This window comes from Phoxinus phoxinus, assembly GCF_949152265.1.
Source record: "Phoxinus phoxinus genome assembly, chromosome: 1".
Taxonomy (NCBI): Eukaryota; Metazoa; Chordata; class Actinopteri; order Cypriniformes; family Leuciscidae; genus Phoxinus; species Phoxinus phoxinus.
The window spans coordinates 36,834,731-36,897,455 of NC_136876.1; the positions used below are offsets into that span (position 1 = coordinate 36,834,731).

The following is a 62,725-nucleotide window of genomic DNA, read 5'->3' on the forward strand; positions in this document are numbered from 1 at the left end:
CAGAAATTGTGATGCTTAGCGTTGATTTGGTTTTCTAGTATACCATAGAAATGTGAAAAAAATATCTGCAAATACTAAATCAGCAAACTTTGCTAAATTAAACAAAGTTATATATATATATATGTTTCAATACAATGACAGTATAAAATCTATTTTTATTTATTTATGCTTTATTCATTAAAATATATGGCTGTCTTCATATTTTCATCATTAGCCTATATTTTGCAAGCCTTCTGGGTCAGAAAACACGTTATCTTACATGTTCCAACTCTAAAATACATAAACACCCTCTGCTGTGCCAGTTGTGTCACTACAGTTGTGCATTCCAAGACTCCAGTAAACAGGCTTGATTCATTCAATTCACATAGTCATAGATCATAAATTCATGAATGTAATACTTTACAATATGTCCAGCAATTTAATTCTCTGCTCAAAACTTTGAAGATACACTTTTTTTGTCGTTGTTTTATGCATTTAAGCCTGCGTTAAAAACGCAGAAAGGATGCATATCAATATTTCAACTAGAAGGAAACCATAAGGGGGGAAACAACCACTTCAGAATTCAAAAGTGTTTATTTAGTTTGACCAGGTTCTAGCATTACCATCATATACATTTTTCCCCAGTCGTAACTTGCAATTACATATATAATATACTATGTGAATACACAAATTGTAAGCATAAAAAAAATACAAATACAAAAACATGTTATTGGATAATAAGTATAGGAACAGCAGTGACAAAGTGGAGCAAAAGACATTTCAGTCCGCTTCTGCCCATTTTCAAAATACATTTTGCAGATTGCACGCTTTTAAATGGAGAAAGACAAAAGAAAAAAATCTGAGGCATTACATCAGACACCCATGCCGTCCTCAGGAAAAAACAAAACTGGTGCCCGTCAGAAACGAGTTTACGTAAACGGGCAACTGAAAGATGGGCCGTGGCGGACAAGGTCCGGCAGGCATAATGGAGACGTGTGATTGGTGCATTAGTGTGCACATCCTACTTTCTCCACCGAAATCTGGGAGGCAGGACGGTAAAAAAAAAAAACGAGTTTAAGGGCTGCAGCGCCCTACACAGTGATGATAACCATCACTCTCCAGTGTCTCGGCCTGGACGTCAGCGGTGAGCGATGGGTGGATGCCATGCACTGTGTGGAGCCCCGGAGGCTATAACAGAGGCACATTTCACTACGAGACACTGACTCAGTGAGCAAGCAACAGAACACTCCACTGATAAGGACCCGAACCTCCTCTCTAGCTGCTAAGACACAAGGTTGACAGTAACTAACTAGGTAATTGAGAGGATATGTAAACATACAGGTCTTGAAACCAAACTAAAATGTGGTGTCACATAGTCAAGGTAAGTAAACGTGTAGTATTATTGTTATAAAACACTAGCCATGTAAACTTCGCCTTGATCAGGCAATATTAAGAGATCGGATGAATCTCTGCAAAAAATTATAGCTTGTATTCCACTAGTAAAAGCCCTTTGTGTGTGTGTGTGTGTGTGTGTGTGTGTGTGTGTGTGTATGTGTGTGAGAAAGAGAAAGAATTAGGAAAACTAACATGCGCTGAATATTATGCTCTTTAGTCTATATACACGATGTCAAATAGATATGCTTTTAGCCTAGCAAAAGTGATGTGTTATTTCCCTGACCACAATTCCAAATAAAATTCAGATCTTGTGTAGGTTCATTAAAGGCAACATTGTCAAAAACTTTTTTTTTTTTTAAATAAACTACAGGATTATGTTTATTTGGAATCAAAATTCAACTTGAACGAGTTGAACCAAAGCAAATCAAAAACTGCAGTGTTAAACTATGTGGATAATATTTTTTCACTCTTCTAGAAGTGCCCTTTCTGTCTCCATCACTTGCCAAAGTGTGAACAAGAGAAGCCCTACAACACCACTAATTAACAGTCACTGTCGTGTAAGTAAAGCGTTGTTCGAAGCGGTATTGCCAAAACAAATCAGGCTCAATTCCTTTGTAGCCTTGCCTTAATTCTCCAACTAAACCAAATCTAGCTATAAACATCTCTTTCACAAAGTCAACGCGTTTCATATATGTTAACAGTGTCAGGTTCCAGTTCCAGTTTAACAAAAATCCTCATGGAATGAAAGTGGGGATGGAAGACAAACATTTTTCTGTTCTGTTTTTAACCAACTCAAGGCAGCAACAGTAAAACCTCACACAACGTGAGGAAACTTTGAGGCAAACTGTTACGGATGTTCTTTCACCCTTCTGGTATATAAAAAAAACACTACGCAAGTCAAAAATCAATAAAATCATTATCTCATATGTTCCTACAAACATGCTAAAAACAGAAATCCTTGCTATAAAAATCCACCATTCCTTACCACTCAACATTACACATAAGCCTTCTGAATATTGTAATCTCAATCAAAAATACTTTCCACTCTCTTAATTATAATTTCTAATGATGAGATTTAACTTCCTGGCATAATATACAGTTTTAAATATATATATATATACGTTTTCTTTTTTGACAAAATTGCTCACTGGACCACAAATGACGTGATAAACATATTTTGTGAAAGTCGATTAGAGACCCTGAGTACATATGATTGGACCAGACGTGATTGAGGCCCTTTTTGCTCAGCTTACTAATGACATGCATATTCCTACCTCTCAAACAAAACCATTTGGATAGATCTGCCCATGTCAAGAGCCAACAGTCCGGTATAACTGTGCAGGCACAAACAAGTGTCAATTATTCTAAATCAAAACAGAACATCCACTTTAAATAGGTTGTCAAATTTCTCTCTCGTGTGATATGGTGCATGTTGTTTTGCCCGGCAACTGCTGGACCGGAGGAAATAAAACAGTTGTTTCACATTCGAGAGCCTTGTTCTTGAAGAATCTGTAAGAGAGGAACAACTGTTAATGGATGGAGTGGATGATGAAAGTCAGCATGTCTAGATAAAACAGGGGGAGACTAAATACTCAACAAGAATTAAATACTCAAAATAAGATTTAAAATTCATCACACAAAAAAAAAAGAGAGAATCCGTTAGAGTACATATAATTTATGAAAATATTTTAAATTATGTAAATAAATATGGCTGTAGTGTTGTCACGGTACCAAAATTTCAGTATTCAGTACCGATACCTGTGAAAATCCACAGTTCTCGGTACCAATTTCGGTACCAAAGCTAATTTAGATAAAATTTTGTTAGATAACATTAGATAAAATGACCTAACAATAAACAATAGTTATATACTGAAGCAATTATTCTCCTTGGGGTAATTTAAAAATGTAGCCTACTAATACATTTTTAAAATCAAAAGTTTTATCTGTTCATGAACGATCAGGTGTTTGTATTAAATAACATTCACAAACATACATTAATGTTGTAAAAATATATTGTTCACTCAATGTGTTGATGTTAGATAAGGCATTAAGTAATGTTAATGAATGGTATTGTAGTGTTACCAACTAAACAGGAGATAAAACGTGTATAATTTGACTTGACTGTCCTTTTATTTAATCCAAAACTGCATTCATATTTAAAAGGCCTTTTAAACTAGATACAACCGCACACGATACCCAAAGTAGTCGATTGTCGAGTTCACGCGCATAGGTTTAGTTACCTATGATCACGTGCGTGAACTCGACAATCGACTACTTTGGACTTCGACCGAAAACATTATTATTATTATTTAACTAAAACTATTAAAAACATTTGTTTTAAAATGAAATAAAAAATATATATAAACGTTAGTTGAAAAAATTTAAGTAAATGAAAATTAGAAATGTTGTCTAGGCAATAAACTAAAATAAGTTTAAATTTAAATTAAACTAAATCTGAAAAAAAAAAAACATTTAACCTAAATTAATATGCAAACTAAAACTAACATCTACATAATAAAATGATAATATAACTAAAATAAAATAAAAATATATGTAATGCATGTATGGAATTTGTGTGGAATTTTACTTTTAAGTTCTACTGTATTTTACTACTTTGCTAATGGCAGTTTGGTTGAAATTGAATTGTATACTGAATATACAATTCAGGGGGGGGGGAGTGTTCCATCATTATCTGGGAGAGAAAAGCAGACTAGATGAGCTAAGGATATAATTCTAGGGCTGTCTAATAGGCACGAGTACAGCCAGACAGCATGCGTCAAATTGAGCACTAGTAACAGAGATTCAGAGAGGGAGAGAGAGAGCGAGCGACACTGCTTTCAGCATTCAGCAGAGACCTAATTATCAGCTTAAGTGATATGTAAATGATGCCTCACCAAGAAAAAAGAGAAGAAAAAGTGTGCACAGCATGCAGGGAAACAAAACACTCAGGCATGAACACATTTGATCTGGTTAATGAACTCTTGAGTACTGTTATGCCATGTGACCAATTGAAGAGCAGAGCTGTGGGATATTTTCTTTCGATCTGTGCGCAAGTGACTATTTCCGTCCGTGCACGAGGGAAGAGTGCATGGGAGACTGTAAAAGGGTTCTGTTCTCCTCACCTTGGCCTTTTCACTGGGCTCGCTGTTTGTGCCGTATGACTGATTGTGCAGCTCCTTAGAGACCACGCAGAGGAACTCAGCTTGATCCTCATTTCCATAGTTGTACGAAGAGCCGATACTAACCAACTGCCAGGAGAGAGGAAAGGAAAACACATGACGACAGTATTTCCATAGTGAACTGATTTGACTATGATACAATATATTCAGTAGTTGCTGGTAATGTGTAAAACCGCAACAATCAAAAGAAAATAAAGAAAAGAAATACCATACCAGCCAAACTAATGTACCCATTTTAAAAACAAAGCCTTACAAGGTAACAAAATATAAAATAAAATAGAATTGGACATTTAGGCCAAAGTGGCGAGGACAAAAATCTGTCATTATTTGCTTTGTTATTAAAAAATAAGAACAAATGTACACATACACAACTTAATATTAGGGATGCTCATATTGACCGTTTAACCGTTAACCGAAAGTAAACATTTTGACCAGTTAAACTGTTTAAAAGTAAAAAAAATTGATTTTTTTTTTTGTAGCTTTTTTTGTTTGTTTGCTGCATGGTTAAAAAAATTTGTATACAGCCTATATTTGTTAACTCACACGGGGTGCGTCGGCACACGCAACCACACGCGCCTAAAGACATTTCGCTGTGCAAGCTAAATAAAGCAGTAGTGCAAGTACAATGTAATAGGCTATCACTTGCGAAGCAAACATCCACAAGCAAATAAAAGGCGCTTTCCGAAGTTGGCCACTCTAGCGATACGTTCTCTGTATTCCCGGGACATCTGTGCCACCGGAGACCCAGACTAACCCCACATCATGTAGACATGTTACTTTTTTTTAAATAAGAACTAGACAAGCTGTGGATTGAGGTAGGCCTGCTATTTTTATTTGAAAAATAGCAAGTGCTTGGGAGCACTTCGACTTGGTAGCTTCTCTGCTTGGCCCCTATTGAATGAACTGGGCTAAGCTAAGTGCTATCAGTGTCGCGGCGCGCCAGAGCGATTAAGTGCACGCACTGAGACGAGAGAGGTATGTATCAATTTGTCTTAGTTAAGGGAATAACATAGTTTAATATGAAAAAACGGTGGAGTATCCTTTTAAGGGAAGTATATGTCAAAAAAAAAAAAGTTTGCTATTAGATAAGTTATCATCTCGGATCACTCGCGCTACAACTGTTGAATGCGTTCAACAGCGCTCAAAAAGCTAGAGGGAAATGCTGGGATAGTACATTTTTTTTACATTTCAGTACAGACTTGGTACCGAAGTCTGTACTTTTGACAACTCTAGTTTTAACCCATTTTCATGCTTGTTTTTGCCTTATTTTAAATTATTTTAAAAGGGTCCTATTATGCTTTTTTTACATTTTTAACTTTCTCTCAGTGTTCAGACAGAGGGTGAAAACATATCAGGCAACAAAAGTAAATAAGAAAATGTATTGTTCAAAAAACAAAATTATGTAAACGTATTCTATCAGACCCCAAAAACAAAATGATGAACCTGTAAAGCAGCACAATAGGACCCCTTTAAGCCCCCTGGTTGAGAACCACTGCTTCGGATGCTTCACTCACCACAGGTTGTTAAACCACAGACACTTCCTTACACCTGCTACTGACTAGGGATGAACACACTCGAGCACCGAAGCCCCCATTCGCACCACAAATTACAACTTGTCCCTTAAACAACCCAGGCGTAAAGTCTACACTTTGTTTCTGTGTTACCCTTCCACCACAAGCGCATGCAAAAATAAAGGCAAACAAAGTTTAGCATGCTAGTCAAATAAAAGCAACCTTCCAAAAACATTTTCCACTGCTCCTACTAGATGCACTGATGATATTGATCTCAACTTTAAACATTCATAGCTGCACCCTTTAAAGCAAACATCACATGCATCACAAAAAAAAATAGAGATCAACCGATATTTGCATGTTTATGTGCCCGTCTGCCCGACTTATTGAACTGATATTAATTTATGGTTTTCTGTTTTTGACAATTATAACAACAGCACTGAACAGAACAAACTTTAACACTTTATAAATACTGTAATTTCTGCAATTACACTGCCTCCTTGCATACAAACCAAAACACACTTCTACAGTAATAAATAGAGTCTGCTTGAGTCTGAAAGAGTACACAAACTAAAAATAAATATAGTGCACTGTCACCAACGTGCCTTTTGTAAATCTTTGATCAAGTAAACAAACAGGTAACGAATATGCATGTAAAATTCTAACAAATAAAAACATTCTAAATTAACCTGAATTACTAAAGTGTAGCTTAACAATATCCCAGTTTTATCTTTTTATTTATAACAGCAGCATTAATATTAACAGGAAAAATTTACTTACAAAGTCTAATGCTTTCAAACGGAGAACATAAAATAAAGAACAGTGGAGTCTATCAACTCCCCATGTAAGCATTCGTTTAAACTGTAGTCTTAAAAGATTGTGTGATTATTGAGGAGCATGAACAGTGAAAGTAACAGTAGCTCCTACAAAAGTGTAACAGACATAATTAGGCATGAAAATAACTGAAGGAAATATCTATTTGCTAAGTCAATTCATATTCTTTTGCCCAATATTTTTAAAAGTTAAAGGCACACTATGTAGAAATTGTACCTTAATATAACAGCTTCAAAGTAATTTTGGTGGTAAACAAACTCATAGTAGGGCGAATCATCCTGGTAGTAAAGCTTGGGGGGGGACGCCGCTGGAAAAACCATCAATGCAAGTTTGAGAGGAGCGCCCCCGACAAATCTCGCGAGAATCACGACTTGCTTTACGGCAACGACGTCACACACATTAACAACATATGAAGCACGAAAACACATGCGCGCATTTCAGACGTGATACAGGGATTAAAGCAAAAAAAAAAAAATCTGACTGAATTTTTCCATGGCCAAACCCCGCTCCACAGCCTGTCACACATCCAGTGTGAAGTTTGTTTCTTCTTGTAATTAGGAGTAGGCTATAGTGAGTAGAGGTCGACCGATAGTGGATTTTACCGATAACGATAGCTAGGTTGGGCCATACTTGCCGATAACCGATTAATGAACCGATAGTTTTTAAAATTGATACTGGATAAAAACAAACATAACACTCCAAGTAAAACAGTGCTGAACTTTATTATAAAAATAAAAAAACTGTATTGAACCATGAAAACATGCTAAATGAAATAAATATATAAATGTGAATAAATATTTAAGTCAATAAAAGACATTCATTCGAACTGAAACAAAAAGTAATACTCTAAATAACAAATAAAACCAGTTACATTCAAAATGTAACTATTTAACTGTTCTTTTCAAGCCAACTTAATTAATAAAAAAGTAACAAAATTTGTATTAATCGGTCGACCTCTAATAGTGAGTACATGGCATGCATTACCTTCACAAATTAAATACTGAAAGAACATTTGCATTTAAAGAAAGGCCATTTTGAACTGCGTTGCTATTATTTACACACTTTTATGAAATGTCAATGTTTTAAATTTAATGCTTTTACAAGACTTGACTCTTTGTGATGTAGTCATACGAATAATAAAATAAATTTAACACAAGTTTTTATTTCTCAAATAATAAAAGCCAACAGAGCCTTTGCTGCAAAGTGAGCTAAATATCACAAACTATATTTTATATTTTAACCAAGGCCATTATGAATAAATAATATAATGTTATTTTTTATATAAAAAGTGAACAGCATGAGCAGGGCCGTACACAGGGTTTTATAAATAAAGAGGTCATTGCTAAAGGGATCTTGCTAGGGGGGTTCGGGGGCAAACACAGACAAGCGCAGTGATACAAACAGTGAAGTCTCCCAGTGCTTACTGGTGAAATATAACATATTCAAGGGTCATACAAATATTAATATTTATACAATACTAGTATTATAGAATTATATTTAATAGGTGCTTGTGTTGTTAAATTGAGCTTATATAACATTTATATGTATAGGAATACATTATAATAATGTTAATCTCATGGGCACAGTATGCAACACCTGCTCTTCCTCTCTCATCTCTATTCTCTCTTCTTCTCGCAGTCTCCTAATCTTTACCTGTATATCTTGCCTTCCAAAAGCTGATATTTGATTGATACAGTCATTGTAAACTGTTGTTTGGTTTAGCTACACATCTCACAGGCCAGACTCGTATTTTATGACCGTTACTGAAGCGTGTCGTGAAGCGTCGCGCTGGAATTCGTGACCGGCTCGCAGCTTCTGTGAACATAAACTAAAGCCCTAAAGACTAACTTACTTTGATTTTTTCATTCACCTTGCCTGGGAACACAAGCGAGGCGAGTTGCAACAGCGTCGCTCTCTATTTGAGCGCACTTTTCGCACATGTACATGTTAAAAAAACCCACGTGAGCGCAAACATGTGAACGGCCACTAAACCAGCTCAGATGAGGTCGGTTATCGTGGCGATATGCAATATCATTGCAGCACCAAAGTAGAGTTAACATTAGGCAATCATTTCACAACCTTCATTTTGCACTTATCCTGAGCAGTTTTTCCGTGAGCGGGTATAGAAAACCCGGAGTGGATGAGGAGCGGAGTGATCACAGAATGCTTAGTGCAGATAGGAACGTGCTTTAGCGCCACTCCAGGCTTTGATCACATCCCCATCAGCAGGGTGAATACACCTCGTCCTTCCTTAATTTAAGACCTATTCAAATTAAAATGAAGACCTTTATTACATTACATGAGAAATGTAAGCATATTTACGGCCTTAAAATCATTAAAAGTGAACTTAAGACAATGACAGGGAAGCCCTGATATATTGACGGAAATCCGTCTTAGACTCTCTGCAATTAACGGAAATCCGTCGTAGCGACGGAGAACTTTAATCCCTGCGTGATACTCGACGATGGAAAAAGAAAAGAAAATGCGGTCGGAAGAGACTAGGAAAAGGAAAAGAGAATCTGACCGCGTGAGGGAACCGGAGAAGAGTCCCACTCGGTCAGGCTTTTACTTGTTGGCGCGAGTTAAAAAGCAGCACTGGATGGAACAGCGATGCTGACCTGGCGATCTTGTTGATGGACTAGTAAATAAATCTCTAATTTGTAAACTTGTTTGCGTTCTATGTTGTATGTTGTTGCGCTTGTTTGTAGTGTGTAAATTTTTTACGATGCTGTTCATTCATCCATTATATCAGACGACGCTGTTGACGTTGATTCCTGCGATTATCATGAGAACAGTTGTCAATATCTCATAATTATCAGGACATAAATAAGCCTAGAGGTTGTAAATAGTGTAAACGAGCACAATTTGCAAACTATTATGATAAATTGGTAATAATCATGTCTAATGACATCATAACGGCCAATGTTATGAAATAATGCGACGTACATTTAACTTCATTGATGTCATCTGGCATTTTGTAATATTTACATTACAATAAAAAAACACAAATGAAATTACACAGTAGGCCTAGACTATAGGCTATTTACTTGTGATTTAGCTGCAATCATGTAAAAACGTTATAAGCCAGCAAACGCGGTAGGCTACTTTACGACAGTGCAAGTATTCCACAGCAACTCTAGGGGTCGCTGTTTGATAAAAACAATTTCTACATAGTGTAACTTTAAAAATGCAATGAAAGTACAGGTATCGGTATAGGTATCGGCAAGTACTAAAAATAAAAGTATAGGTATCGGACTCCGACTCGTTCTGGAAGAAGTGGTATCGGGGCACATCAGCTTGTACTTTTAAAAATGCAGTATCATTAATATCACAGAATTTCATTAAAGTCTAATATTAATACAATTATACAAAAATAAGCTAATTTAAAATGTATATAATAATGTATTAGTAAATGTTAAAATTAATATTAACAGAGATTAGTATGCTCTAGAAGAGTAGTTCATTATTAGTACGTTATCTAATGAAACCTTATTGTATTACCAAAATAATAAAAATAAAAAAAGCATTTTAGGTTTTCAGCCAAGCGCATCCAGAATTTTCCGCTTCAGCCCTGAATTTTCATTTTGGTGCATCCCTAATTTTTATTAAATAAACACTTAAAGTACTTAGTAAGCCACAGAATAAAGTGTATGTGTGTTTCTATAAGGCAGAATTTCAACAACATTAATGGCAAAGTATTTTCCAATCTAAATATTTAACACCTGTTATGATGGATGATGACATCTAACGCTGATGGAAACAACAACCCAACATTGTATCTATTGGTGCTTCCATGCACAGCGATTTCCAAAGGTGCATTACAGGGAATGCCTGGCATTCTGTCACCTTACAGCTGCCCATATAAGGTAACACTTCAGGACAAGCCAAAAGCAGGTCAGGAGAGGCCACACACCTCACTCACAGCGCTGGGGAAAACCCTCCTATACCACACGGTTAATTCATTGGCCAACGCCACGTCTACAACACATATACACAGAAAAATATCCCCATTCACTACAGGAGTTTTCAGTGGATGGATGTCAGTTCATACAAACCTGAGCTGAGTTGGTTCATAGGTTTTATGAGAAAGAAAAAGCATTGATTTAACTGGCAGGTAAAATAATCAGATGGATCAGATGAAAAACAATCAGATGGTAACTATATATCCAACAATGCCATGCCCTACAACCGATAAATGGCTGGTGTTAAATTATATACAATTTTGTCCAAACCGTTATAAAAAAAAAAAAATGTAAAAAGGAAATGTTTTTTGTTTTGTTTTGTTTGAACAATTAAACACTATCCTTCGAAAGGGGGTCAGTATGATTTTTTTTTTAATGTCTTTTCAATGGAATCTCTTATCCTCACCAAGGCTGCATTTATTAGATAAATTCAAGTAAACATTACAATTTAAAATAAATGTCCTATTCGAATATATTTATTCTGAAGCCATTCACATGATCCTACAGAAATCATTCTAATCTGCTGATTTGCTGCTCAAGAAAAATGCATTATTACTATCACTGTTGAAAATAGTCGTGCTGCTTGATATTTTTGTGGAAACTGCGATACAATTTTTCTTTTTCCAGAACTCTGAAGAGTGTTCAAAGAACAACATTTATTTGAAATAGAAAACTTTTGTAACTTAAATGCGTTTACTTTTGACCAATTTAATGTGTCCCTTTTCTTAATAAATATGTAGATATCTTATTGACCCGAAACCTTTGAACGGTAAAGTCTCGCCCATGAACCAATATAGTACAGATATTTTGAGCATCTCCAATTAAAACTCCTCAGTATGCTAAAAACAAGAGAGTAATCCCAGTGTTGTGCTTCTGATCACCTGTTCAAACTTCCAGCCATCTGACATGGTGGAGACCATCTGTGTCAGTTCCTCCTCCTGACACTGTAGGACTCTGTAGACGTGCTTCACAGGGAGCTGAGGACAGAAGAAAGACTTTGAGAATACAAAAAAAACCTGCCATATTATGCAGTCAATTTTGTCGGTGCTCTGGTTTAATTGTAAAATGATTCTGTCATTTCCTGCAGACCTACAAATGTCATCAGATTAAGGTCCTGAGAAGGCAGGTTTCAAGTCAAGTCAAGAATATTTGTATAGCGCTTTTCACAATACAGATTGTATCAAAGCAGCTTCTCACAGTATTAAATTAAAATAATAATAAAACGTCCATGTTTGGTAATGCTAATCAATAGTATTATTCATTGATTAATTAAATTGAATATCCCCAACTGAGCAAGCCAAAGGCAACAGTGGCAAGGAAACGAAAAACTCCATCAGGTGACCTAATGGAGAAAAAAAAAACTTGGGAGAACCCAGGCTCAGTCAGGGGCCAGTTCTCCTCTGGCGGTTATGAACTAGAGGCCGGATTTAACTGTAGGATTAAACAAATTTATATGAATGCCTGGCTGAAGAGATGCGTCTTTAGTCTAGTTTTGAACTGGGAGAGTGAATCTGAGCAACGAACAGTATCAGGAAGGCTATTCCAGAGTTTTGGAGCTAAATGTGAGAATGCTCTCCCTCCTTTGGTGGACTTAGATATCCTAGGTATAACCAAAAGCCTCAAATTTAGTGATCTTAAAGAGCGCGATGGATTATAGGGCGATAGAAGATCCGTTAAATAGACTGGAGCTAAGCCGTTTAGGGCTTTATAAGTCAGTAACAATACCTTATAATTAATACGGAACTTTATAGGTAGTGATGATAAGATCGGTGTTATATGATCATATTTTCTTGATCTAGTAAGAACTCTAGCGGCTGCATTTTGGACTAACTGTAGCTTGTTTACAGAGGATGCAGGACAACCAGCTAATAGAGCATTACAGTAATCTAGTCTCGAGGTCATGAATGCATGAACTAACTTTTCTGCATCAGTATCTGATAGCATATTACGTAGCTTAGCAATGTTTCTAAGGTGGAAAAAGGCAGTTTTTGTAACATATGAAATATGATTTTTAAAAGACAGGTTGCAGTCTAGTATGACACCCAGGTCTTTTACTGTAGAGGATAAAGTAGCAGGACATCCTACTATGTTAAAGTTGTATTGTGAGAGGTTTTGTGGGCGGTTTTTTGAACCGATAAGTAGTACCTCTGTCTTGTCTGGATTTAATAGAAGAAAATTACGCGTCATCCAATCTTTTATATCTTTAACACACTCTGTCAATTTTGATAATTTAGCGTTTTCATCCGGCCGTGATGAAATATATAATTGAGTGTCATCAGCATAACAATGGAAACTAATTCCATGTTTCCTTATAATATTTCCAAGTGGCAGCATATAAATTGAGAATAATAGAGGGCCTAACACAGATCCCTGCGGCACTCCATAGTTTACTGAAGTTATGATCGATTTTTCTCCATTTAAATAGACAAAATGGTAGCGGTCAGATAAGTATGATCTGAACCAGCTTAATGCTTGTCCTTGAACGCCAGTATAATTTTGTAGTCGATCTAAGAGTATTGTGTGATCTATAGTATCGAACGCAGCACTAAGATCAAGTAAAACTAGTATTGAGATACAGTCTTGGTCCGAAGCTAAAAGTAAATCATTAGTGTTTTAACGAGCGCAGTTTCAGTGCTATGGTGCGGCCTGAATCCAGACTGAAACTTTTCATAGATGTCATTTTCTTGCAAAAAAGAGCCCAGTTGAGCGGACACTAGTGGTGTCAACAATAATCGATTCGGCGATGCATCGCAATGCGGGATATGCACGATTCAGCATCGATGCGGCAAAGTGCCATAATCGATTATGTCACTGTTTATTTTCTGGCCTTGAGTTGGACAATAAAGTTGTGAAGTTTATTACTTCCGTGGGCATAACAACAACAACAATCAAGACGGAGGCGGAGGGAGATGACCGCGATAGACGGGTAATTAAAAACGCACCCAAAGCTTGGAAAAGCGGACATCTGGGCACATTTCGATTCTACGAAGTTAATGGGAAACTTAACAAGACGAGGCTGAACACAGGAGCGCAGCTTCGCGGCTGAGACACGAATAGACTATTATTAACTAAAGCTTTACTCTTAAACACAAAAGGCACGTCCATTTTAATAAAAAAAAATATATTTATTAAACAAACCAGATCAAGAGCAAAAACGAAATAAAGTGCATAACTGAAAAATAAAGCATAGGCTCAAAACTAATACAAACAGTGGCACTGCGCGAATGCGCGCATTGGGCTCCAATAATATGTTCCCGTCTTCTAAAAAAAAATGCTGCCGATGTCTTTGTTTACATGGTAGAAGAGGACTGACTATGAATTAAACGGTCTCTCAATTAAATATATAAAATTCAGCAAACCTTAGCCTACTTTCTTCAATCTGTCTCTCTTCTCCAGTGGGTTGGGATAATCCAAAAGAAGTGAAAACAAGGGGGGTGTTCTGAAGACAGACTGTTACCTGTGAAACAGGAGTTATCTGAAAACACCCCCATTAGCAATTAGTGCTTTCCACCTGATGAAATGAACGCGCAAAATGAACGAAATGAACGCGGCAAAACTGATGAAATGAACGCGCAAAACGAATTAAATGAACGCGGCAAAACGAATGAAATGAACGCGGCAAAACTGATGAAATGAACGCGCAAAACGAATTAAATGAACGCGGCAAAACGAATGAAATGAACGCGGCAAAACTGATGAAATGAACGCGGCAAAAAATCGACCAATCAGAATTTTGGTCAAGCCAGAACGTATCGACCAACAATCGACTAATCGATTGGGAGATTACAGCCCTAGAAAGCAGTGATTTATGTTTTCTTTTTCAGGTTTGAAAATGCCATATACAATACCCTGTACCATTCAATTTTATTTTGTTTAATGACATTTATGTCAAAGATACAGCAGTGATAATGGTAGTGATAATACACACATAGCAGCCAATAAAATCTGTTGTTCAATATATGACTGCTTGTATTGCCTCATGACTGATGAAAAATTTGCCTTGTTGTGTGCAGTAGAATTTTGATGCATCGCAATGCATCGTAGAATCGAATTGAATCGAATCGTTAGCTGGTGAATCGTAATCGAATCGAATTGTGAGGGCAGTGCCAATGCACACCCCTAGCGGACACAACTTTTTCTAATATTTTAGACATAAATAGAAGATTTGAAATGGGTCTATAATTTGCTAGATTATGTGGGTCTAATTGTGGTTTCTTAATGAGTGGTTTTATAACTGCCAGTTTAAATGTTTTTGGAACATGACCTAAAGATAAAGATGAGTTAATGATATTGAGTAGAGGCTCTTCCACTATAGGTAACACTTCTTTCAGTAGTTTAGTTGGTATAGGATCTAATAAGCATGTTGTTGTTTTAGATGAAGTGATACGTTTATTTAACTCTTTTTGTTCTATAGTTGTAAAGCGCTGTAATTGTTCTTGCGGGGTGATAATTGAGGCTGATTTATAAGGCGCGATTGAAGATTGAACGTTTACAATTGTGGTTCTGATGCTTTCTATTTTCTCAGTGAAGAAGTTCATGAAATCATTACTGCTAAACTGTAACGGGATATTTTGTTCAGGTGATGTCTGTTTATTTGTTAGTCTAGCCACGGTGTTAAATAAAAACCTTGGGTTATTTTGGTTGTTTTCTATTAGTTTGCGGAAATGCTCAGCCCTGGCTGCTTTTAGGGCCTTTTTATAACGTGACATACTGTCTTTTCACGCGATTCTAAAGACCTCTAAATTAGTTTGTTTCCATTTACGCTCTAAGTTACGGGTTTCTCTCTTTAGAACATGCGTAGTATTGTTGTACCATGGTGCTTTACTTTTCTCTCTGACCTTTTTTAATCTAATGGGTGCAACAATATCCAATGTTCTAGAGAGAATGGTGCTCATAGTGCGAGTTACTTCCTTTAATTCATCTGTTTGTTTGGGTTCAGGCCAGTGATGGAGTACTCGAGTCCTGGACATGGACTCGAGTCCAACTCGAGTCCTTATTCTCTGGACTCGAGTCCGACTCGAGACTCCATTCTCTGGAATCGTGACTCGACTTGGACTCGCGGACTGATGACTCGTACTTGGACTCGAGCCGAGGATATATAAAATCGGGCTTGAGCATTCATCAAATGAATGACGTTGTTTCTGAATAAATAGGTTATAAAAATTTGATATAAGATGTTACACTTTTCCTGTTTTGGGCTCCAAGACCGGCCGTGATCTATTTTTTCCCTCACAGACACTGCTACCGCTCGCTCTCCTTGCTTGACAACACTCACTTTACGCTGCATTCTCGTGCATTATTAATTTAACAGTAGATAAGTTCCTCTACATCTTATCAGCAATTTCGATTTTGGCACGCTTTGCAGCAGCTGACCTGACCACTAAGGAGCGAATGTACAGTGACGTGACATAACTGCCAAATTCAAACTGTGCTTTCGTGCTATGGCTGGCGCTGAGAAAGAGCGCCATCTTTTCATGAAAGAGCGCAGCGCTTAAAGGAGAACTCCGGTCAATTTTAACATTGAGCTCATTTTTTTGTAAATTCTCTTTTAATCCCGCTTATCATACCATAACACAATTATGTTTATTTTAGATTTCATATTTAAATACATACAATTTATAGCAAAACAATACATTTATAGTTTGTAAAATACAATGGTGTCTATGGAAGTAGCAATAAACAATCCTTTCAAATATATTTGCCGACATATTTAATTCATATCAGATATACAGTGTAAGTAAGTCAACCATAAAGTTTATTCTTCTCCCAGTTCACCGACCTCTTACTTTCATTTATTTCGGGAGAAACGGATTAATTCAGGAAGAAACCAACCCTAGAAGAAGCTTGTCGTTTTATTGTTAACTGTTAAATTACTTTACATCGTCAATCTTTTTTCTCTTGATTTTTCCTCACAGCCACACATACTCAGTTGGACACCGCAACATTGTTTAATCCCTTTTCAATGAAAATCTCTAAACTTATTTAAATTTTTACAAAAGTAAATACAGGGTATATGCAGGAATCCTGAAGTTAATTTCAATACCTTTTTAAGACTTTTTGAACACCTTCTCAAAATATTTTAAGACCTCATCGCCACTTCAAGTTCTAATCAGCAACAAACCTTTCACTTAATAAACAGTTGTAGTTTGTGCGATGTAGAGGACGACAACACATCACCTTTAAAAAAAGTTTTAGTTTTTTTATTTAACGCACCTAATCGCGCGTTTCGCAAAATACGTGACATCACCTGAATGCGGCGATCTGATCTCACTGACCGACTACGCCGTTGTTTTTTATTAGTAATGGGGAGGAAAATAAATATATTCATGCATACTTTTTGGAGTCAAACTCTTTGGACAAAGCTTGAACAAAATTTAATACCTCATAAAATCGTGATTAAGACTTTTTAATACCTTTTAAGGGCCTTAATTTTCCCAAAATGGATTTATCAACTTTTAATACTTTTTAAGACCCCGCGGACACCCTGAAATACAGTGTACTCGACTCGGACTCGAACACAGGACTCGAGACTCGACTCAGACTCGAACTCAGGTAATGGTGACTCGACTCGGACTCTTCTTTGGTGACTCGGACTTGGACTCGAACACTGGGACTCGAGGCTCGACAGTTGGTGACTCGACTACAACACTGGTTCAGGCAGTAACTGAGACAAATCAGATAAGCAATTTGAGAAATGATCTATGGTGGATGGAAGGATTGTTCTGCCTGGTCGGTAACGCGGCGCAGCATGACATAGTACTGTAGTCCGTAATATACAAGTTACCAGGAAGTGGTCACTGACACCATCACTTTGTGGAATGATATCTATATCGGTTGGATCGGTTCCATATGATATAATTAAATCGAGTGTATGATTAAGACGATGAGTTGGTCCGGTGACGTTTTGTTTGACCCCAAACGAGTTTAATAAATCTGTAAACGCAGCCCCTAACGCATCATTTGAATTATCTACGTGTATGTTAAAATCTCCAATAATTAATGCTTTATCGACGTTGACCAATAGATCTGAGAGAAAATCTGCAAACTCTTTTAGGAAACCAGCGTAAGGCCCTGGCGGTCTATATACGGTAACCAGGGCTAGAGATAGAAGGGATTTTTTTCTTACATCTAAGAGCGTAACATTTAATACAAGTACTTCAAACTAATTAAATTTGTCACCTGTTTTCTGAGTAACATTAAGAATATCTCTGTAGATTGTTGCTGCGGGGCTCATGCTTATTAGGGCTGTCACTTTTTGTTCGAAAATCGATTGCACAATCGATCGGACCAACCAACACAAGTTTCGAAAATGAAAATATATTTTAACGGTTTTCAGGACGCAGAATGCGCGGCGCTGGCTGCTGGGTTCAGCGTTGCGCTTCAGATACAACGCGATTTGCGCGATTGAACTTTTACCGCTGCGTGCGCAACGCTTGGTCGACCCAGCAACAAAACGTCTCGCGCTATCTGTAGCCTATTGAATGGCTCAGCCATTGAACCGCACAGTCCAATGGCATAGATCTGACCAATTGTTGGTGTGTTTTGGAGGTAAAAACAAAAGAGCTGCTTTCACAAAACAGAATGTTTCGTAAGCCATTGAAATGAATGGGTCTCATAGCGCCGCGAATGCTGTGCCCTGTCTGAAAGGCACTCTCTCTCAGAGCGCGTCCAGCTCGTCACGATACGCCCGCAGCGAACGCGCATCACACAGCAACTGCAGGTTCTGATAAACAGACATAACAGCAAATTATAGCCTATTTCTGCATAAGGTGTTGCCAGTATTTAGAAAATTTCAAGCATAGGCTACAGATAGCTTACTGACTCGGGCTACAGGCTACGTAGGTGAAATTTGTTTGACATTTCTAATCGTGAAAACAGCCATGTTAAAGCCTGCAGTCCACTCGGCTTTTCGAGAATGTTACATTCCTGTTTGTAATTGTACACGAAATTTCATGCCAATAAATCATCAGAAATATTGTGCGTCTCAAGCGCCCTCTTTACGTTCATCCTAATGCCTGTTAGTTGTCCGTGGATTGGCCTATATTTGGCGTTGAAAATGGAAAAGTCTTTAGACATGGAAAGTCGATTTTACAATCGCGCTCTAAAGAAGACGTGCTCAGCCGTGACCCACAGGTGTAACGGACCGGTATTGGGTCAATCGGTTTGAGACGCGTCTACTCAACAGTCCGCGTTGTAACTGAGATTTTAAGCAGCAGTGCTTCTCAGTGAGGAAAAGTAGAAAATGTTCGTTGTAAGTGAGTTTAAAGAGAGAAATCACGGATTATGAATCAAATCAATGGAGCTCAAACACAAACAACGCGTTCAGGAAGTGACACCTTCCTGGTTTCAGAGGACACCTTTGTCATGGGATACAGCAGGAGCATTTTGAAAGGACCGTGCAGACTGTTAATATATTTGTTTTGAATCAATGGGCCTAATTCATGAAACAAATGCAAGTGTGGAAATTCTATAATGAAAATGTATTATATTTATATATATTAGGGGTGTGCAAAGCAGCCGCTATTTGTATCTGTATTTGTATTTGTTGAGGGGGGAAAGTATTTGTATTTGAGTAAAATTCAAAATAGGCGTAAAAATCAATTTTTTTTGCGTTACACTTCTAATTTACGTTATAGTGTAAGTATTCTTTAATTATATCCATTATACTAATTATGGATATGCAATATTGGTTGATGTTTTTCCATAAATCTAGCAATGAAACAAGGAACGTAATTTAAAAGAAAATAACATAACAGCCATTACCTTATCCATGGTTAAACCAACAACTAATAAAATACCATTGTGAACATTATGAAGCCTACATCTTACTGTCTGCAAAAGAAAGAGTAACTTAAACGTATCGTGTAACTCCCACACGTGCATACAATTCGACACAACTACACACGCATTTTTAACCTTTTTAACCGAACGTTAACGTTACTCTGTCAACAGTCTAAATTACCGCGCTAAACAGCTGACGTTACGTAAACAGAGCGAACATGAGAGCACCCGACTGCAGACGTCAATAATGCAGCGTAATGGAATAATCTCCCGATCAAACTCTGCTTCCCGAAAGTTATAAACTGCCTCAGTAACCCAGTTAAGGTACAAAAATCTATTCAACAAAAATAGTGATGGAGTAAAGTGTTTTTTCGCTCAGCCGAGCGCTCTCTGTTGCTGTGTGGAGCAGCCTGTGTCCGTCACGCACTCACTCATCCGGGTCTGCACTGCGGTCTCATGAGGAAACGCTTTTTGATATAAAGGTTTTCTTGTTCCCGAATACAAATCATTTTTAAAGTATTTGTTCGAAATAAGTATTTGTAAAAAAAACATGTTATTTGTGCCTTTCCGAATACCGTATTCGGGTTCGGCTCCACCCCTAATATATATATATATAATATATATATATAAAACATTACATTCAATTGGACATTTGACGCAAGATGGGTTTTATGAAAGATTTACACATACATTTGTTCTGCTCATGTTTCATGGAGTGCCGATATGGAAGCTTGTTTTCACCAGGGAATAAACTATTAAAAAAGGCAATTGTGACTTTTCAGAAGTGTTTATTTCCCGCAATTCTGACATTTTTCAGAATGGCGAGTTTATATCCCACAGGTCTGACTACTTTTGTTTTCAGAGCTGCTAGTTTATATCCCACAAATCTGACAATTTTTTTCCAGAACTGCAAGTTTATATACTGGAATTCAAAAAAAAAAAAAATCAGAAATGCCAGTTTATATCCCGCAAATCAGACATCTTTTTTAGAGCTACTAGTTTACAATTTTTCTCAGAATTGTGAGATAAACTAGCAATTGCGAAAAAAAGAAATATAAGTGAAAACACTTAGATTAGTTGTTGAGTTAGGCCTCATCCACACTATTGCGTTTTAGTTTAGAAACAGAGAATTAAAACGAATACGATCTCCGTCCACACCAGCGGTTTAGCTGCGTATTAGAATTGATCTCCGTCCACATTAAAACGACTGAAAACGCGGATCACGTGACCATTCACCAACACTGGGCATGCGCGTGCCGGTGTAAACAGGCGCATGTAGGCAGTTATAGCATTGTAAAATGCAGAATTTACTTGCACAACAGCTGCTAGCAAAGACATCAACATCAGTAACGCTTGTAATTCGTTATCCATGTTGTAGTCACTAACGTTACGTAGTCCAGGCTGTTTTTGTATGTTTTCTTCCCGGGGACGGGTCATGTGATGGGTGTCTGACGAATCAGGGAAGGATACGCCATGACTGATGACACCCAATCATAGAGCCGAGCGTGAGCCTCTGCGTCAGCGTTTGTAAAGTCCTCCGCTTTGACCGTCTTCACTAATACACCCTCCGGAGATTCAAAACGCAAAACGGGGTCGAAGCGTTTTTAAACTTCTCCGTTTAAGGTCTGCGTTTTTGCCGTTGTAGTCTGGACGGGAGGTGCAAACGTAGCAAAAGGTCTCCGTTTCTAAACGAAAACGCAGTAGTGTGGATGAGGCCTTAGATATGAAGCAGCACAATCTTAACATGACTTACCTGAGCCGTCTTACAATCCCGCTCCCTGATTTTGTCTTTGACCAGTTTAATCAATGAAGTGATATTGTAGAATTCAGCCTCTTCCAGCACACCTGAGAAACATTTTACAGATGAAATGTTGAAATAAAAAACATATCACAGCCAAAACAGCTTGATGTCAAAAACATGTAGAACTTAAAAACAAGTTACAACTGAATTTGAAATCTAACAACATGTCCAGACATATCTTAAAGTTCTTATTGACATTCCCATCATACCTTCCTCCGCAAGGCCTCTGTTCAGGACCAGCTTCCCGTGTCTCAGATAGTTGAGCACCGGACCAAAATAAGTGGGATCACGGTCTATCAAATAAGCACCCGTGTCATCCTGGATGAGGAAAGAGCGTTATCAGTACCATGATGCTCGTCTCCAAAGGGATTTCAGCATAATAAACATCATGCAATCATTAAATCTGGCTTTAATGACTCACCACCTTTTCAGATAGTTTGTTCAAATTTTTTTTTAAAATTGTGTTTTATCAGTACTCAAGGGTATCTGACTTTATCTGTACTCAAGGTGGGGCTGACATTTAACATACACGCTGCAGAGCCCATAGGGACGCTGATCCATCTCCAGCACAACATGATTACAACGGATCAATATTGAGGTCAGAAAAGAGAGCTTTACTCCACAACATTTCCCCTTAAAAGAAAGCAACTGGCAAGAGCAACTTCACAGTTAAAATGTCTTATTTTGTAATGAAAAATCTTTATTTATGATAAATATTTTTGACTAAGCAGAGGAACATAAGAAATTATTTGTCTTTTAGAAGCTTTCAACTGTCGTTGCCCTAATAAATGATGCATACTGACCTTTAAAAGTTTAAAAGCATGCAGGGAACCCTATTTCTTCTTGTGTCACATGGAAGAAACTAGAGGATTAATTAAAAAAGACCAGTATATACTTGTATGACATGATAAATATTCATAATAGTGCATTCACTAAGTATTTTAATTGGTTGCTAATACTATTTAGGATCAATTCCTGCAAACTAGTATGCGTTGTGTGTGAGTATTAAAATATTTGAGGTTATTAACTGTTCCTCACAGCTTAAAAAAAAAGGTATAGACATTTAACCACTCAATAGAAAAATAGAATATAATAAATTACTAAATAAAAACCTATTTGATTTCTCTAATATTAAATTCTTATTTACAACGTAAACTGACTAACAGTTGTCATAGTTACTCCAGATAAACACTTATGAAATAGTTTTAAAACAATTATTCTACTAACTAAACCATATAAACAATATTAATATAATTAATATTTTTAGAGTTGAACCAGATAAAGATTTAGTGAAATGGTTTAATTGGATAAACACTAGTTTAACACAATAATTCATATATTTTTAGATAAGCACTAGTCAAATATTTTATAGCATAAGATTGCATACTTAAAGGCGCAGCTTTGTACGATGTGTTGGCGTTATTTCCACTGTAACAAGGAAGCTACGGCCTCCCCCTTTTCAAATAGCCAATAGCGTTTAGTTTACCTCACAAACTGCAAGGCTGCGGTCCAGTCCACTTTTAGACACGCACTTGCGAACTTCCCTAAGCACTTCCCTTCGGGGGAATCCCTGCCGCCATTTTGAAGTGCGTTCCACGTTGTGAAGTGGATGAGGGAAGTTTATATAGGCAGACCCTCGTTCCCTCGGTTTTGACAGAGTCTACTTTATGTACACTTCAGGCAGCTCCATATAGATCTCGTCACCGCAGATCTCGTCTTATCACCACCACCAACAAACAACTCTATGATATATTAATTATCATTTTTTTCATTTAAAACAACCCAAAGACACCTATATACATTTGGATGCTGCATTAAACAAATTATTATAGGGAACATTTTTTTAAATAATAAAACAACTCCATAGCTGATTCCAAGTGATCAAGGGGTTAGGACGTTCCAATTCAGTCCATTGCCGTTTCCGCCAGTAGTGGCACTCGTGCAAAGCAAGCAATGACGTACATCCGAGTGAACAAGACGGAGGGAAGTTAGCGAGTGAAGGGCATGAAAATTTTCGAAGACGTACTTGACAGCACCATGGAAGCGAATCCGAGCACTGAGGATACGTTGGATTCAATAGTAGACGTGTGAATAAATTCTAGCAATTTCATTCTTAACCAACGTACAGTTGGAAAACGGAATAAAACTTGAGCGTTTAAGCAACCAAACTCACATCTCCAACTTCTTGACAGAGGATAAAATAAAAATAGGGTTGCCTGCATGCTTTTAAACATTTAAAGGTCAGTAGTATGCATCAATTCTGATGTGTCAATGGTTGCATTGGCCAGGTGGTATTTATAGCAAAAGGGGCGGAGCTTTAGATTCTAGAGAGCATTTGATTGGACAGAAGATGTGATGAGAAGCTGAAGTCCGCAGTGATGTCATAAAAATCCGAAAGTGAGGGACAGTTTTAAATGCATAGCCTATATCTCCTAAATGCGAATTTTGTAATTGTTTTCAAACACACCAGCTTATTCAAAACCTTATGGCTAACATATTCATCCTAAAATCTTAAACACTAAAAAATGTTATTCAATTGACATTTAACATTAAATATTTTGCATTGGAAATTGATGCATTATATATAATAAATGAACAATGAGCAACATTTCCAGCAATAATCAGCATTTAATAACCATGTTAATAAATATATTAACATTAATTGTTAGTTCATAATACATTAGTGTTAAAATATTAAACTCAATATATTCATAATAATGTTCATATTCATATTAAAATTGCACTATATCTAGACACGAACCTAGATTAATAAATGCTGTAAGAGTATTAATTATTAATTCATGTTAACTAATCATTTTAATTAATGGTAACGTTACATACTTATAATTAGTTACCAAAAATTCAATGGTTTATAGCTAGAAACTTAGTTAATATTTCTAGGTATCCAGTTAAAAAAAAAAGTGAAACTTTTAAATAGGCAAAAGCTTGTCATCTTTGTAATATTTTTATTATTAAAGGTTGAGTGAAAACACTAATGAAAGTTCTGCAATTAGCACTTGACATGTTAGCATGCAAGTTTGTTACTATAAGAACCATAAGCGATGTATTTTTGTATTTTCATATTTAAACGAGCTAATGCTACTCAAAATATACTACAAGCAGCCTCTTTAACCATATCTGACACACTAGAACTAACTTTAATTAGTAAAACAAGCCACATCAAGTGTTACCAGTTAAGCTAAGCTAGTAAGCGGAGCTCCATTGACCGTAACTTTACTAGCTAAGTTAGCCGTCTAGCTAAAATATTAAAATACATCAATATAGCGAAATATTAGACTATAAACCCATTATTTTGCGTCTACCCAGTATAACTGAATTGCCGTAAGTCCAGATACGCGAAGTCGCGGTTGGTGTTCACTGTCATGCTAGTGAAGAGCTCGCGGAATAAATACCTTGTCAGAGTCGAGGTCGGGGTCGGCCTGGCACAGGCGGTACAGGAAAGATTTCGGGTCTCTGCACAGCGTTTGTCTCGTCGTGAGAAAGTAAGTGCCGCCGACGTTCAGACGAACCCATTTGGGCGAGCCGCTTCCAGACGGCTGCAGTCTCTCACTTGGAAAAAGAGCGGGACACCTCCGACCATTCGAGCCACTCGGGTCAGGGCTCTTCTCCGCCATCCCTCCTCTGCGCTCCCGCTGCCTGACTGTCGACTGATGGAACTGAGCTGACTCTGAGAGCAGGAAGTGTGTGTGGGGAGTTTGAGAGCCGCGGTGCCCTGAGCCTCCCTACACAGGCTCCGTCACCACACACACAGAGCTGTCTAGCTAGGCCGCACTTTTGCCACCCAATAAGACTGCACGCGCCTCCTAGGCTAGCTAGGCAGCTCTATACGTTTTGAAAATTTGGAAAAATGATGTCATTGTTGTTTAGGCTTTTAAAAAGCCACATGATTTGTTTGTTTTTTAACAGCCACGTGATTATAGATATACAGTTATGACTGTCAACGTGTGTATTTACAGTATTAAACACAAGTAGCCTACTAAGTGGTTTTACTAAAGTTGTTTAGTCAGACGAACACTTTTGTCAAAGTGTTAATAATGATTTAGAAGACAGGTAAGTATAGAAGCCAATTTCTGTCACATATGGGGAAAAAATGCATGCTTTGGTAAGTAATAATTACAACATAAAGTCTAAATTGTTGTGAGATAAAAGTCCACAAAGTAAGTATCTTTTATCTAATTACCAGATAAAAAACTGACATTATGAATGACTAAATCAATTATGATAAAGTAAAATAAAGAGTCAAAATAATGAGGAAAAAGGTCAGTTATGACTAAACATTGAAATGATAAAATACATTCATAATTATGAGATGAAACTGATGATAAACTATACAGAAAAATTCTTCCACATTATGAAAGTCGTAATCTTTGCCATAATTTACTCATAATTTCATCTTTGTTTTGTAATAATTTAGCTTTTCGCCTCATAATTATAACTTTATTTCAAATGTATGGCATTTAATCTCAGAAACCTTACTTTTTAAGTCATAATTATAATGTACAAAAGCATGCTTTTTTTCTGATGTGATGGAAATGGTCTTCCACAGTGATACAGACAGTCTCTGTATGGTCTATTCAGGAAAAAACACTAGTAAAATAATTAATATTTCCAGAGTTTAGTTTGATAAACACAAGTAAAACAGATAACATTTGAATAGTTTAATCATATACAGGTAAAACAGTTCATATTTGAATGGTTCAGTCAGACACAGACAAATTAATTTCATATTTCAATGGCTTAGTTAAGTAGTGATTCAGTTCATATTTCTATGGTTTAATCAGATTATCATTTATCTGCTTTGTGTTCTCATGTGCAATTAATATAGAAAGAAGATCATTTGAGAGAGCCATGTGAAGACTGATAACAAAAGACAGTACAGTGAATAGCAGGCATTTATCATCACTTGATGGTCCTGCTATTGCTAAGTGAGATGTGTTTCTCATAGCTGATGTTTTTCTGCGTAGGAAATGCCTGTGGGCATTCTCTTGCTGTATATGTTTACCTAAGACCTGGAAAGCTGAACAGCGAGTTCATTCAGTGTGACCTGATTTCAGCGCTGCAAGATGTTGAGAAATGTAAACAGCCAGCATGCATGAGAGACCCAACTGTAAAAGACAGGGAAAGTCTACCGGGAGCTGTTGTCTTAGCACTGCTGTCTTGCACATGCTACCAACAGTCTGTCAGAAACAGAAGCACAAAGATCTTACTCTTCATGTATACTTTTATTATGAGACTTATTTCTCTCCTCGACATCCTCTAGTTTCATTAAAGGTTTATGGAAGCTTGTTTCTGTAATAAAAAAAAATTAAAAAAGAGGTATAATTGTGACTTTTTATTTCACAATTCTGACTTTTTTTCTCAGAATTGCGAGATATAAACTTGCATTTGTGAGTTAAGTCTGAAGTACAATATAAACTCACAATGGAGAGTTATAAAGACAGAATTGCGAGATATAAGCTTGCAATTGCAAGTTAAGTCAGAATTATGAGATATATATTAGTATTTGCAATTTATAAAGTCAGAATTAAGCGATATAAACTCACAACTGAGAGTTATAAAGTCAGAATTAAGCGATATAAACTCACAACTGAGAGTTATAAAGTCAGAATTAAGCGATATAAACTCACAACTGAGAGTTATAAAGTCAGAATTGCGAGATATAAGCTTGAAATTGCAAGTTAAGTCAGAATTACGAGATATATATTAGTATTTGCAATTTATAAAGTCAGAATTAAGCGATATAAACTCACAACTGAGAGTTATAAAGTCAGAATTAAGCGATGTAAACTCACAACTGAGAGTTATAAAGTCAGAATTAAGCGATATAAACTCACAACTGAGAGTTATGAAGTCAGAATTGCGAGATATAAGCTTGAAATTGCAAGTTAAGTCAGAATTACGAGATATATATTAGTATTTGCAATTTATAAAGTCAGAATTAAGCGATATAAACTCACAACTGAGAGTTATAAAGTCAGAATTAAGCGATATAAACTCACAACTGAGAGTTATAAAGTCAGAATTAAGCGATATAAACTCACAACTGAGAGTTATAAAGTCAGAATTGCGAGATATAAGCTTGAAATTGCAAGTTAAGTCAGAATTACGAGATATATATTAGTATTTGCAATTTATAAAGTCAGAATTAAGCGATATAAACTCACAACTGAGAGTTATAAAGTCAGAATTAAGCGATGTAAACTCACAACTGAGAGTTATAAAGTCAGAATTAAGCGATATAAACTCACAACTGAGAGTTATGAAGTCAGAATTGCGAGATATAAGCTTGAAATTGCAAGTTAAGTCAGAATTACGAGATATATATTAGTATTTGCAATTTATAAAGTCAGAATTATGAGATATAAACTCACAATTGAGAGTTCTAGTCAGAATTGCGAGATATAATCAGAATTGCGAATCACAGTTATAAAGTCAGAATTACGGATAGGCTATATAAACTTGCAATCCCGAGTTATAGTCAGTATCGCGATATAAACTCATAATTGCGAGTTATGAAGTCCGAATTACGAGATATAAACTTGCAATCCCGAGTTATAGTCAGTATCGCGATATAAACTCATAATTGTGAGTTATGAAGTCCGAATTACGAGATATAAACTTGCAATCCCGAGTTATAGTCAGTATTGCGATATAAACTCATAATTGTGAGTTATGAAGTCCGAATTACGAGATATAAACTTGCAATCCCGAGTTATAGTCAGTATTGCGATATAAACTCATAATTGTGAGTTATGAAGTCCGAATTACGAGATATAAACTTGCAATTCCGAGTTATAGTCAGTATTGCGATATAAACTCATAATTGCGAGTTATGAAGTCCGAATTATGAGATATAAACTTGCAATCTCGAGTTATAGTCAGTATCGCGATATAAACTCATAATTGTGAGTTATGAAGTCCGAATTACGAGATATAAACTTGCAATCCCGAGTTATAGTCAGTATTGCGATATAAACTCATAATTGCGAGTTATGAAGTCCGAATTACGAGATATAAACTTGCAATCCCGAGTTATAGTCAGTATCGCGATATAAACTCATAATTGTGAGTTATGAAGTCCGAATTACGAGATATAAACTTGCAATCCCGAGTTATAGTCAGTATTGCGATATAAACTCATAATTGTGAGTTATGAAGTCCGAATTACGAGATATAAACTTGCAATTCCGAGTTATAGTCAGTATTGCGATATAAACTCATAATTGCGAGTTATGAAGTCTGAATTACGAGATATAAACTTGCAATCCCGAGTTATAGTCAGTATTGCAATATAAACTCATTGCGAGTTATGAAGTCCGAATTACGAGATATAAACTTGCAATTTTTCTTAGAATTACGAGTATATATATTACAATTTGGACTTTATAACTAACAATTACAAGTTAAGACTATATCTCAATTCGACGAAAAAAAAAGGTCAGAATTGTGAGATATAACTCAAGTTAATATCCCGCAATCAAAAGTCAAAATCTGACTTTATAACTCTCAATTATGAGTTTATATCTTGCAAAAAAAAAGAAAAAATCTGAATTGTGAGATAAAGTTGCAATTACCTTTTTCTTTTTTTTACTCCCTGGTGGAATCAAGCTTCCATAAAGGTACGTAGAAACCAAAGGGCATAAACATTGAATCTGATATAATTTAAGTGACCTGGTTAGGACACATACAAATCTTTCAAATAATTACAGCATTCATTCACATTCAAAGGCAATATTCAATATTTACAACACATGGCCCTTGAATATTAGAATTTAAATAATACAAGGTACTACAGGCTGCGCCACTGCCAGCAAATAATCTTATATAAGAATAAAATTATACAAGGTGCAAATCCAGTAACACGGTGTTACTTTCTGAATAATACATCATCTGTACATCACAGTTATATTCGGTGACAAACCCAGTCGAATTATAAATACACAGTTGAACAATTCCTCAAAAAATGCAAGGAGGAAATGCAACAGAAGAGGAAAAACACACTTCTGTGCTTTAATTCTCACTTGGTTACAGCATTTTCGTTCGCCTGTGCTGGACCAACATCCTTTTCAATGTACAATAAAGCGGTCAATAAAACTGCATCTCAGAACGTGGCCCTTATTTACAGTTGCGATTCTCTTCACAGCTCAATTCCCGTAGGCATTACATCATATCTACATAGCAAGAGGCTGACATGGTACGACACAATGTGACTGTCGACAGCCATCCGCTTTTGCTGCAAAACTGCCGCTCGCTTGCAGTGTATACTGTGTAACATACCTTCTCAAGTACTTGTTTTCAATCTAAACCAATGTTTATAAATAAAATATAATATAAAAAAATATATAAACAGCAGATTTAAGGAACCAAGCGCGAGTTTCACAAGTGAACCCTCAAAATCCATCGCCATTTCATATTAAATATAAACAGCTCAACAGTGATTCTTCTTCGGATGATAATCATTTCATGTACAATGATATACATGTGAACAAGATGACTGAGAATAAATATAAATATATTAACGATTTGTGTATCAATTTAATATGTACTTGACCTGTAGGATCATTTTCAGTGTCCTCTATAGCTATCCTAAAGCGCTCTTATTATTATTTAAAAGGCAACAGATTATGAGTGTTTTTTTTTCTTCCCCCAAGCTTTTGTGGATATTTTCCTATGTATATATATATATATGTACACATAAAGTGTGCAAGTTGTAGATTTGCTGAGTTTTACTGATCTTTGATTTTATGTTACAACTGCTGAACATGACAAAAACACTGCAAGCAAAACGTTGTCTTCAAGAAGAAATATTGATGCACTAGTCCCATAATTGAACAGATCTTCCTGTTTGGTAGTTGAATGGTGGAGGGCTCAGACCTCTCAGACTTGCCTTGACTCCAGTGGTCCTCTGATGCCCAGTCATGCCAGTAGTCTTATGTTAGTGATAAATTGTTCCCCAGACCTCTTGAATCTTCTTACACCATTTGTCTGCGTTTCCACTGGGATCCATTAGATAGTATGTCCTGTTTGGCTGCATATGACGAAAACAACGACAAGATTTAGCAACATTTCGCAAAGTCCCAAGAAGTACCATGATATTACGATGTTTTTTGCACCATGTGTACTATGGCTTATAAATTATATTTAGTAATCATTCAGTATGATGCATTTATCAAAGTACCATGATACTACAACTAAAGCTTCCAGAGAATCACTACCTATTAGGCAAATGCTTATAAAAAAAAACTATAAATAGCTATATAATTAACTATGTATATCTATAATAACTATAATTTGTACCGTGTGGACAAAAAACGTCTTGAAATTCTTGGCCTCGGGGCGCAACTCTGGAGACCATGGAATTTCCCCCTTCAGAACTTTATTCACAGGATCCACGTAATATAGATGTGGTCCTTCAGTCAGTAAAAGCTGACGGCGTCGAGCAAACAGTCCCTGTGAAAATGACAAACAAAGAAAGGGTTAAAAACACTTACCAAAGGAAGCCAAAAGAGGGCACTATTTGTTTTCTCACTCAACACTTAAAAAAAAAATTTGAAAACATGCACCTGTTTCATACCATATTAGATAAGAAACAGGAAGGAAAATGTTACCTTTCTTTTGTCAACTGGTCCCATTTTATATATCAAGTTATTTTCAACAAACTGGTGCCTTTGAGACAGAAAAAAAACACAAATGTTAATGAATAACAAGCTGGCAGTGCTACCCGTGTTGTTGACCGATTGAAAACAGAACTGTAATGATCAAGAGTTCCTTTTACAACATGCAATAACTCAACAGGAAATGCGCGAGATAAAAACTAATCATTATTAGTGCATACACCCACACAATCCCTAACTATGTATAATAACAAAATGAACGTGTGTTTAACTGTGCTGTCATTACAGGATGATCATTTAATATTTAACCAGAATGAAGGTTTATGAGCAGGAAAACTCATTTCTGAATGAAGCTTGTGACATACCAAGGGTTGCCTTTTGTTTGCTTCTGCAGCAGAAGTCGTTTCTCCTCACTGGAGAACAGCAGGTCCAGCTCAAAGGAGTTGCTGTCCAGGTCGTGGATGTACTGCTCAATGTTGCTGCAGGATCTCAGTGGGACGATCTGAGATGAGCTGGATGGAGCCACCTGCAGGCTGCTGAACTGACTGAGGAGATCTTCATACTGTGGGATCCAAAGCAAACAGCAAATCAGTACACAGTGACAAGACCCAGTGAGCCTGCAATTTGTACCATTAACTGACCACACACACTTAAATATTTAACCTGAAGTTGTGGCCGACTTTACTAAAATACTGTGACGTAATTCTGAAGATCACTGAATGTGAAAAAAATAAGAGTGAAGCGTGATTTTAGCGCACTTTCTCGCCATCTCTAGCTTACAGCCGACTGTCGTTTGGAGGGGAGCGTTTTAGGACTGTCTGCCCGATCTGTCAACATCAGAGAAACAACGTCATTCTTAAGGCGAAGCAAACTTTGGGATTTTAACTAAAGATTACGACAAAAATCTTTTTTTCTGTGCACAGATTAATTGTTCACCACAATACTGGTAATGTGCGCAAACAAAGTAATTCAAAACTTTAAAGCAGACTTTGGAATGGTATCCGTAATGTAGGACATTTTATAAGAGGTGAATTCTGATTAAAAACAACCAAACAAAACAAAAGATCCAAACATAAACATTGCAACAATAAAATAAAACGAAAAGTACAAAATAAACACAAAAAAACAAAAGCTCCAAACCAACAACAACACAACAATAAAACAAATGAAAAGCCCAAACAAAAAAACAACAAAACAAAGACCAAAACAAAACAAACACAACAAAACAAAAGCTCCAAACCAACAACACAACAATAAAACAAAACAAAAAGCCAGAAGAAAAAAAACAAAAAGGTTAAAAAAACAACAACAACAATAAATAAATAAAAAAAGTTAAAATAAATAAACGCACAAAAGACAGTAATTATGCACAGTGTCGTGGATAATATGCAAGATAAATCTAACTAACATTGCCATAGTAGTCTTCATCATCTTCAGCCATGGCTGGTAGGTAAGGGGTCAGCTTGGGTGGGGTCTGAACCGGCAAATTCTCCCATGAGATTGTCTCAAAGAACATGTGGCCTTTCAGTGGATTGAACCCACCCATTTCCTCACATCCTAGCCGCTTTCTAGGGTCCAAAGACTGAAAACAGGAGATAAACAATGCATTTTCTTCAGCATAGTCATGCAACTGAAAGTGAAGGTATGTAATGAAAACAAACTATTATTACCAACAGTCGCTGCACCAGATCTTTAGCTTTGGGGAAGAACTTCTCAGGAAATTCATATTCCAGCTTTGTTATCTTTTGGAAAATCAAGTACTCGTTCCTATTAAAAGACAAAAGTAAATGACTAACTCAACCAAATCAATATCAACTGAACGGTTTGCAGTCTCACAACTGAAGAGCTCTTAATAATCAGTTGAGAGACGGAAAGGGTTAATTTACAGTGACATGGTTCAGTGTTTTGTTTTTTTAACGGCTGTCCGAGCCGATTTATTGGTTGTAATGTAACCAAAACTGCGAGCGGGTCATGTGACACAGTGGTTGGGGTTTCCTCAGAAGCCCTCTGTACTGTCTACACAAACAAGTCATAAACACCAAAGCCAACATTTCCTGTTATTTCACACCATGTTTTTAAAAACTGCAATTACAACAGTGATCAACCACCAGCACTTCAGCTGTAGTGCAAAGCACCGTCACCATGTCATTAAAAACGTTTAATTGAACTAAATCTGAATTGATCAGTAACTCACCCAGCTCTAAACGGAGGTAATCCGGCCACCAGCTGATAGATTATGCAACCCAGTGCCCAGAGGTCCGAACTAAAAGAGAAACATCACAGAAAATAAAAAACTAATTTGATGCAATTGACTAGCACCTTAATCTTGTATTATTGCACATGAAATGCCAAAACCTTTTGCAGGCTGATTTTTCCGTCAGCAGCTCCGGAGAAACGTACTGTGCAGTGCCAACGAAAGAATTGGCTCTTGCTGTAAAGACATATCATTCAGGTTCAGATTCAGGTGGGACAAACAGCATCACATACTGTCCCCCTTCAGGGTCCGTAACCCTGCTGACAACTCATATATGCGCGTGAAGAAAAATGATGGACTGTCCCATATTTATGCTACTTGAGTACTGTTGTGAGTGTATCTAATAGATAACAAACACTTCATGCTTGACCTACAAGGGGGTTGAAGGAAGTTAACGACAGTCGTTATGAAAAAAAACAAAACAACCAGAGCAAAGCAATTCAATGAAAAATTCATGAACTATACGTTACTTTGAGAGCTGTCCAAAGACAACTGTTTCGCTGTCCCGAAATCCGTAATATGAATGTGCATGTCTTCGCTCAGTAAGATGTTCTCGGGCTTAAGGTCCCTAAAGAAAAACAAATAAATGCATATTCAAAAAAAAAAATGCATCACGGATGATTTCAATCAAAGTCATATCGTCGGTCGTATTACCTGTGAATAATTCCCAGTGCGTGCATATACTCGAGTGCACAAACTATCTCGGCAGTGTAGAATCTCGTGCAAGTCTCATCAAATGAGCCTATTTTGCGAATGTATCTAAGTAGTTCTCCATTCTTTGCATAACTGAGGGCGAAATCTGACGGATTAGAAGTTAAGAACATTTTAACAGAGTAATAATGAGTTTAACAAACACAGACCAGGAATCAAAGCTTCACGGCTCAACACCCTTCCTCCCGAAAAGGATACAAAGTTTATGTGAGTCTTGAAACGTGAAGTAGAGCTTTACGAAAAAGGGGTGATCTATAATTGACAATATGTCCTTCTCTCTGAACACATAGTGTGCTTTATTCTCCTTCCTGATGTGATTCTTCTCAAGAATCTTCACTGAAAAACAAATTTCAAATGACATCAGTGTGGTTCATTTAATATATTACTACTATAATACATTTATATATTAAATAAATTGCCCATTACTTGCATATTCCTTTCCAGTGGCAAGTTCTTTTGCGAGCACAACCTGCAATTCAAATGTGTTCAGCTATCACAACAAATCAATGGAGCCATCGTAAAACTTTATTATTCAACTATTCAACCACCAAAAACATCGGTCACTATACCGGCTGTTTGGACCTCAAATGTAGTAGTTAAATTGCAAAATCACAAAAAATTGTACCCACCGTCGAGAAGGAACCCTCTCCTAAAATTTTGCCAAAGCTGAAGTCCTCCTTCTTGCGTGATTGTGGAGGCTTGAGGGTCGATGTCTTGGGCTGGGCGCTTGCCTCACCCCCGCGGACCTCCATACTGAGACAGTGAGGAAGGCTGGAGTTGAGCTGAGTCCTTACCATTGATGAAGAAGCACAGGAACGCAACACCACGCTAGGCTGGATGGGAGCAGCATCGTACTGAACGAGCAAAACACACACAGAGAGCAAACATGACACTGACTCAGACATGCGGGTGCATGTGCAATGAGGAACAAAACCACCTTGGAGGCAGTAAACCAGCAGCTGATAAAGTACAGTAGAGCTTCCGCAGAGGGGAGGGCTGTGTTTGTTTTCACCCAGGATTACGAGTACTCAAATTCATTCACTCAGACCTGCCTTTGTTTACGCTGCAGAGAACGCAAAATATTTACCCTGCTGAAGTTGTGAAAACACCGTTTTTGGTTAAGTCTAACCACACTTTTGATGCTAAGTAACCACGTGTATAATAGGCTACCTGAATTAAAAGTTTTAGGTGATTGATCGTTTAAAGGTGCACTCAGTCACTTATTAAAAAGTTAAAGAAAGATATAAAGAGATGAATAGTACTTATCTATAAAAAATATCATGCTCACTCAAATGAGATTAAGACTCCAGTCATATTAGTAGCCTAATTAAAGCAGCTTTACTTTACATGCAGTGGGTCACCTCATGGGGGCCGACATGTTGAGATCACATGACCAGCCGAATACTACTAGTTTTATCCCAGCAACCACCCCTGTCCTGCTATTGGACCCTAACGTTTGTGGTATAAATGAGTCATGACTGACTGTGAATTACGCCTTTTTATGGAACTTTTGCTTTGACATGATGCTACATCCACACCACTAGGAGGCAGTATAAGACCAAGACCACTGCTATATCAGATTCGTACATCTAAGGGTATGTTTACACGACAACGATATGATTAAAACTGAGAAGTTACAGACAACACCATTGTCAAAACAATTCCCATTTACACGGATCCGCGAAAACGACTAAAAGCTATGTATTCTGCTGCCAGGCCGTTAGATGGCGACGATACACTATAGACTGAACACGTAATACACGGTAATACGCATGTGCATGACGTCATCGTCTTCAGATATGTTTTTGTTGTTTACACAGAGACCGTTTTCAAAAACGTGCACTTTGAAACCCGTTTTCAAAAGTTTGCGTTTTCAGGCACCTAAAACGTCGTTGTCGATCTTTGTCAAAAGGCCAAAACGCATAAAACGTTTTACGTTTTTAGTTGAAAACGGTGTCGTGTAAAACAATTTTAAACAGCACCGGAGTTTAACGGATTAACGGAAAAGACATCAATATGGGGGGTTAGTCTATGCATCATTTCTTAATTTGATTTTAAACTTGAGAAAATTAAACAAATGCACAGACAAATCGCTCTCAATAACTATACATATAATATGATAATCTATCTATAATAACATAATAACAATTAATATATAACATACATTTGAATATGAATAACATACATGTGAATTTTCATTGCGTGCCAACTATACACAGTTAAAATTTAGTCGTTTTCTTCTGTGAAAATTAACAATACTGGGGACTAAACTTGCACTTATAGGTTTGACAAATCCAATGCTCTTTCGAATAACAACGTTGCCTAATACAACCCGCTACTGATTAGCAAAATATGGCAAATTGTGGTTCGCACCTGTGAATGATGTAACCTAAACCCAAAAGGGGCACAGGAAAGCAAACTGCACTCATTTAGTTATTTTATAATCTCTTTAAGTAACATCCAAGTATAGGTAAATATATCTTTATTTATTATTTTATAAATGTTATGTTTATATAGCATTTAGATAGACTATTAGTTTGCTTATAATGATGACTTAAGAGTAACCTGAGACACAAGACTAAACCATCCAATTAAGAGCATGTTCAGCAATTAATTTTTTTATGGAATATTGCAGCATTTATCATAAATGATTTATCCGTGCACATCATTATTTTAACTTCATCTAATCTTTAATCAGAATAACTTCCCCTCCCTCTTGCAGCGTAATCTCTTCCCTTCTCTGATTATGTGTTTACCGGGGCGAGGGCGGGGCAACCTGTCACTCACATGAGATCGACCAACAGCAAACCACAACCATCCAATCAATTCCCAATGGACAAAATCAAGTCCCGCCCCAACTTTTTTTCATCATCCAATAAATCTTTTCACTCGTATATGCATCACTATAGGGAAGAAAAGACTATCGTAACTTGTGTTTCATGCCTTTAGAGAAATATATATATACACTGAGGTAGTTTTAGCCTTAAGTCTGCAATAACACCCAAAGCCATGCAAATAAAGCACGATCTGCTTCCCCACAGCAGGTTGATCACTCCTCATTTGTTTACTATGAGAACTGTGGAGAGAGAAAAAAAAACTAATTCTAAAAGGTTCTGTTATTATTGTAAAACCTGGTACTTTCCAGACACCTGCTACATAGGGCACTTCTCCAATAGATCTTTGCCAAACACACAACCACAGAAACTAAATAGGACTGCCCCTGCCCATTCCCCCCCCAACACACACACACACACACAAACACACAAAAAAATGTAAAAAAAAATCTGACATCATGCAGTGCAAAAGTTATTCTAGATCTGTATTATTAGTTATTTTATTTCATTTGTTTTGTACATTTTTTAAATAATAGTATATTGAAAATACAATACAACTTTTGATATACACCTTTGACATTATCAATTCAATTGTATATAAAAAATGCATTATGCAGGAACAAAAAAGTGCATCTTACAAGTTATGACAACACATGTTTGTTTGTTTTACATTGCTTTAACTCCTCAAAAAAAATAAAGCAATCTTCAACCTTTTTTTATAAGTTATACAAGATTCAACTCATTTTTAATCTCGGTTTAATGTAATTTAAGTTGAAATTAATTAAATATCCAAGTTGATTGTACTTTTTTTAACAGGGATGCTTGGTTGATTTTTTTTGTCCACTATCCACTCCAAGTCATGTCTTTTAAAATAATTAAAACTAAACTAATTAAAATATTGGGTTTGTAAATAAATGCACTCATACGTTGTTTATATTTGCCGAATTTAAGATAATGAGGAACATAAGTTCAACTTTTGATTGCTAGTGTATGTTTGTATAAGGATTAGCCATCCTGACCAGTTTATTCAAGCAGACACAGGTAACATCACTTTCTTTATGACACATTAATAATATAAATGGGAGTGGCATAAACACAATGGCTAAAACAACAATGACGATTACGAGTTGCGCAATACGACCTCTGGATCAAAGACATCCCAATTGTGTGACACATTGTAATTTGATAACAACGACCAGTTTTCCTGGAAGTCTTATTTAAAACTAGATTAGGAAGTGAAGTTTTGATAGAGTCACCAAATACAGTAGGCTACACTTACATCTCTGACAGCCAGCGCTGGATGATTTAAAAAGCAAATAGTGGCACTGTACGCATGAGAGGACAGTAGTAAAGGTTGACAGGATGCCAAAGAAAGCGTGAATAACGAGTTGCAAGCGGGGTGATAAAGTGCCATCACAAGAAAAGAGATGAAAGAGAAAGAGATACATGTCTAGAAAAGTGCTTTTTTTAATTTAATTTTTTTTATTATTATTTTGTTTTAATCGTATAGGCCTACTCATATTTAAACAGCGAAAGACAGATGGCCATGTACACAATGTCTACATATTACTGTTCGATTACGTCTCTGTAGATCTGATCTGTGTCGAGGCATACACGCTGCATGTCAGATCAGATCATATCTTTAAATCAGGGGTTTTCAGCCAGGAGATGGCGTGGACTCGGAGAGTGGTAAATAATTTGATTAATAAAAAGATGGACGAACGCGAAATGAGCTTGATGCTAGCTCTGCGATGTGCGAAGTTCGCCAAACATCACCATGATTTTGAGGCGGAGGAGGACGAAAAGTGCGATCATTGCAGCCTGCGCATAATATGCTTGAGTTATTGTGTGCGAGCGAGCATATTGTGTTTAAATATTGGCTTTAACGAGTGGGTCCGAAATTTTAGGATGAGCAAAACATATGTTGTGTCTGTCAACGTTTGTGTTATGTTGGAGTATTGGTTATTCAACAAGAAGTTCAATCTGACACCAGAGCTTGAAACGATAACCTCTTTACTGCTTTATCTCACATAAACTCACATGCGCACACAGAACCTCCCGTAACCATGGGAACCTTGAATACAACATTCCCCAACCCAACCCCCCCCCCCCCCCCCCCTACCCCTCATAAAGAACTACCAAAATTGTGTTTCAACTTGAACTATAGTTGAGGATAGATGGCTAAACACCTATACGTGAAAAGTCTGTGATAAAGTCCTTCAGGTATGCAGGACGAGCCCTTGCTCGAACTGGTCGACTCTCCAATGCCGCCGACTGCGGCACATCCTGGCCACCCTGATAAACGTCGCGCAGTGGCTGAAGAGTTCTCCCTGACAGGGGAACCTTGAAACTCCGGGCCTGGCCTTGGCTGTACTGGCGGAGCCGGAAGAGGCATGCTCTGTGCCGCTCTCCCACTAGGCTCCCTCGCCTGTAGGCACCCAGTTGAGTTAAGAGGGACCCGCACTTTCCGCAGTCTACTAGCATGCCAACGAGAGCCATCGCTCAACAGGAATGTGGCAGACTGTAACTGACGATCCACCTGAAGGGGCTTGGACCAAAACGATGCCATTTTGCTGCTACGGTGGGGCCTGCGGACCCGAACCCAGTCCATCACCGTTATCTTGTTCTCCTTGACCTTGTGCCTCTTGTCGAAACGGTCCTTCATTTGCCTCTGGTTTAAAGTTACCGCTGCTTTGGCTGCTACCCAGGTACCATTCGCTCCTGCTGACAAGTCTCGTGCTCTGAGTCTGTCCAATGGCAATTCCATCTCCCGGCCGAGCATGAGCAAAGCAGGAGAAGCCTGGGTGGTGGTGTGCTGGCTAGCTCTGTAATGCATCAAAGTTAGGTTGAGTGCTGTTTGGAATGTATACCCCTGGACCAGATGTGCACGAATGCCGTTCTTAAGGCTTTGATTGAACCTTTCGACCCCGCCTTTTGCTTGGGGGTGGTAGAGTGCAGCCCGGATATGCTTAATTCCCTTATTGCAAAGGAAAGTGAAGAAGTCTGCAGAGGTGAACTGCGGTCCATTGTCGGTAGTGATGGCACGGGGCATGCCCCAACGAGCAAACAGGCTGTCCAGTGTGATGGTCTGTGATGTGACTGTTCCGACTGGTATTACCTCAGGCCATTTAGAATGGAGGTCGTACACAACCACCAGAAAACGTTGATGATGAGGAACTCTATGGTCATGAATTTCCCCACAAATGTCCAGTTGAAGATGCTCCCATGGGCGAGATGGCCATGGAACAGGTTGAAGAGGGGTTGAAGCTGGTAATCCAGTCTTCCCACTGAGGAGTCAAGGTTCACAGTCCCTGACCAGCCCTTCAATGTCATGGTCAATGCCTGGCCACCAAACCAGGTCCCGGCATCTTTGCTTGAGCTTAACGATGCCCAAGTGGCCCTCATGCGCCATTGATAGGACACGTGCATTTAGGCTTTCCGGCACCACTGTACAGAGGCCCCTGGAGACACAGACATCACCCCAGCAAGATAGTTCATTTCGTATTTTAGCAAAAGGTGTTAACTCCCCAGGCATCCGTGCTGGCCACCCCGAGCGTATATATGTGCGGAGTGTTGTCAGTGTGGAGTCACACCTGGACTCCTTCTGCAGCTCCTCCAGGGAGACAGATGCTTTCAGAGGGGCATGGAGCATCTGGATGAGTTCTGGCTCCATGTCATCACTGCCTGGCGAGACTGTCGGTGTGGGCGCCTCAATGGATCGAGATAGAAGATCAGCGACCACATTGTCCCTCCCTGGTGTGAATTTGAGTTGGTAATCATACTGCCTTAGGCGCTCACCCCATCTGTGCAGACGTAAGGGTTTATGACCGGAGCCGGAGGCTGATAAGAGTGTGGTCAGAGCCTGATGGTCGGTGAGGAGGATGAAACGACGACCATAGAGGAAAAGGTGCCATCTTTCGGTTGCCCAGATACACGCAAGGGCCTCACGTTCGCCGACAGAGTAGCGCTGTTCCGTGGGGGTCAGAGCTCTGGAGGCGAACGCTACTGGTCTTTCCACTCCATCCTGCTCCTGAGACAGCACCGCTCCCAGGGCCTGAGTGGATGAATTGCAGGTGACAATAGTCTGACTGTCAGGGTCGAAGTGGGCCAGGACAGGTGGCGTGGTAAGCTGTAACTTCAGTGTTTGGACAGCCTCGGAGCATGCTGTAGTCCAGTTCCATGGCTCCTTTTTTTTTAGTAACTGGCGAAGTGGTGCTGTGGTTCTGGAGTACTGAGGCAGGAAACGAAGGTAGTAGGCATACGAGTGTAACGAAAAACCCCAGCGTGTGTGACAAAAGCTGTGAGGTCTCTGCTGGAAGGGTGGAGTGGCACCTGCAGGTAACCCTGGCGCAAATCCAGTTTCGTAAAGACCGTGGAACCATAGAAGTGAGTGGTCAGCTCCTCAGCTGTGGGTAATGGGTACTTGTCAGGGATAACAGCCTTATTGACAGAGCGCAGGTCAACACAAACTCGTATTCCACCAGATTTTTTTTTTGCAATGACCAGGTTAGAAATCCAGGGGGCCGCATTGACTGGCTCAATCACCCCCATGTCCAGCATCATTTGAAGCTCAGCAGTGACTTCCTCCCGCAGAGCAAGAGGAATCCTGCGCAGGGGCTGTATGACTGGCAATACGCCAGGGTCCACCAGAGGCTTGTGGGTGAAAGCTGTAAGACAGCCCAGTCCGTCAAACAGTGCAGGCCATCTCTGTTGCCAGGTGGAGGTGACATGGTGAATATCAGAGCCCTTTTCGTCTCGCAATGTGAACCCCAAGCTTGTAAAAAGATCCAGCCCCAGAAGGTTGGCTCCACGTTCAGAAATGTAGAATGGGAATAATAGCAGGTGTTTGGAGCCATAACGTACTGAGAACACCAAGAATGGTAATCCTGGACTTGTTGTAGCCACAGAGGGATGTGTATGGCTGCTGTAATGGCAGATGGGAGAAGAACTTGTGATACGTATTGGCATTGAGCAACGATGCAGCTGCACCCGTATCCAGGAGGAGTGGGAGACTCACCTCATCCAGCAGCACAGTACATGTCCTAGAAGCTGCCAGGTCAGCTGATACATGTCTAATCTCAGCGTAGTCATTACAGACAGGCGAGAGCATCCTCTGTGATGCTTGCGTAGCAGGAGCTGACCGGCATACTTTAGCAAAGTGATTTTTTCTTAAACAATTCCTACATGTTTGCCCACGTGCAGGGCAATTTTGGGCTCTTGAATTGTGCGAACTAGAGCCGCAATTGCCACAAAAACTTGAACTGCGTCGGTTTCTCTGCGGTTGTGCAAAATGCACTGGAAAACCTGCATCCTTATTCTCACTTCTTCCTATGTGTAAGGGACTGTGGCCATGGTGACTGACAGGTTGGAGTTGTTGCATAGGAATGTCCACAGGGGGATGCGCATCAGCGATTAATGTAGAGCATTCGACAGCTGCCTCCACTTGCAGCGCGATTACGACCGCTTGACTTAGTGTAAGTTCATCAGATTCTAACAACAGTTTTTCCCGTGTCTTTTCACACCGTATTCCTTCAATGAGCTGATCACGAACGATCTCATCTTGAAGTGTCCCATAATTGCACAAGCGCGCCAGGTCTCGCAGATTAGTGACGTAGTCTTGCACGGACTCACCCGTTCGCTGAAGCCGTTTTTCGTAACTTATATCGGCGTAGTATGACTCGTTGCTGGCCTGTGAAGTGGAGAGCGAGCTGAGCTACCGCTTCCTCGTACGTCTCCGCTTCACCAAGAGCGCGATATATTCTCTGTCCCTCGGCCCCGAGACAATGACGAAGCAGGACGATTTTCCTCCGATCCGGAATATCCGTATAGTCCATAGCCTCGAGATACACCGTGAAGCCATAAATCCAACTAGCCCACGGGACAGGCGGTTCACCAGGAACGGGGAGAAAATGTGTCGGCGGTGGTAAGCTAAACTCAGCCATCCTCGTCGCCAATGTTATGTTGGAGTATTGGTTATTCAACAAGAAGTTCAATCTGACACCAGAGCTTGAAACGATAACCTCTTTACTGCTTTATCTCACATAAACTCACATGCGCATGCGCACACAGAACCTCCCGTAACCATGGGAACCTTGAATACAACATTTTGTCCACATTCCTCTCCTATACGACGGCCACAACGTTTCGTCGGGCCATCCGTCCCTAGATGCGCGTCGGGGTTTCTCTCGTCATTTAACCGCGGAGAAGTGCCTAATGCCACAGAAAATCCGATCTGCCTGTTTATTTACATGACAGTCGCATTGGCACATATATGATTTATATCTGATCTATTTCCACATATGAAAGAGGCCTGAAACCAATCTCGAAATATTTGAATGCATGCGTTTTTTTCCAGTTTACACGTCATAGAACACATCCGATCTGTGTCACAACAAAAAATCGGAATTGGGTCACATTTCATTTTTCATGGTAACACAAACAATGATAAAAGTGAGGAGTTAAGAGTCTGAAATTGCTATGTGTGTGTGGTGTGTGTGTGTGTGTGTGTGGGGGGGGGGGGGGGGGGAAGTTTTCAGACTTTGAAAACCCCTGTTTTAGACTGTAAACAAACACAGTTAGCACATCGACTTCAACTGTTTCATTCAGTTGATTTGTAGAGATAGGCATGAATTTCCTGCGTGTGCTGTGGCTCATTATCAAATCTGTAGCCACATAAACAACATCCTGATGCAGATGTCATAACACAGTTTTCCCAGTGCTGGATTTGTGCAATTAAATGTAGTATTTATTAAGAGGCTATTGCATCTTTTGAAAACCTCATAATCTTTTTAACCTTATATAACCTTTTGAAAAGCTCAGATGGGGGGGATGTGGAGATATAAAGTCCGATAAAGTCAAGGGAGAAGCCCTGCTGCTACAGTAGCTCATGGGCAGCTAATACTCACGCTCTCCGTCTCTGCAAGATTCGGAAGGGAATGATTCAGATTTCTCTCGGCACAGCTACTAGAAGACTGACAGCTGTCAGACAGGTTGCTCATGTCACATCTACGTCGCCAAGCTCAGTTTGAGCCTGCGCAGTACGGTCAGCCATCGGGAAGTGACTGCTTCTAATTGACTTCACTTTTCTCCATTGAAACCTATGGGGTCGCTGTGTTCATTTTATATATGGGGAGACCCCATTCACAACTAAATGTCGACAGGATTTACAAAAACTTGGAAATAATGGCGGTTCTTTGTTCATGAATCATAATGCATATATTTGAACGTAAAACAAGACGATTAAAGGCAAGACGGAGGCTCACTGACATACTTTAAAATATATTTTCAGCTTTTTGTTAATCGACGGCCTACTACCCCTCAGTAACTTTACCCCAATCTGATCGCGGTGTTAGTGTTATTTCACAAGATTTATGGATAAGCTGTTTGATTTATAATTATTCGATTATTTTCACATTTCACATTTCACTCTGCTGTGAATGAACATAGCTGTTCCTCAATTTGTGTGTTTCCCATTAGAATGGTCAGCGGGCGTATGAGTGTTGGGACTGCTGCTTGCGCTGGGACCTATAGGCTTTAACTTCAATTTTGATGAAATTATTCTCTAATCGGTTGCATATTATGTTGTGGATATATCCCTCGAATGCATACTGCAGTCCCTTTTGTCTTGCTCTCTCAGATATTTCACATGTTCGCCAAAAATTACTAATTATCGAATGTCTGACACCGGTGCATACACACTGTAATAGACGTGCCAGGCACGGAAGCTTGTAACTAAGGAGGGTGGGGCTTAGCGACGGGTCAATTACAGTGAGTTAACTTGTAATAACATAAGCATTTTGTAATTATTGTGTAGATTCTGCTGTGGCAGATTTCCATTTGGATATTTTCTAAATCTTTCATTCTTAGAATTTATATATTTAAATTATTTTATTTTATCTCTAATACATGAAAGTCCATTTCTGCCACATAAAAAAAAAATCATGCTTTGGTAATTCATAATGTTGACATCAATTCGAAGTTATACAATTATGAGATAAAAAGTATGTCATAATGGCTTAGTAGCTCATAATTTTGACTTTTTATCTTAATATATTAGTTTATTACATTAATTGGTTAAATTCTAATGTAGAATGCGGTCTGTTTTTTCTTGATAAGAACAGAGCATGTCTACGGAGAGCCTTTTTTGGTTGTAGTTCCAGCAGAGCTCCACTGGGGGCGATCGCCCATGAGTGCAAAATGAATGGGAGTCTATGGAGCTAGACGGCTAAATTTGTCTCTTTCACCCGATTGCTGTTGAGAAATCTCAGATTTTATTGTAGGTTTGGCAAGTTCAACATGGGTTATAAGTCGAAAGTTGAATGAACGCGTACTTATGTCCTTTCGATTTCTTACAGGTTGAGTTGTTGTTGCCCATAACACGCTAGCATTCTGCTAATGAACGCTGATTGGTTAGTGAAGGACTGATTACGACCAGAGATACCGCTTGATGGCATCGTGGCATGCGAAGCGGGACCAGAATGTCTTCAAGCAAAAACTCTTCTAGTACGTGTATTTAGCTGTGTCAGCTGTGTTGTGTGTTTACCTGTGTCAGCTGTGTTGTCGATGCCTCGAGAGAAAAGAAAGTGCAGAGCGCGAAAGCACCAAAGTGACTGAAGGATTGCTGTAAAGCAGTATCTCTGGTCGTACGATGTGTATGACGTCATTTACATTTTAAAATACTTTTTAAAGCAAATAAGTGACTCTAAAAAAATCTAACACCCAGCAATGTGTAATTGCTTTGCATTTCCTTTCAAATACAACATTCAAATTACTATTATATCCTGAGAAAAGTGGATTTTGAGGGGTATAGCTCCATAGACCTCCATTTATTCTGCACTCGTCCTGTGAGCGCCCTCATATGGAATCAGAGTGGAACTGCAACCAGTCAGAAGCCGGAAGTTTACTGAGAGTGGCAGTTCTCCCCTTATTAGACATTGTCTGTGTCTGAAACCGCTCCCTATCCACTATATAGTGCACTATATAGGGTATTGGCCATTTTGTAGTGGTGTCCGAATTCTGAGTGAACGACATCATTCCCTACATTCGTTCACTACTTTTACCCACAATCCTCTCTGAATTCAAGTGTACATTCGATGTACACTTGCTGAAGCACTATTTCCCACAATCCAATGCGGAGAGGGACTGAGCGCGCATGAAAGTGCGGGAGCGAGCAAGTTTAAACCAGAGATTACTTTACAGCTTTCTCATTTCTGCTTTAACATTTATTTCATGCTATAGTTTTTTTGGTTTCGGACACAGCTATTCTCTGGTATAACACACCGTTGCCATGAAAAACAAAGCGTTGCCATGGACACGGTGTTCTTTAGGGGAAGCAATACAATTGTTTTTAAATCAATAAACTCCTTTTTAAATCAATATTTTGTGTTAAATTATTGATTTATTTGGTAGGTAGCCATGTAATAAGCGGGATAATGTATAGCGAGGCGGTTGTTATAGCAATACAACCCCTTCAGGCCTACATTATCCCTTACATATCTTATAATAATTATGACTTAGTACCTATAATTTTGACTGTGAATATTTTGAATCTCATAATTAATTAGTATCTCATAATTTCTATTTTTGTGTCATAATTATGATTTACCAAATAATTTTTTGGGGCAGAAATGGCTTTCCATAATAAGACATAAATTTTGATATTTGGATTAATAATTGATTTTATTCATTCACGTGACTCTTCTAGGTTTTCCAAGACCATGAGCCTAAAGGGGAAAACCTTTGTAAAAAATAATTTTGTGCAACAAATATTCAGAAAATGAAGCCATAAAATGGTAACTTATTGGACAGAGTGATAGCCAAGGAAAAACACATAAAATGCAAAAAGCAGAAGAGGCACCCAAGCATAGGTGAATATCTCTGAACGTGTTAAACAGAATAATCGAAAACCAGTTCGTCCTTCTGCTTTAGAATATGTGGACATAATCTTGTCGAGCTCATTTTAAGCGTTGTTTGTTTTAAAGGGCTCTGCTGGTTTAAAGCAGCAGTAATAGTCAGATGTGCGTCTTTAGAGTTAGATTAGCTTGTGCAACTCTCGTTAAATTGCACGGTGTTGTTTGTCATGTGAACACGTCTCGCGTGAGAGAAGTTTCGAGAGGAGACTGTGCGGACACCTTAAACAAATTAAACAAATCCATCATTAACCGACTCTGCGCTGCTGCGTCACTTCCTCTGACATGTTCACGAGCACTGCTGTTTGTTTTTAGCCTGTGTCAGCTGACAAACTACATGTCAAAACAACCGCGCTAATTAAAATAAAACCATATATAGGCTAATTAATGGCATCACTACATGCAATAACGATTAACTACGCCAAAGCACGGACAGAGTTTTTTTTTAACATATATAAATTTTGGTTTTACATATATATTTTTTAGGAAATGCTGAAAACAAACAAGTGCGTGCTCTTCGTCTTTCAAAACACCCCAAAACATACTTAAATAGTTTGAATTACATTTAAAGAATACAACTTATTAAAGTGAAATCCCTGCCCAAACACTAAGCTGCTTAGCTAGAAGAAGATAGCAACTGGCTAATTTGAACACTGTAAATAAAGATGCAGGTCCATGACACATTATCATTCAATGTCACTCGGTGCCTAACGTTGTATTTGTGATCATATACTCACTGTTTGGCTCTTGGTCTTGGCCATGGACGTTCACAGGCAGATGTCTCAGTAATGTTGTCATTACAGAGCTGTATAGTGGATGGCCGCTGCTGCCTCTCTCTCCTGCCAGCTCTGACGTCACACCACAACAACGTCTCATGCAGTGGAGAAGTCGCCGTGAGAACTGCAGTACGGGCTCTCCGGGCAGCAGAGGGCAGCACAGCACGGGCAATCAGCGAGGCAGAGACCTCATCTAACTGACTCTGGGTTGTTTTAATAATTTGGGTTGTTGTTGTTGTTGTAGGCTAGTGGAAACGCAACAGTTGTGGATGTTTTTTGTTTTTTTTTGGCTGTTCAAGCAAATGGGGAGACAAAATATATGTCTATGTTTATTGATTTATGCTCTCCCTTTTGCCAAAGGTTACTTTCATTCATTCATTCGCTCTTCCATCTACCAGAAGTTTACGCTACAAGTGAGTAAGTAAATAGAGATGGTTCATGGTTGTATGTGAAAATTCCTGTAGTTCAGACGTTTCTGGCTTGCTTAGTTGGGGACATTTAATTTAATACAACAATATAATTATTGCCTGCACTGACACCATTATATGAGAACAAAAATGAAACATCACTGAACTTACTTAGCCAGACTGTGACCCTATTTTCTTCTGGATACAAACTTTGTTGCATTATTGTTCTGTTATGCTCAGCTGCTTTGAAACAATCAGTAGGCCTATTGTAAAAAGCGCTATATAAAGGTGACTTGACAATTCCTGTAGATCAGCAGTTTCTGAAATAGCCTACACAGAGCCTGTCTGGCACTATCGACCATGCCATGTTCTAAGTCACTCATTTTCTTTTCTGATTCTCGGCTTGAACCTTAGCATATTCTCTTCACCATGTCTAGTCCACATGTATTGAGTCGCTGCCATGTAATTGGCTGATTAGATATTTGTGGTAAGGAGTAGTTGAACAGGTAAATAAATTGGTTTGTGTGTGTGCAGTCACGCTATGTAGTTCGTACACGTGCAAGAAGCAGGGAGCAAGATCCAAAGAAAGTTTGTTTTAATACACCAACCAACATACAGCAATTTGTAAGAGAAAGCACTACACCACAGCTTAACACAACTAGTAGCCTACCCTAACCAGGACAAACTCAAACTGAGGGATTATAAACACAGCAGACAAAGAGAGAAACTAACTAGATAATTAATGAAACACACCTGAACTGAAACTAACACAATCAATTAGAAACCATAGAAATAAACAGGGAGAGAATGGAACTAAGTAACAGCCTAAGATTACCAAAGAAGCTAAAAAAAAATGAACAGAACAAAGAAACCGATCAATAAAACAGTCTCAAAATGTGATATATACACACTTCTAATTCTCCAATATTCTCCCATGTTAAGTGTTTAAGTGCAATTGCTTTCATCTTAAATATGCAATGCATAAATGTCACATTTTATATCATGTCTCACCTGTTGGTGTACTGCATCATTTTGCAGTAAATTTTGTGGCAATAGCAGGTGTATGTTAAACAATTACCTTGCAGCAGGAACAGATAGAAGCAGAATTAAAAGTCATGTTAAGTGTTTAGGGTCATTGCTCTGCTGGAAAACCGGTTTTTCATTTGAATTTATGATACAGATATAATAAATAAAAATAAAAAAAGTCAATAACCTTGAATTAGACAGGATTCCTTGTACATTACTAAATAACATCTATTCTTCTAGGTGAAATTGCTTTGTGTGCTGTTCCACATGAAAAACACAATATTTAACATTTATACTTTTACACCTCTTACCCTGGACAACTTGTTTTCATTGAAGAAGAAGAATTCCTTGATAACATTATTTGAAAAGGGCTTGCTACAGCATACATTTTATATTTCAAAAAGTGAATAAATGCATTAGCCTATTGTCAGTTCAGAATTACCACATGTCTTTGTCTACTACAGATGTCTTCATGCATTTAATCCCTGAAGGTGTTTTCATCCAGCTCTATATCTCTGGCGACGGTGGGGACGGGGCTTGTGGGAATGTCGGTGAGAGTGCAGTAGCCCTGTTTCGAACACACAGGCGTTGGGTGAATGATAACTGGTGCTTCAGAGGCCTCAAAGTCCTCAAGACTCTCAAGACTAAGAGCGGTGTCATTCAGAGACAGAACCTCTCCACTCAGACACGCCACGCTGAGAGACTGCATGAAGTCGTCCACTTCATCTGGCAACACTTCACAGAACAAAGAAAATTCCTCACATGGGATACTCGTCTCACTGCACGTATCGGGCATTTGGCGTGGGGCCCAGGCCTCAGCTGTGGGGCCCACATAGGGTTGATGGCACTGAGCTGCGGGATACATGCCCGTTTTCTCTACCTGATCATGTAGTGTAGATATGACCTCGGAAATCTTGTCGACTGTTGAAAAGTCTTCTATAACATGAATGTCTTGTAAAGGACTTTTTGCCAAAACCCACCACTTTTGAAAAAAAGAGAGGAAATATTAATATGAGGATATATCTAACACAATTATATAGTGTGTGTGTGTGTGTGTGTGTGTGTGTGTGTGTGTGTGTGTGTGTGTGTGTGTGTGTGTGTGTGTGTGTGTGTGTGTGTGTGTGTGTGTGTGTGTGTGTGTGTGTAAAAATACAGTAATATACAAATGTGTACAATAAATATACTGTAAATTAATGGATATTATGATATTATTATGATTACATAATATTATAATTAATATTATGTTTAAGAGGTTCTGAATGTTTTATGTTTTATTTTTTTATACATAAGACTTATGTTTCTTTGCGTTTTTCATGTACATACAACATGGATCTCCATGAAAACAACTAAGAACGTTGTATTATTGTGCCAGGCCAGTAGTTGGCGGTGTTACTTTGTAAAGAAACACTACACACTTTTATATATACACAGTGTTTTTACATGTCATGCACATGCATATTACGTGCTCAGTCTATAGTTGTGTAGTGTTTATATATATACAGTATAAAGTATATACTGTAAATATATACTGCATATATTTTTTTAAATAAAATGCACTTAAGACAAATATATATATATATATATATTTGCACGTATTGCATATATATATATATATATATAAAATGCACTTAAAAAAAATATATATATATATATATGTGTGTGTGTGTGTGTGAATTCATATTATATTTTAGGGGTTCTCAGTGGTTTACATGTTTTTTAAAGTGATAACTTTACACGTGATATATTTATGTTTATTTTTGCAATTTTTCTCATAAGCCCCTTGTTCTCATTTCATGTACCAGTTCAAACCCTCACTTGGGAAACCCTTCTATTTGAAGTCTAAAATCTTACCTGAAAATTGCCCTGGTAATTTTGATAAAGAGGCTGGAAGTACGTTGCTGGTGTCGGCACCCATGCAATTGCTTTCATCTTAAATCTGCAATGCATAAATGTCACATTTTATATCATGTCTCACCTGTTGGTGTACTGCATCATTTTGCAGTAAATTGTGTGGCAATAGCAGGTGTATGATAAACAATTACCTTGCAGCAGGAACAGATAGAAGCAGAATTAAAAGTCCGAATATTAAAAATGTTCCAATGGCAATCTTGCCGACTTGACTGGGCTCATCTTGTACCAAAAAATAAATAAAAATAACAATAATAATATTAATAAAATTGATAAAAAATAATAATAAAATAAAACAAATCGGGATGAGTCAAATTTAAAGGTGCAGTAAGGGAAACACTGTTGATATTTGAAATAATCCCAAACAAACACACCTCTCTTTTCATTGATCCACCCCCAAAATGCACAAAAACGCAATGCAAGAGTGGATGTCTCTATCATAGCTGAAGCAAAGCAAAACAATGCTTCAATGAAGCTCAAAACCATCCTGTTACTAAAGCTAACATTGCACAAACAGCATATATTTGTTCTGTGAATCAGCAAAGCCAATGTTACTCAGAAACAACGCAACATCTGTGTCCGTTTTCAGGCCTTCCTGCTTAGGTCTCTCCAGCTCTCTTTTCTAATATTAACACGCATCCTAAAGCTCTTGCCTAATCACAAGCCTTGTTTTTCGTGATTCCTCTGACCTTTTCTCTTTTGTAATGTCTCTCAACCATCAGTCTTTCTTTAAATCTCTCTCTTGCTCACTCACTCTCTCTCTCTCTCTCTCTCTCTCTCTCTCTCTCTCTCTCTCTCTCCTCCCCCATCATGAGTGGACACGCCCCCTACACTCTAAAAACGTTTACTATGATTTACTTAAAAAAAATTGGGTGAAACATTTTTACACTTAAAAATATTGATTACATTTTAAAGCAATTAAATCAATTACATACACTGTATGAACTGAGTAAATGTACAAATTAAGTAGATCTAAGTAACTTATTTGGTACATTAACAAATAAAATTGAGTAGAAATAATTGGGGAAAAACATTTAAAAACCTATATTTATGAGTAATATTAACTTTTAATTTCCTTTAAACTTTTGTAAAATATTCCATACAACCACAGGTATGGCATTGGCCTTTATAGTTGATTAGTACAGCAATACAGTATATTTTATAATGTTTTAACAATGTAAACAAACTCGTAGTAGGGCAAATTATCCTGATAGCAAAGCACGCTGCTGTCAAAACCAGTAATGCATGTTTGAGAGGTGGCGCCCCACCAAATCTTGCGAGAATCACGGCGTGCGTTACGGCACGACGTCACATACATCAACAACATATGAAGCAGCCTATGGACAAGAGTCAAGGAAAAGAAAATGTGAGTGGTATTTACGACAGCAACGTTAAATACAAGTACCCCGTTTGACGAAAACTGCATAGTGTGCCTTTAAATAAAATTATTTAAAAGCACAGTCATAATTTTATAGATAAAATAAAACATACACAAACCTGAATTTCACAGAGGAAATGCACCAATTCTGCTGAGAAGAGAAGAGAAAAGGAGAACTGTTCTGGAGACGGGAGAGTTCAAACAGCCCGCACTCACTTAAAGGATTAGTTCACTTTTAAAGTGAAAATGACAGTTTTTGGTTCCCATTGACTTCCATAGTAGGAAAAAAAATATACTATGGAAGTCAAAGGGAACCAAAAACTGTCTGGTTACTGACATTCTTCTAAATATCTTCCTTTGTGTTCAGCAGAGGAAAGAAATGAATACAGGTTTGAAACAACTTAAGGGTGAGTATATGATGACAGAATTTTCATTTTAAAAGTGAACTAATCCTTTAACAGTTGAGTTGTCATCATGTCAGAGGGTGGGGGAGGGGTGCATTGTTTTAATTGAGTAAACTTACTCAATTTCTTAAGTGTGTTAAATATTAATAATATTGATTTGAATTAAGTAATATTTGTGGTTCTTGAAACAGATCAGTTGAATTATCCATTCTCAAATATGTTGATGGAAATGTCACAAATAGGCCCATATTAAGTGTATTTTAAATAAATAATTGTTAGTCAAATACTAAATTATTTTAGTGAAAATTTTTTTTAATATAACTGTACATTTTAGACTAAATTAACTGTTGGATTTTTAGTAGGCCTATGTTCAACTCAAACTACCAAGTAAATAATATTACGAGATTTTATTAAGTTAATCAAGTTAATTATTACTGATATTTACTAAGCCAGTATACTGCTGATTGGCTACAAGTGTGTTGTGCTGCTCGGGCATTGGCCAGCAGTGTTTCAACAGCGTTTTTTTTAGAAATCGCTTACTGCACCTTTAATCTCTCAGCAAACAGATAGGTTTATATTATAAATCAAGTACATGAGAGTGTAAATATAGTTCATTATCACAGTATTCACCTCTGTATGCCGTATTCCATTTGACTGTGCTGCTCCAGTCGCTCCACGTTCCACTGTATTCGCTAACTTCATGTATCCCAGTCCTCACCATAGCAGTGTACGAAGTTCCAGGATCAAGCATCATTTCATCAATCTGAATCATTGCAGTGTCTGAATGAACACTAACCTCCTCCTCCTTCAAAAAAAAAAAAAAAAAAAGTAACATTAATGTGAAACCATTCATAGAAAACATTAATTTTCTAAGCAAGAGCACACATAGATTGTGTTTTGATGTGGGTGAAACAGGATGTTCTCTGAGAACAGTATGAATGGTGGACATTTAGCTGAATCATCACTCTAATTAATCTTACGCTGTCATTTTCTCCAACTTTGTAGTACAGGAATTTGTACTTGATGCGTAGAACACTTCCGTATTTATGATTTTCATATCCATTCTTCCAAAAGAAATGAAAAGTCCCATTTACATATTGTAACGTCAGATTAAATGGGGCTTTTGGCTTAACTGGGAAAAGAGAGAAGCTTCATGTACGTGAAATATAAGAAGAATAAAAAAACTATTTTTTCTTTAATTAGGCTACATAAGGATTTACTCACTGTTTTTTGCTGGACGAAAACCACCATCCAACTGAGACGAATTACTACTGCCGTTTTCCAAATAATGAAGTGTCACAGCATAAACTTCAATACTAGTCATTTTTTTTTCAACTGTGAAACTGCAGGTGTGATCTTCACGTGTTCTCTGGAGCGAGCAATTATACGGCCTGCGTGTGTTGGCAGAATCTGGTGCAGCACTGGTAATGCACACAAATGAAAAATAGTGTATGAATTACAACAGACATTTACTAAACTGATTACTAAACAGACAATGGTAATGAATAACTGCTTACATTGGCTTTTTAAATTCCAGCCAGTATTTGTTTCTAGTGGATGTGACTGGTAGTTTTAAAGAGCAGCTGATGGTTTCCCAGTAATCGGTCACACAGATTAGCCCTTTTGTCAGAGCTGAAACATGAAACAGAAAAATGGTCTCATATTTTTAGAAGTACTGTACATGTAAAATCCATGACTAAAAGTGCAGTTTTCAGAAGCCTGTTTTACCCTGTGAACTGGCATTAAGTTCCACTAAAAAAGGCAAGAAAATGCAGATCATTCCAGTGCGGTTCATCATTCTTGTACAGGATTGTATGCACACACACGTCCAGATTTCAACATGCAACTGAAAAGACCCCATTGAAAAGTTAGCCATAAATGAAAATTAAACTGATAAAGAAAAACTTTCAATAGAAGTCCATCAGGTTCAATTGATTTAAGTTCTAGAGTTTTACAAATTAGGTGATTATCCTGAATTTGTATTTAATAAATAATAAACATTAAAAACCAAAACACAAATTATATGTATCATACATTTCTGTAGGCTCAAATGTTAAAGAACATGTTAGAACAGACACAATTATATCAACTCACCAAATTTATTCCGAAGCATTAAAGAGACATGTTACATAATAGCGTGAAAGTTTACATCTGTTGCAGTGAAGGGCATCAAGTTGGTTTTATAGAGAAGTTCCTGTTTATGTAGGAGGTCTTCAAAGTTAACCTCAAAGTTATCTGAAATCTCTGATTAGTCGTTTAAGATGGCATCACAATGTTCTCACACATGTGAAACCACATGGTAAAGTCTCACATTAAATTAAACTGTCCAGGTGAACATACCTTCTTAAGAGTAAATACACTCTAAAAAAAAGTTGCAAGTACAATCAAGTTGGATGTTTAAGTAGTTTCAACTTAAATTACATTAAACTGACTTGAAAAATGAGTTGATTCTTGCATAACATAAAAAAGATTGAGAAATGCATGTTGTCATAACTTATTGATCATATATTTTTTTTACAGTGTACAAAAATATAAAACATGTAAGCAGCCAAGTCTATTACTTAAAGCAGCTGAGGGCTAATGAACGGTGCTGGTTAATGAACATGCACTCCCAGGTTATTCACTTCAATATTCACACACAAGTTAATATGCTTACATTGTAGATTTATTTTACTGTGACTGGTCTTCATTTCAAGTAACCAAGAGTCCAACAAACAGTCAATAAATCCACAGTTCCTCCAAGTCCTTCACAAGTACAGATTTCCTACTTGCATAGCATAGCATAGCATAGCATAGCATAGCATAGCGTAGCGTAAACCTAAATAAAAACTTTGTGCACCTTCCCTCCAACAATACCTGTCACCTGAAGGAAGGTTCCTACCTATATTCAGTAACCAATTACACAATGAGAGACCCCTATACTGGACAAACACTTACATAACAAAGTTTAAATAAAGACAAAATGGATCTTACACAACATAATGTAACAATGTAGCGAAAAATAAAGTTTACTCAAATTATGATGCAGTAAGTAACCTACATATAAAGTTTACAGATGTTATAGCAAAGGGAGGACCTGAATGCATTTTGAATAACCCTAAAACAGTCTTTTTTCTTATACTAAATTACAGCATTAATAATATATAATATTTTCAGACAGAAAATTGATTTTCCCATGTTTGACTGATTCTATAAATGAAATGACTGACATTTATTGCAGTGACTTTAAAGATGAAAGGTTACAAATATGAACTTTTATTTGTGGCTTCCTACTGTATGTCACTGTGCCTTTTTTGATCTTCCAGTTTCAGATGTTGCAGAGAACTTCTAAAGTGCTCCTGCGGCTGCGTGTCGAACAAAATAAGGCAACACATGTTGATATTGCTATATATATATATATAACTGTCTAACACAACTTGTTAATACTTGGCTATTGTTTATTGTTAAAAGGATCCCCATTAGCTGTCACCAAAGTAAACAAGCTAGTCTTCCTGGGGTCCACAAAAAGAAATCACACTATAATGTCAAAACGAAAACAGCACAAAATTATAAACATCATTACCACATCATAAATTAATTCAAACAATTCAATACAACCATTATTACACTCATAAAGTAAATATGTCCTTTCCTTACAATTTTAAAAGATGCATTCTTAGATGGTACCTAAAAGAGTCTTTGCCATTAATTTTTCGTATATTCAATGGGCAATTATTCCAATGAGTGCACGATAAATAACAGTTTTCTTTAAAGCATTTGATGTTGGGCATGGTAACATCATCAGGCCATCATTTGCAGACCTAGTCAAATGTGAATGTACCTGATCACACCTAACAATTTGGTTATATAAAATAAGTGGTTGAGAAGAAAAGACAATGTTTCTAAAAAACTTAGTGGTATTAAAAACCAGCCTTTTCTCCACCATTAACCATGAGAGCTGACAGTGCATACTAATAATATTTGTACTAATGGGACAATGTAAAACCAACCTGGAAGCTCTGTTTTGGACTGTTTGTAATTTCTTTAGTTGACCTTTAGATATAGATGACCATACAGGGGCACAATAATCCAAATGGCATAAAATTAAAGATTTGGCCACCTGCTCAACAATGTGTGTAGGGACATAAGAAAGACATTTCCTCACTATAGCAATACCACTACCCATCTTCTTCACGATGATATTAATATGTTCTACCCATAATAGGTGACTATCCACTATTGTGCCCAGTAATTTTACTTTATCTACCTGTTCTATAGGTTCTCCAGACAAGTTTAAATTCATCTTTGGTATTAATGACAATTTATGACTCGATCCGAAGATAATTGATTTGGTTTTTGAGATATTCAGCACCAACTTATTTTGTTTTATCCAATCAGAAACCATATTTAACTCAGCTGACAAAACATAATCCAGTTCACTGACAGTTTTTGCAGCATAATACAATGTGAAATCATCAGCATACATTTGTACAGTTGCTTTACACAAAACTGATGGCAAATCATTTGTGAAGATGGCATATAAAAGTGGTCCCAGGCAGCTCCCCCCGCAGTCCAAGACCTTAGAATGAGACCAGCTGCCAGTATAGTAGACCTGTTGCGTCCTACATGTAAGATAACTCTTCATAAAATCAATGGCAGTGGGACTAAATCCATAGCATTCTAGTTTACCAATAAGTAAATTGTGATCTATGACATCAAATGCCGCACTAAAATCAAGTAAAACAGCACCAGTCATCTTTAAATTATCCATTTCCTTTAGCCAGTCATCTGTCATTATTGTGAGGGCAGAACAAGTTGAATGGTTATGTCTATAAGCATGTTGGAAATCTGTGTTCAAGCCATTTGATTCAAAGTATTCCTGTACTTGTGCATGAACTATTCTCTCCATCAGCTTACTAAGAACTGGTAAAATAGTAATAGGTCTACTGTTCTTCCCAGTAAGTGCTAGTCTCCCTTTCATTAAACAGTCATTTAATATTTGACATAACGGACCGCAAACATAATCAGCTATAGAACTTTTAAACAAAATTAATTGGAAAATAATAAGGCTAAAAGCCCGTTCACACCAAGAACAAAAACTATAAAAATAACTATCTAGACAACTATATCAACACAAACGAGAGTTACGTATGTAACTACGGTTCTATGAGTTCTGGATGACCGCCAGAGGCAGTGCTTCACACTGGATACTATCTCTCGTTGCAAATGCATAGGTCGAGTCTAATACAAACAATGTCCCTCGTGACCAGGATGACTCGGGGTGCTCCCCTATTTAACCCCGTGACTTCCTGCAGACTGTCCCTACGGAATCTTCTCGCCTGACTCCGAGTGACAGAAAGCTCTGGCGGTCATCCAGAACTCATAGAACCGTAGTTACATACGTAACTCTCGTTCTATTTCGTTCTTCCTGACCGCCAGAGGCAGTGCTTCACACTGGATGACTTATAACAACAAGGTCACGAGGAGGTCCAACTCACCCTTAAGAGGAAGTTGAGGGTCCCGACAGGACAGCTGTTCCAATATTACCGGAAGCAGCCACATTGACCTTGTAGTATCTGGCAAAGGTATTTGTTGATGACCACGTAGCTGCTGCACAGATGTCACTTAGAAGGACCCCTTTTAATGCAGCCCAAGACGTTGATATGCCTCTTGTCGAATGGCATCTCACCCCCAAAGGCACTGGACATTTATTAGATATGTAAGCGTGGGTGATAACCTCAACTACCCAGTGCGACAATCTCTGCTTTGAGAGGGGCTGACCTCTTTTTGGGCCCCCGTAACAGAGAAAAAGTTGGTCTGATTGTCGAAAAACTTACGTGGCCCTCAGATAGCCCCGGAGAGCTCTTACTGGGTACAGCAGTGTGCTTCCACTTCCTTCCAGTGCGTTTGACATCGGAGGATTTAACACTGCCAGCTCAATAGCCTGGTTTCTAAAAAGGGCAGAAAGCCGCTTGGGGAGAAATGCTGGGTTGGGCCATAACGTCACAACTGAGCCATCTGCATTCCAACGCATACAGGATGTGCTAACTGATAATGCGTGGAGTTCACTCACCCGCTTAGTCGAAGCAATGGCCAAGAGAAACGCTGCCTTCAATGAGATCCACTTCAAATCGCTCTGCTCTAGAGGTTCAAACGGGGGCAATGTAAGAGACTTTAAGACTAGCCCCAAGTCCCATAAAGAAACCCTAATGGCCTGAGGGGGGCGTAGTCGCTGAGCACCTCTAAGAAACTGAGTAACCAAGGCATGAGAACCCAATTGCTGACCATCTATTTGTACGTGATGTGCCTGCAGAAAACGTAAAATCAGAGGAACAGGGCAGTGCTCTGGGACCACTGCTTGCTCCCTACACCAATCAGAGAAAAGCTTCCATCGATAGGCATAAGCACTCCTGGTGGAAGGTGCTCTAGAGTTCAATATGGTGTTCTGGACCTCTTGATCGCAGGCTCCGAAGAGTGGTTCCGGCCCCTCAGAGGCCACACACAGAGCTGCAGGCGGTCTGGATTCGGGTGCCAAATCTGACCCTCCAACTGCTGGAGGAGATCCTTTCTCCTGGGAAGGGTCCAAGGATCCCCGTCTAGGAGCCTGTACATCACTGGAAACCAAGGTCTCCCCGGCCAGTTTGGTGCCACTAGCAGGAGCCTGTGGTGCTCTTGAAGAACCCTGTGAACAGTCACCCCGATCATCGGTATCGGGGGAAAGGCATAGAGTAGCTGATCTGGCCAGGCGTGGGCTAGAGCATCCTGCCCCAGCGGACTGGATTCCTCCGCTAGTGAGAACCAGAGACGGCAGTGGGTCGTTGTCGCCTAGGCAAATAGGTCCACTTCTTCCCTGGCAAACCGCTGCCATATCCTCTCTACCACTTCTGGTTTGAGCCTCCACTCCGTCGATGGAATTCTGTGGCGCGACAAGAAATCTGGAACCACGTTTGATACCCCTGGGATATGCATTGCTCTGATGCTTGCAAAGCGAGGGAAGGCCCAAGTCAGCAGTTCCTGTGATACTTGAAGGGATTGGCTGGACCTTGTGCCCCCTTGATGGTTGATGTGATAAACCACTGATCTGTTGTCCGACCTGACGAGAACATGCCTGCCCTTCAAAAACGGAGCGAGGTGCTTCAGAGCTCGCAGAACTGCATGAAGTTCCAGGGTATTTATATTCTCGCCCTTTTCCCGAGGACCCCATTGTCCAGGGACTGCTCTGTGTTGCCAGACTGCCCCCCAGCCAGTAAGGGACGCATCTCCCTTCGAGAGGGAACCCCCTTGGTCAGATACAACCTGCTCCTCCAAGACTTCAGGGCCAGAAGGCATCACTGTGTCACCTTGATCAACCTGTTCTTGTGCCAACTGGGGTTCAAGAGGAAGCACCTGAGGAAGCACCTGAATGGAAGTCTGGCATGCCTCCGAAACAGTTGAAGGAGGAGTAGTATATTGTCCACTCGTTGTTCTGATGGAGCGGCTTTCATTGACCGTGAGTCCAGCATGAGACCTAGGAACCGCACAGACTGAATTGGAATTAACCGGCTCTTGGTGAAATTCACAGAAAGGCCCAGTCGAGTAATATGTGCGAGCAGCTGTGTGATTTCTAACACTGCCTGCTCCTGAGAGTGGGAGCAAAGGAGCCAGTCGTCCAGGTATGGAAGTACCTGTATCCATGTGGCTTGGATTGGAGCCAGTGTGGCCGCCATGCACCTGGTGAAGACTCGTGGCGATAGAGAAAGGCCGAATGGGAGGACACGGAATTGATAGACCTGGTCCTGGAATGCAAATCAGAGGAACGGCCTGTGTTGAGGAGCTATTGGAACATGGAAGTAAGCATCCTTTAGGTCTACCGTAGTAAACCAGTGCTGCTGCTTGACCGCCTGAAGAACATCAGTTATGCGCAGCATACGAAATGGTAAGATCTTCAGGAACTTGTTGAGGCCGCGAAGGTCCAGTATGGGCCTTACACCGCTATCTTTCTTTGGAATGATGAAGTAAATGGAGAAGAACCCACCTAGCCGTTCTGACCAATCTACTGGTTCGATGGCACCTTTCTCTAGGAGTTGTGCTATTTCCTGTTTTAAGGCAAGTGAACTGTCGGGGTCTGAGACTACGGTCATCCTGACCCCTTTGAAAGCAGGCGGCCGCCGTCGGAACTGCAGCTTGTACCCGTGGGATAGTGTTGCTATAACCCATGGGTCAGAAGTTGTTGTTTCCCAGTAACTGAGCTGCTGATAAGAAAACTGTCCGACAGTCGGCCGCTGACCTTCAGGACCTACGTCCATGGCCTCTAGCATCCCTGGTGGTGCTCTACCCCTAGGGGCCTGAAAAACTTGCTGACCCCGAGCCCGGGGCCGCTGAGCAGAATTTCCTTCACGTGGTGATCTCGGGGGCTGGCCCTTGTGAACATCAGCTGGGCGTGTTGAAAACGTAGAGCGTGGTAGTTCATACCCTCTAGAAGGCTGTCGGTAATTTAAGTGAGCCTGTGGAACTCTTCTCAGGTCAGCAAACTGCTGCCTGGTCTGATTAACCTGGACACTACGCTCCAGTGTCTCCTGTGCAGCTGGCCCAAAGAGTTGCCCTGGAACTACTGGAAGATCCCTTAGTGTTCTCCTACATGGCTCAGACAGAGGTGATTGTGCAAGCCAGACTTGGCGGCGTGCTTGTGTGAGCATTGACATAAGCCTTCCCAGCTCTCTTGTCATGAACCCTATTGCCTGAAGGGAGGCATCACTTAAGTTTTGGTTAAATGGATCACTCCCTGATGATTGAAGGGACTGAGACAGGGCCAACATGAGATGGGAGAGAGAATTGCCAATGCGACCCATTCGTGCTGCTGTGTTATATGCCTGGATAAGATGATCATCTGTGATCCTGCATTGAGGCCGGGGGCAACGAACATTAGTCCTCAATACCTCAGGCAATCAACCTTAGGCATCTGACCCAAGCCATAAGTGTCTGCATCCTGCATCGCAGCCAATGCTCTGCTTGCACTAGTGGGGTGCGACTTAGGGTTAGCCCAGCATCTTTGCAACTCCTCGATATAATCCTTCGATGGTGGAATTGTAAGAGGAGAGGGTTGCGCTGAACCTCTGAAAAAAGCACTAGAAGAGGTTGCCACTGCAGGGGCTGTGTCAAGACCCAAGCGAGCCAATGCAGCCTGAAGAGCTTGCTTCACCAGCTCTTGCTCTGACTGTGGACCCTCTGCAGATCCATGACCAGCTTCCTGGGAGCCATCATGGGAAAACTGGGATTGATGATCAGATATAACCTCCACTTCCCCATCAACATCATCATAGAACTGGCTCTGAGAAGCCTCCATTGAAAGGACATCTTCCTCCCCAATGGGCGACTCCATAGCAGGGGCTTCGACTGAGGATACTAGTCTCTCGCTCGGTTGCCACTTCATAAGCAAAGACTTAATCTGAGCAAACTCAGCCGTCAACACATCCACCTTCTGCCTTAAAGGGTCTTTCTTGGGTCTTTTACCAGCGGAAGCACCGGTTGATTCAGTTTTTTAACGCTTACTTGTTGTTTTACGTGGTGGAGGTGGTGGTAGCGACTCTCCCAAAAGCCCTTCCACCGTAGTTATCCTCGAAGTCCTCCTCTCCCCAGACATAACGCTACAGTTCATGCAGGCGTCTTCTGTGAGGCCCTGTTTAAGGTGTTCTAGGCCTAAACAGGAAGGGCAGCAGTCATGCCCATCATCCGCCTGGAGGATATCCATGCACAATGTGCAATTATCTGTTCCATTCTGGTTTCGGAAGATATTTGGTAGGTCGAGCGGAATCACTCTGACTGCCACTGTCCTAAGCAAGCCTTGCCAAAAAACTTACTAGAGTTTTTTTTTTTTTTACAACATTGCTAGCTCATTCAATAACACAGTAGATGAGTATTGTACCTATTGTAGACCAGATACCAATCGCTATACAGAGCGCAGACACTCTAAGCATGGTCTTAACTAACTTAACTTACAGCTGCAAGTTATTATGGCCCTTTCAACGAGCGAAAACACTCTGTCTAGCGACCAACACAATGACAGGAAAACGAGAACGAACCCCAG

At 38.7% G+C, this 62,725-nt stretch overlaps 3 protein-coding genes across 6 annotated transcripts; all 3 read right to left on the reverse strand.

Annotated features, from left to right (window-relative positions):
• Window positions 1–554: 554 nt before the first annotated feature.
• On the reverse strand, window positions 555–25,411 carry kctd5a (potassium channel tetramerization domain containing 5a). The gene is made up of 6 exons (XM_079636100.1): window positions 24,856–25,411; window positions 21,652–21,760; window positions 21,395–21,486; window positions 11,742–11,837; window positions 4,497–4,622; window positions 555–2,883 (listed from the first exon to the last, which is right to left on the reverse strand). The coding sequence occupies exons 1-6, from the start codon at window positions 25,075–25,077 to the stop codon at window positions 2,854–2,856; spliced, it is 675 nt and encodes a 224-aa protein (XP_079492226.1). The 5' UTR covers window positions 25,078–25,411; the 3' UTR covers window positions 555–2,853.
• A 3,641-nt stretch (window positions 25,412–29,052) lies between these two features.
• Window positions 29,053–47,910, reverse strand: pdpk1a (3-phosphoinositide dependent protein kinase 1a). Of its 2 annotated transcripts, XM_079636051.1 has the most exons (14): window positions 47,522–47,910; window positions 34,672–34,896; window positions 34,469–34,511; window positions 34,241–34,378; window positions 33,986–34,130; window positions 33,802–33,899; window positions 33,433–33,508; window positions 33,272–33,340; window positions 32,748–32,844; window positions 32,486–32,659; window positions 31,443–31,639; window positions 31,072–31,129; window positions 30,761–30,913; window positions 29,053–30,491 (listed from the first exon to the last, which is right to left on the reverse strand). In XM_079636051.1, the coding sequence occupies exons 1-14, from the start codon at window positions 47,543–47,545 to the stop codon at window positions 30,399–30,401; spliced, it is 1,590 nt and encodes a 529-aa protein (XP_079492177.1). In that variant the 5' UTR covers window positions 47,546–47,910; the 3' UTR covers window positions 29,053–30,398. The 2 variants fall into 2 exon arrangements, with proteins under 2 accessions (XP_079492177.1, XP_079492176.1); XM_079636050.1 differs by lacking the exon at window positions 47,522–47,910 and having other exon boundaries at window positions 34,672–34,962.
• Window positions 47,911–48,545: 635 nt separating this feature from the next.
• Window positions 48,546–55,487, reverse strand: il21r.2 (interleukin 21 receptor, tandem duplicate 2). 3 transcript variants are annotated; one of them, XM_079636072.1, is made up of 9 exons: window positions 55,340–55,487; window positions 54,412–54,529; window positions 54,201–54,315; window positions 53,908–54,104; window positions 53,664–53,815; window positions 53,314–53,488; window positions 51,036–51,123; window positions 50,845–50,929; window positions 48,546–49,975 (listed from the first exon to the last, which is right to left on the reverse strand). In XM_079636072.1, the coding sequence occupies exons 2-9, from the start codon at window positions 54,479–54,481 to the stop codon at window positions 49,472–49,474; spliced, it is 1,386 nt and encodes a 461-aa protein (XP_079492198.1). In that variant the 5' UTR covers window positions 54,482–54,529; window positions 55,340–55,487; the 3' UTR covers window positions 48,546–49,471. The 3 variants fall into 3 exon arrangements, with proteins under 3 accessions (XP_079492198.1, XP_079492197.1, XP_079492199.1); XM_079636071.1 differs by lacking the exon at window positions 55,340–55,487 and adding an exon at window positions 54,778–54,867; XM_079636073.1 differs by lacking the exon at window positions 54,412–54,529 and having other exon boundaries at window positions 55,340–55,479.
• Between the last annotated feature and the right edge of the window lie 7,238 nt (window positions 55,488–62,725).

Excerpts from the sequence above, each read along its gene's own strand:
- kctd5a (XM_079636100.1), bottom strand. The coding sequence starts at position 25,077 with ATGGCGGAGAAGAGCCCTGACCCGAGTGGCTCGAATGGTCGGAGGTGT. Across the intron at positions 11,838-21,394 it reads GGGATTGTAAGACGGCTCAG|CTCCCTGTGAAGCACGTCTA; the intron begins GTAAGTCATGTT and ends TTCTGTCCTCAG. Across the intron at positions 2,884-4,496 it reads AGCCCAGTGAAAAGGCCAAG|ATTCTTCAAGAACAAGGCTC; the intron begins GTGAGGAGAACA and ends CCTCTCTTACAG.
- pdpk1a (XM_079636050.1), bottom strand. The coding sequence starts at position 34,947 with ATGTCTGAGTCAGTGTCATGTTTGCTCTCTGTGTGTGTTTTGCTCGTT. Across the intron at positions 34,379-34,468 it reads CACTGGAAAGGAATATGCAA|TGAAGATTCTTGAGAAGAAT; the intron begins GTAATGGGCAAT and ends TTTGTTTTTCAG. Across the intron at positions 30,914-31,071 it reads GACCAGTTGACAAAAGAAAG|GGACTGTTTGCTCGACGCCG; the intron begins GTAACATTTTCC and ends TCATTTTCACAG.
- il21r.2 (XM_079636072.1), bottom strand. The coding sequence starts at position 54,481 with ATGATGAACCGCACTGGAATGATCTGCATTTTCTTGCCTTTTTTAGTG. Across the intron at positions 53,489-53,663 it reads AAGTTGGAGAAAATGACAGC|GAGGAGGAGGTTAGTGTTCA; the intron begins GTAAGATTAATT and ends TTTTTTTTGAAG. Across the intron at positions 51,124-53,313 it reads ATGGAATACGGCATACAGAG|ATGAGCCCAGTCAAGTCGGC; the intron begins GTGAATACTGTG and ends TTTTGGTACAAG.